This window comes from Tetrao urogallus (genome assembly GCF_951394365.1).
Source record: "Tetrao urogallus genome assembly, chromosome: 15".
Taxonomy (NCBI): domain Eukaryota; kingdom Metazoa; phylum Chordata; class Aves; order Galliformes; family Phasianidae; genus Tetrao; species Tetrao urogallus.
The window spans coordinates 8,191,006-8,253,954 of NC_136828.1; the positions used below are offsets into that span (position 1 = coordinate 8,191,006).

The following is a 62,949-nucleotide window of genomic DNA, read 5'->3' on the forward strand; positions in this document are numbered from 1 at the left end:
AAATGGTGGGGGGCGGTGGAAGTGGATGGAGGAGGGCAACGGGATTCCAAAGGTGCTCAAATAGAAAAGGAAAAGCAAAGCTGCAGGTTTCTGCACTTAAGATTCTCAGCTCACAGTGGGCAACGCTGAGGGAGAGTTTTGCTAGGATAAAATGCAGATTTGTTCATAAAAAAAAAGAAATCAGAAGGCTAAAAGAAAAATCAAACTATGGGGATACAGAGCTCTATCGTCTGATATTTTCATCGTATAGAAAACAGCCTACAAATAAAGTCACAAAAAATAGACAGTTATATGCTGAGCAGCCAAAAACATCATGATTTATTAATATCTGGAGAAACTTCATAATTCAAACACAACCAAACTGTACATTTTACAATCACATTCTATTTGTAAACAGTTAAAAGCCACTGACTTCTTTTGCATCTTCGGACACAAACAGTTAGAATCAAGGCAATGAAATGATGGCGATTTCTGCACTGTTAAAGTTTTTACCCTTGCCTAGTCTCGAACCCACCGACTAAACAAGCATCACGTAACACCTTTTGTGGCAGAGATGTAACTCGTCACTTTTGCAAGAAAGTATTTGCGAGAACTTTTCAAACATTTAAAACTTTTGTACAACAAACAATTCTGTAAGCCCAATCACTTGGTTACAGTATGCATAGTTACTCAGTTCGGCTTTAAGGTACGACAGTTAAACGTTAACACAGTCACAAAGCAGGAACAGCCACTCGATGGGATTACAAAAGAATAGTAGAACTACGGATTATCAGCAAACCACCACCACTCACTAATAAAAAGACAGCGTCAGAAAGCAGGATGTCCAACTCCAGCTCCAAGCGTGTTTTTTTTGGCAGAGAAAAGTCTTACAGAGCAATAAGTATCAGTGCTAAAAGTTGAGTTTTTTTTTTTTTTTTTTCCTATAAGAAACTACAAGGAGTTTTTACTGGGGAACTGGTTTTCCTGAGAGCCATGCTCTTTGATTTAGGATACAGGAATAGAAAACAAAAGGACATGGCCAAACACTGTTCGTTATTCCCAGAGATAGAAAGCATCTTTTTCATTCTCCATTTTTTTTTTTTTGTCTTTTTAAAAATTTTTAAAATGATGGAAGAGTAAACATTTTTCTCAAAAAACAAAAACAAATATTCTGTAAACAAGGAGGCCCCGACACACGGGCACCCCCAAAACAAAATTGAAAGCCTATTGAAAGTGCAGGACCCCCCTGGCTTGCAGGCTGGGTTGCAAGTCACAGCTGTGGCCACAGTTTTTTAAACTGCAGAGCTAAATTCTTTAGTTTTTATACATGAAAAAACTGGTGCAATACTTTCATTCATAATCCTAAGTCAGTATCATAACTCGATCTTTAAACGCCACAATACCACAACAAGGTAGGCATACATCAAGGCATAGTAGAGAGCGCACACTGTTTGTTAAGAACATCCTTGAGTAAACATTTACACGTGAACTGCTGCCTCCCCGGTATTGCCGATTGGACAGAGAGAACATCATTCAGTGCAAAGGTAAAAAAGCTCATACTCCAACATCATCAGCAAAATGCAAAAAAAAAAGGAAAACAAAAAGGAATTTCAAAGAATAAACATGATGAATATACACAAATGAGCTCATTCCAAGCAGTTTTATATGGATAGCACTATCTGGAAGTGTAAATATATACTTTTTCACATTATAATATTGGCCTGCATGATTCAAGTATTCAAACTGATATGTTTTGGGCTAAAACAAAGTGGAAAATGTGCAGAAAGTAACTGTTTCCACAGGTGACCCCCTTGCTGTAGGTGAAAAGTCCAAATTAGTGCTGCTTTGTTACATTTTGAGGTCACAGTTTATTAGTTGAAAAAAGTAAAAGGTTACATGGACTCTCCACCTCCACCTAGGTGGTCAACAGAAAGGAAAGCGTTGATGGGGGATGGGCTGCTAATTCCCCTGGTGTCATTGCTGCTCGGGGTGCCCCACAGGCTCGTGGAATAGTTGGGGCTCCCCCAGAGTGAAGTGCCATGAAGGTCTCCACTGCTAGTTCCCGACAGCCCAGCACCATTCCAGTGATTTAGATCATTACGGTTTGAGAACGAATGGGAACCGTCAATGGATCCGAGTCGGGTCTGGCTGGATCCCAGAGATTGCCAGCCAGGAGACGGAGTCAGAGACTGGCCTTGTGCAAAGAAGCGACTAATCTCCTCTTCACTGGCAAACTCAGCAAGAATAGTAGTGTTCCCTAAAACACACCTGCGGGAGGACAAGAGCACATTTCAAAGAGGTTCTCTCCACCTTCGCCTCTGTGTCAACAAAGCACTCCAAGCACCCTGCCATCAGCCCCTCAGATGCTCAGCTGCCACCGGGAATCCTCACATGCCTGCACACGGGAAGTATTTCAACCCCAACAAGGCATTTGCAACCACTTAAAATTTAGACTAAGAGAAGGAAAAACAAAACTTACATGTGCAGAGATTTTTGTGCCTTCACTACCTCTTCTTTTGAACTGTAACGGACCAAAGCATTACCATGTGGGAGGTTAAGGTGGAATGTTATTAGTGGACCGTGCTGCATGCACAGAGTACGCAGGGTTGAGCCATCGATCTGAGGGCGAAACAAATGGCAGGGGTGAGAACAGGCAGCACGAAGCTTGGACTGGAGCAGGGCCGTGCTGCCCTGCCAGCCAACACAGCCAGAGCCCCAGCCTTACCTGAGGTGTAAGGTTTTTCAGAACAAGCCAATTTGTTATTCTCCCTGAGCTGCTCTCACCCCAGCTTGAACCTAAGAGAAAAAGAAAGCAGTGTCTTGTTATATTGAAAACAGAGGCATTAGGAGAAGCATGTAAGCAGCTGCGTGGCAACTGACAGGAGTGCTGATGAAGGAGAAGAAACTGTTGTCAGATAATTGTAACTGAGAAAAAAAACATAAAAAATACATCAAGTGTATTTGTTTCCACTCACTGCAAGCTAAGAATAGTTATGAAGCCTGGCCAAGGATTCCCCATAGTACATATCATGATCCAGCTCGTTATATGAGCCGCTCTAGGAGCGACGCTGATCAGGCAACCATGTTCAGCTGCACAGATGTCAAACTCTGTAAGCCTTTGGTGAGATGTTTCATAAACGAGCAGAAATAACAGGACTGTCACCCACGTTACTGCTGCACACAATGCCTAAAAGCCACAACACAGTCCTAAGCCCAATTTTTCCTGGTAAATCTTCAGCAATGCAGTTCAGGAGATACAAACCCGTTTTTGCTTTTGGGAAGAGAAGTGCTGTGGGGTACCAGCTGACACTGAAATTCTGTAGCTTAACAACAAAAACCATCGTTATTCTTACCAGGGGTATATCTGGCATCAGAATTTCCCCATCCTCCACCCAAACGAAGGGAATTATCCCAAGTGGACAAAGGTGGTTTCTGGCCTGTTAGCCCTGGAGGTGGGCGGGATGGAGCAGTGATGCTTTTAGGTGGCAAAGGGACCTTCCACAGCTCATGAGCCAGAGAGGTGTTAGTGACTGATCCAGGAGACCATGTTGATTTGGAATCACTGTTTCTGGCTACTAGAAGACAAAGACAACAAGAAATCAATACTCTGTGGAACTCACATCAGTCTACAAATAAAAGCTGTTAAATGAGAGTAAAATAAAGACTTGAGTTACCACTCAGATGAGACCCCATTAATAATTTTTATTGACAACTCAGTGAGTCACTGAAGCACATGAAAGGCACAAAACCTCTGCTTGGAGCAACGCAAGATGACGTTACCTGAAGTGCTTTGTGCTGTACTGCTGAGGGAAACATTGTAGTTGGAGGCACGAATGGATGACCAGGCACTAGTTGAAGGCAGCGTGGTGTTCAAAGATGAGGATGACCCTACAACAAAAATAGAAATCCATGACAGGACAGTGTGTCAAAATTGCAAAAATATCAGAAGACTGAACATGTCTGCAAAGTCAAACAAAGGACCTTTTCCACTCTTCTGAGTCCTCATTCTTAACCGAGGGCAAGTGGTGGCAAGCATGCTCAACAGCAGGAAGCACCCTGCACTCACTCTCCACAAGCAAAGCTCATTCCATTACTGCAGTGGCTAGACTGCCTGCTTTCCAACACACTGCCTGTCTGTGCTCAGGAGGATTACATCAGAACGCCCATCAGTGCTGCTCACTCACTCTTAACTGCATTCTTGGAATATCTGCTGCATTGCATCAAGCAACAGTGTCTGATCCAAAGATGAGCATCCAGCCACGACATCCACAACACAACAGATAAACAAGAAGATGAGAAAGCAGCAAATGTATCTTCAAACAAACCACTGCTCTACACGACAGCAAGAAGCCTGCAGCACGACCCACGGCAAGGCGCCCGCGGACGTACCACTGTTCCTGTCCCTGAGGTGGTCAACTTCCCGCACAGTATTAATTGAGAGATTGTTTATGACACTGCCAGGAGTGACGTAAGGGTCAGTTTCAGGGTCGATGTTTGGATAACCTTTCCATGGCTCACCAGGACGAAATTCTAGGAACAGAGATTCAGAAAAGAAGTTTTTGTGTTGGTTTTTTTTCCCATGGTTGTTATTACTTTTTTTTTTAAATCAGGAGGCAGAGCTGTATTGCTAAGATAAGTGGATGACTTACAATCCAAGACCTTTTAAGTACTTAATTTACTCATTTTAGTCTTCACCTTCTTATTTCTAGTTTTTCAGCCCCACCTCACCAGAGTAAAATTTCCAAGCAGGGAGATTCGTTTCTCTGTGCAATCAAACCACTGCCCTCAATTTTTATCAGGTAAAAGCACAATCCTTCCCAGCTTTCTGTGTATGTTTTTGTGACCCTCCACATGTAACAACCAAGGGATCTGGAAGAATGCAGAGCAGTAAGAGCCATGCAAGCAGTAAGTGGTGGCACTGCATACCTGGTGGCCAGTTAACACTGCTAGAGCCATTAGGCGATTTGGCACGGGGCCAGCCATCCCCAATAGATCCAGGAGGACTGGCTGGTGAAGTACTGCTGTTCATAAAGTCATATGGAACAAACGGAGACTCTTCCAGCCTAAAACCACTTGAAATAGCACCTACATTAAAAAAAAAAAAAGTCATGTTTTCTACAGACAATTCTGGGTATGAATTGCACACGTGTAAAATAAAAACAAGCCCGTGTAAAGCAGTCATAAAATACATGCCAGCATACTGTTCTGTTATCATGTAGAGTTACACAGACAGTCATAGAAGTGCACATAATCTAAAATGGAAGCTCTCTGAGTAACTGACCAGAAGACCTCAAGAATGCAATCCCATGCCATCGTCCCAAAACCAGTACGTTTATCAATTTAACTAAAATATTAACTCAAGAGAATAAAACCATGATGTAAGACTCCAGCTGGATAACAAACAGAGCAATATTCTGTGACGAGAATGCTCCTGACAAAGTACCTGCTAAGACTGAAAAGACCTTTAACTACTGGAAAGCTCTTAAGTTTTACTCCTATTTCTGTAAGGAAAAGAAAAAGTTACCGGCAGCAGAGCAGGGAACAAAAGCAACATTCACAGTTCTGTGCAAATCCTGTCAGAACTTTGAAAGTTATACAGCAAAAAAAGCTATATTCTACAGTTTCAGAGGAATATACAGCTGTTGCTGTTGATTTAGTGCAATAGAGTTCACATGATCAAATTTGTAACACTGTTCAGAAAACGTTACCTACAGTTAAAACACCAACACTTCTGACTCCCACGGCTAATAACTGGCTGAAGTTTAGAGCAAGCAAGTGCAGCAGCAGGATGTCCCCACTACATGCTTCAGGCAGCAAACTATTTCATAGTATTAAAGCAGCTGACAAATCTAAAAATATCCAAACAATCTGAAGACTGAACAGTAATAGGAGACTGGAGACATTTTTAACTATCTTTAGACATAGAACCTTTGTGCTACAGACTCAAGTTTTAACTGGATGAAATTTCAAGCAACTGCAACAGTTGAAACATCGCGTGAATCCTGATCACTGCAATGAAATATCAGGGAACAGCTTCGGTTGGAGGGGGCCATCTAGCTCCAAGCCCTCTGCCGTGGGCAGGGCTGCCACCCAGATCAGGCAGCCAGGGTCCATCCAGCCTGGCCTCCACAGACAGCAGCACAGTGGGGCAGGGGTCGGGGTGCAGCTTGAAAAATCTGAAGCCAGTTTTAAAATTGTATAAAGGCTTCCAATTCAGATTAAGGTAAAGCCAGTAGCAACAGGCATGCTGAAAGTCTTAAAAAGGAATCCTGCACACTGTTCCTACTAGTCTCATCACAGGATCACTTCTGTAAGTTAAAAATGTTAAGCTATGGGCTGCTGTACAACAGAAGCAGCAAGTTTAGCACAGACAACATCATACAAACTACAGCAACACAAGTGTTACAACTACAAGCATAAATAAAGCAAACCTGCATCTTACACACAGAACTTGCAATTCGGAGGTTGTAGGTCAGATGCTATTTAAAGATGTGCTTTAACATACCATGTTTGCTGGAGTTTTGCTCTAAAGATGTGTTCACAGAAATGCTGTCTACTGTAGTCCATTTCCTCAATCGAGATTGTGGTGGCTCTTTAATACTGCTCATATCCATGTTTACATTCAAGTTTGTGTTCATTCCTAAAGGATACACACAGCTTATGAAAGACAGCCTGAATGCCTTTATTCTGTTAATTACCACTACTGTTCTAATCAACATTCAAGAGCATACTACTACAGTTATTTCATGCTTCCAAGTCTGTACAAGAAACATGAGCTTAAGTAGCACTTGATGCAGTCAACTTACTACAGAAGCTAAGCTAAGCAATGCAAAGCACTCTGAAGTTCACAGCTGATGTCTTCATGCAGAAGTGCCAGTGGAAGAAGCCATTGTGGAAGAGAAATTAAAATGTGAACAACATCTAAAAGTGTGGCATTTTAGTACCAGAGTAGCAATGGTGTGACAGTTGAACTCATATGTACAAAGCACAAGGACTGAACTGAGCTCAACTCTAAAACAGACAGACCTCCTTCCCAGCAGGAGGCTGTGTCAGAACATCCCTATTCAGTGGGTTACATACTGCAATTTGTAGTTAGACCCCGAACCCCATTTTTATTCAGGCTTTAATATTCAAAATGCTTAATTCTGTAAAGGAACTGGAACATGACTGCAGCACTGGTCAAACTGGAGAGAAAAACCACACACACAACTCCTCAGATCTCTGCTTCTGATGGGTCTGGTGAATTCTGACCAATTCTGTCACCCTGAACACGCACAGGGCTTCCTGCTCTCATAGCCACATCTTCTGGTGCTGACAGCAGAACATGGAGAAAACAACACACCACAAGATTTTCCAGAACACAATTTGGCAACTTCTGCTCCTTCTCACATGACTTTGCCACTCAGTAATATCCTCCAAGTGCACAAAAACTCCTCTTGGTTCTTTTTTTCATAAAGGGGCGAAGAAATTCCAGAAACTTATTATTTCTTCCCTAAAACCACTTAACTGTGGATTGAGCATAACTCCACCTGCCTCTTTGACTACACAGGGCTACACCAAAGAGATCCCAAAATATTCACACATACTGCAGGTTACTGAAATGTAGCAGCAACTGAGAAAGCAGCTGCTTAATGATATGAAATGCCATTTCAAATGAAGAAAAAATATATCTAGTGGAAACAACAAGAATCCAACACAGATGGGATGCAAATACTTGGTATGAAGTTTGGCAAGAAAGTTCAATGTTCCTTTTATTAGAACTAACAGTGCCTCTAATAGCTAAGCAAACTTAATGCCTCCGCCTTGCCCTTTGGATGAAAGCAGTAGTTAATCTTGATGCCAGACAGCAGCAGCGACCACTAAGTAACAGCCTGGAATTAAGACTGGCCAAAAGCAAAATTCCAGTGTGCCACATGCACTGCAACAGCGCAGCCTGCACCAGCTCCCTGGTTCCATAACACTTCACCTACAAGCACAAGGATTTCAGCGGCAGTCTCAACTAAACAAATATTTTTTATGAAAGGCAATGAGAATGCAAAGGAAACCAGCTCAGCAGAAAAGGCAGGACTGAAAGAACACAGAAGAAAAGCAAACTAAAAAGGAAGAACAAAAACAGGGGTAAAAAAAAACAGAGGTAAATGGTATGCAGTTGTATTAAGATAGCATTTAAAAGGGACCTAAAATAAGGAGAAAATATACAAGCCTGGAATTTCTGAAGAAGAAATTGGACTGAAGCCTGGAAACGTAGGGAGAAAGAAACAGGAGATACTTGCATTTATAAACGGTCAGATATTTTGTCTGGAATGAGGCAGCCATTCTTTAAAAATGCAAAACTAAAAGCTCTTCTGGACAAAACGACCAGAAGAGAAATTAATTTTTTGGTTTTACCCACAAGATTCCAGATTAATTGAGAACTTTCTTAAAAAGTTCAAAGAAACGTGACCACTTCAACTGATTCTCTGTATAGTTTCTACTTTCCAAACGTCCTTTAGCTTCAGGATATGTGACTGCAAAAGGACTTTGTCTTATCACTGGGATCCACAGGATAAGAAAAAAATAAAAGGAAACGGATGCACGATCAAGATGTGCAAAATTTTGCTCTGAGATACTGATAATCGTTTCTGGGAATAAGTGTACTTGTGGGAAAAGCCATTTGTTGAACAAAAGTAACTGGATGACTCCCAGTAAGAATTACTACTACAGTTAAAATTGTGAATGTTCACAGGATAACAACCACTACTGTTTTCAGAAGAAAACTACAGGCAAAATTGAAAGAAAGGCTGCGCGTCCTTTGTTACGTAAATATTGACTGTATGAAGTTGGCATGAAAAAACTCACCTATAGGGAAGCTGCTGAATGAATTTATTGGTGATGGCCCTTTCTGTAGCTCAGGAGTAGCATGGGGTATGACATTCTCAAGGAAAGATTTCATGGTGGGTTGATGGAGTGACTGCTGTTGAGAGGGTGGAGTTTGCTGCTTCATTAACAGGTTTGGATCAAGCTGACGGGACTGTTGCATCATCTGTTGCTGCATACTAATAGATCGACCCTTAAAAACAGAGCAGTTACAATATCAACAGTCAAAAGCTCTCCTGCACTTAAAGCCAATAAGTCAATTTTTATGTTTTGTGCATGTTAACATAGCAAAAACCCAGCATTAAGCTAAGTGTGTTCCTTTAAAGCTTGTCAAAACCCAATTCGCTCTTGCACACTTTTAGAGTGCTTGTAACTGGAAACGCAGCTCAAGACCAATGACAATTTTAAAAAAATGTTTGAAAAGTTAATAATAAAAGTATTTACCTGCTGCTCCTGCTGTTGACGACCACCAGAAGGCATGCTTCTTTGATTCTGCACTTTTTGCTGCTGAGCCAACAACCGCTAGGAGACAGTGTTTTGGTGTGGTTTGTTTGTTTTAGAGAAACGTACAGCTGAGGTAAGTTTCTACTTGCATGTTCAAACAGAACACAGAGCATCTACCTTTTTTAGCTTACCTGTAACTGGGAGATCTGAGAAAGCTGGTTTAACTGGGACAGTTGATTCAACATGGCTACCTGTTGTGGGCCAAAAAGCGGGCTCAGGCCACCGTTGTTTGGTGCATACTTCAGTAATGATACCGGAACCTGCAGAACAGAGCAGCACAATCAGTGAGCGACCAGCACGTGCAAGTAGTTACAGCAGCTGTAGGATATTACTATCTGAGGTCAACAGTTACCTATTTTCTGTAACGCTGATCAGGACAACTAAGTTTTCAACCATTTACAGAATATCAGCAATACCAGTAAACAGAAAATTCTTCTGAAGCAGCATTTTGGTAGCTTATCTGTAGAAGGTTCCAAGGACATGTTACCTGAGGGGATAGTAATGGAGGAGGCACTTGAGCACGTGGATTAGGCTGAGATGAATTAAGAGGTTGTGCTGGAGGCTGCTGCATGCTCCTGGGCTGTGCTGCTATATTACCAACACCAAACACACTGGGATTGCCATTCTGGGGAAAAGATGGATGGTTAGTGACAATAAACCTCTTCTACTACTTCTCCCATCCCTATACATTTGCAATATAACTAAAAGACACATTAATCACATTAATAGCTAGGAGTTATAATAAAAGGTATTAAATGCTGTCAAGTAACATGCCAAGGATATGCACACAGCCTTACCTGTCTAACAGAATTCAAGTTTTGCATACCCAGCCCTGCCAGGGAGCCAAGGGCTTGGTTAGGTAGTGCACTATTTGAAGGGGGAAGCTTCATGTTTTGATTGGACATAAACTGCATGTTTTGGGACTCGTCTGCTACAATGCCATCCTGATTGGACAGACAAACCGATGCGCAACAACCAGCCAGCAAGCAAGCAGTAGGGAGAAACCATTGCCAGGAACAGAAGGGAAGAGTCACATGAGAGTCCAGCATCAGCAGGAAATAGGCAGAAAACAAAAGAGATCAGGTTAGTTATCTGCACTGCAAATGGGCTACAGAAAGTGCTTAGTATTATATATCAGTAAGTTAAAAAGAACAAAACATATCTTACGGATCAATAAGAAAGCACTAAGTTTCTCCTCCACCAAAAGGATGCAGAAAGCTACGGAGCGCACACATAATTACTCGTAATGCCGAGTCAAAGTTCAGAACGTCCACCAGCAAGATAGCTGCTAACCTTATCAAAATAAGGACTGCGATCCATGGAAGACTCTTTGGAAATCTGAGGACGAGAACCAGGGCCTTTTCCAACCACACGATTGTAATCTCCAACATTGAGGCCATGCTTATCAATCTCCATTCTCTTATCTTGCAATATCCCTAGAAGGTGAGGGAGATGTGACTACGACGTTGAAGGATTTTCCAGATACAGTATGAATGGGCTTATGCTTATAAAATACAGAACACAGCTTTCAAGCCTGGTACTAATAAAAGAAAGCATCAATTCAGTTTTAAACTGCCTGGGTTTTGCTTCAAAGGAAAAGGAGCACTGTGAATCAGCGGCTACAGAAACTTCACATTCAGAATCAGAAAAGCATCAACACTTTGCACACTTCCCCAAAATATTCTCAGCCTGCTCTCAAAAACAAAGCAAATATGATTGTTTAAGTCAAGCATTAATGTCACCTTTTTGTTTTTCTTTGAAGAGTCACAACAAGCACTGTCTTGGATTTGAAGCAGTACCTTTATTACATGCCCTTCGTCTGCATAAGATTTCAGAGGCTCTTTAATTTGATTCAGTTATTGTGGGGGGAATTACAACACAAAAGATGGAAACATTTTAAATACTGGTGTTCACTGAAAGCTCATTTTAACATTTAGCTTCCATTGTCAATGCCACTAGGCAAGCTGGGAGATCAAAATATAAGCAGCAGTAAAGCAGTGTACTTCAATGCATAATACTCCATTAACACCTCACCACATGCACTGCAAGGGAATTATTTTCAAGCTAATACTTTAAATTCAAATTCAAGAACTGAGATCATTTAAGCATGAGGTTTTCTATTATGTTTTAAATTTGAAATGCAAACAACTTGTGCAATATAGATCATGAGCCAAAAGTCAAAAAAGTAATTTTCAACTAAAATTAAGGAGTGCAGCTACAATAAACACAACACCACAATTATTTTCCATTACATGTCCTACTATCATATTCAGTTAGTCATTTATTAAATTTAATTATCCTATTTTTCATTTGCCAGAGGAATATAATGGCAAATGATCTCAAACAAAGGATGCTCAGAAGTGATTCTGGCATTCAAATATCAGCTGAAGTAACTGTTCAGTATTAATTTACTTCTTCGAACTGAAAATGTGTTTCCAGGAATGAACCACAAGGAGCGAGTGTGGTATTCAGAGCATTCGTGCCTATTTAGGGAAGCTGTCCACAAAGCACTCTGGCTACTTGTATTAAGAAAACAAAAAACCAAAAACCCACACCACATAAGCATACTTTCATGCCAGCTCTGTATCTATGAGATTAGTTTGACTTCTGGATTAACAGTAGTGCAGCAATCAGGTACGCAGTGTTATATGCACAAGTTTGTTTGTTTTTTTTGCTCTACGAGCATTCTTCTTTTCTCTAAGAGCATTTTTAAGGAAATATTTCATATACACACACACACACACAAATACACACATATATATTAAAAGAAATTACTATACATACTTCTGAAAACTGATATATTTAAACTAAGAGATTGGAAAGGAAAGCTGTGAAATCTCGTTATTTCCTTTTCTTACCTCCAGACATGTCCATCTTATTGCTCTGTATGGTTTCTTCTGGTGATTCTCTCTGAAGTAATAAAATGAATCAATTATTTAATAATAATCTTTGTAAAAGCTAAAACAAAGAGATTAATATATTATTTCAATTCAGACCTGCAGGAAAAAAAACATCAAGATAATTGGCTCTATCTTAATGCACTTTGTTCCTTTGATATCTGCTGAAAGCAGACATTTACCAAAATCCACATGCAACTAACTAGAACAACAGACCACTGGATGAATATCTGGGTAACATTTACAACACCTTCCTTTGTAAATAAGTCTGTTTATACTGAGAACGTACAAAGGACAATGGATGAGTAACAGAGGACACAGACAGAAGTAAAAAGGAAAACGCTATGAAAATGAGCTTCAGACAATCAGAAACTTCCATTTTCGTGCACTGCAACTAACACTCTAAGAAGGCAATACTGACAGGAAAGGTATAATACTTACTGAAAAACTGAGATTTGTGAATTGCTTAATGAATGGATTGATCCATGCTTCATCTTGCTTATTTCCACCTTTCATTATTCCCTTAAAAACAGAAAGGAATTCCCATGACACTCAGAAGATGTTTGCCACCTACTGCTTAAATTAAACTATGAAACATTATGAATGAAGACGAAAGATTAATGGTACTCCACTCAGCACAGCAATCTGTTCTTAGTTTTCAGAAATGACAACAGTGCAAAAACCCCAACAGAACCTTCTGAGGGAATCATTTCACACAGTAAGAAGAAATAATTCTCAGGAGTCTCATAACTTTTTTTTCTTTCCATTGCCAACTCACACCTGTGTGTGGACTTGACATTTCACAAGTCACAATTACCTTTGTGGGCATTTTCTTCATATAGGGTGGCCAGTTCAAAGACGTGTTAGCTTCTTGTGAAGAACTGCTGTTCCACATTCCAATCTCTACATCCTCTTCTTCCTCCCAGCTGGTCTGACGACTGCCTGTCAATGGCATATCATCTCCACACCAACTATCTTGCATAGATTTAGGCCCTGGTTGTGGAAAAAACACAAAACAAAACAAAACCCCGACACATTAACACTTCAAACCACAAAAACCTCCTCGCAAATCAGCTACTAAAACCTGAAGCTAGAAGTAGCTTCTTTAATCATGCCAAGTGCCAGATCAACAATGGTCTGGCGGTGAAGGACACACCAATGAGCAGCTACTCTGATACAAAAAAAACAACCAAAAATTATCAGTTTGCATTGGATGCCATTAACACAGACAGAAATGAGCTTTATGTTTACTTCAAATTAAAGCCTCCAAAAAAAGATAAGCATTTCACCTTCAGTACTGTTATTCAAAGATGGTGCAAAAAGCACTCACCAGGTTTATTTGGAGCCTGTTGACCAAGAGAAGCGTTTCCCCAGCCAGAGGTGCCTCCTGCATCGCTGATGGGTTCTCCCCAGCTAGTACCAGTGTCCATGGGCTTACCCCACGCTGAAGTTCCATTATCTACAGTAGTGGCTGGAGTAGAAGGCTCTCCCCAACCTTTTTAAAGCAGTATGAGTTACTGGCATGTTTTTGTTTGCTTGTTTGTTTTTTTTTTTTAAGCAGGATTTTAAAAGTCACTTTAAAGAATCAAGTGTTTTGCCTTTTCAAAGCCATAGCATACAGTAAAAAGCTTATTAGCAAACATTTACATTTTGCACACAGGTAATTATTACGACAGTAAGCTGTTCCATTAAAAAGCAGCAAAAATACAAATTCCATATATAAAGAATTACATGGAGAATAGGCATTTCTAAAATACTAGTTCCTAAGGGCTGCTCCTTATGCTTAAGCTACATCTCCTTGCACCTGAGAAAGATAGTACAAAATACTTTGCATGCACCACGCAAACACACCTACAACTATTTACTGCCCCCAAAACTACAAGCCTGCAAATTCTGATCTTTAGTGCATGTAAAGTAATTGTGTTTCATTCTGATAGCAGCCCAACTTGTCTTGTTTGTTTGTTTTGATTCTTCAGCAATATTAAGTTTTAGCTTTTAGAATCAAATGAAGAAAAAAACTCCTATTCCTTAGATATATACACTTACATATATTTAGCACTTACCCTTTGTTCCCACACCCCAGGTTTCCAGCAGAGCTGCCTAGTCTACATTACTGAAACTATTTAAAATGAGAACAGATCTTCCAATCTGTATAAGAATATCAAAACATCTACCTGCATTCTCCCTTTAAAAGATAATAATGATAATAAAAAGGTACTAAGGTTGCCACCTTCACCTCTCCACTTTGAATCTAAAATATGTTATATGAAACAAGTAGAAAAGAACTGTTTTACAATTAAATGAAAACACAAGCTTGTGTAAAGTCAAGTCTTACCAGAACCCGAACTGCTCTCCTTGCTAGACATGGCACTTGAAGACAGTAGCTGCTGATGTACCTGTGCTTGCTGGTCTGAACTGCTGCTACTGTTTGGGACATTTTTATTCCACATATTCACATTTTTGTAGTTGTATTTGCTCGGATCACCCCAAGCAGAAGTTCCATCATCAATTTCCATTTTGCGGCGTATTGATTCAGGGGATGGCTCCTCCCAGCCAGTGGGCTCCTCCTCCTTTGCTGGGGCTGGCATTGGTCCCCCCAGCCAGCCTGAGCCCGGTGGTTTACTGGTGGCAGGCGGCGCTCCCCAAGATCCAACATCTTGTTTGTTCCATTCTGGAGAGTTGATTGGCTTTGATGAATCCCCCCAACCTTGAGGCTGATTGGATTTAGGAGGGTCTCCCCAGCCCTGGTTCTGATTAGACTTTGCAGGCTCATCCCATCCTGAAGAATTATTTGGGTTTGTATTATTACTACCTCCCCATGTGACAGAATTTGATTTACCTGGCTCATTCCAACCAGATACTGATCTGTCACTGTCGCTACCTCCTGAACTGGATTTCTTAGTCTCACCCCAATGGTTACTTCTTGAATTTTCACCCCAGCTGTCACTGGCAGAAACAGCCCAACCCTGGCTGGCCTTCTGTCCTTCTACCCATCCCTGTTTCATCTTCTGCGTGTCATTCCAAGATGACTTTTCCTCTTTGCCACTTCCCCATGATTGATTGCTCTTGACCATTACTGTAGCAGCAGAATCCTCTTCCCACCCCCCTTGGCTATTTGACCCTTTGGAGTCTCCCCACCTTGTAGCAGACTTTGGATCTCCCCACCCTGATACAGATGAGGTATCATTATTATTAGGGCTAGGTCTATCCACACATCCCCCTGAGCTAGAAGTCTGTGTCACAGAGCCTCCCCAGGCCTCTGTCCCATTGTCAGTTTTTCTTTCACCTCTTGGTGATGTTTCGGTATCCCAGGCAGTGTTCTGTTTGATCGGAGTCTGGCCCCAACCAGAATTGGAAAGGACACGTGGATCTAAGTCAGTTCTGTTTACTATACTTTGGAGTAATGCATGCTGGTCAACTTTTCTTCTCTCTCGGTTCTGTCCTTCTGTAGCTACTCTGTCTTCATGGCATCCAGTGCTCTCTGTACTACCTTCTCCGTCCCCTGTACCTGTTTTGGCCCACGCGCTATTCTGCTCAGTTATCTGAGACACAGCAGAACTCTGGCTGTTAAGGTCATCCTCTTCAGTAGATTTCCATCCATTTGTAAACTTCCTGGTATTTCCATTTACACTGTCATTGGAATGCTGATTACTAGGCAGTTTACTCCATTCACCATTTGAAATGTTAGTGCCAGTGTTTTGTGCAGGGTTGCCCCATCCTCTTCTACTTCCGCCAGCACTCGCACCATTTCCACTTCCCCATGGCATACTCTGGGAGTTGACTGTCCCTGCTTCCCACACCCCTCCTCCTTTATTCCCGTTGATTTGAAAGTTAGTGCTGCCAGGCCCACTAATGCCTGACTGCATTAGAGTTGCATTCACAGTGTCACCATTAGCTTGGCTGTTTGGGCCTGAACATTTGTCTCCAGAGTAATTAGAACCATAGGCACCCCATGTAGTACCGTAAGATCCACCATTTTTCGCCTCACCATTGCTAAGGTGAGAAATGGAAGTGCCATTTGTAACTGGAGAGGCCTGAATCTGAGAATGATTCATTGTGCTCACACGCCAGGCCCCATGCCCTGTATTATTAGGCAGTTCGTTAATCTGCGCTGAACCAGCAGAGTTTGGTAAACTAGAGGTCATAAAGTTAGTAGTGTTATTTGGTCCATTCATTTCAGTGTTAAGGTTTTGAGGTTGCCCACTGAATGAAACCTTCCTTGTACCATTTACTTCAGAATCACAATTTTCCTGAAGGCTTCCCCAGGAACCATGGGCTGAACCACCCACTTTAGAGTTAATACTCTGACTGTTAGATATCTGACCTATGGTACTGCACTGAATATTTGTGCCAGAATTACCACTCCCTACAGACCCTTTCAGGGCATGTCCATTGTTCTCCAATACAGGCCAGGCACCATGGTTGCCATTTGAATTCAAAGTGCTTGGATTTAACCCTCCATTTGATGAAGAGTTTATGGTGCCCCAAGCATTCATTCTATTGTTGCTACTTTCAGATTTGCTGTCAGGAGCATCCACAGAAACTTGACATGTGCTTATTATGGTCCCATGGGATAAACCCCACGGCCCATTAATACTTCCATTGCCCACATTATTGCTGTTGCTACCAACCACAAACTTATTTTGAGAACCATGTCCGATGCCATTTCGAATGCCATCATTTTCACCACCTGTGCTCCCTGAAGCCATTATAATGAGGTTTCTCTCTGACCCAGAGCTAGAGGCAGAGTCAGTGTCCATACATTCTGATGTCAACTCTGGGTCACTGCCAGTGATTGATGGCCATGCTTCTTTGTCAGAGCCGTCTACAATAACTTTATCCCAGTTTGTGCTGGATTCACTATTTGAAGAGACTGGTCCCCAGTGAGAATTTTCATAATGGGATCCTAGACCACTGTGGTTCAGATCTAAAGAGAAGAAGGAAAGTCCAAGACCATCATTATAAACACAGCATTAGTACTTCATTAAACAGAAGAAAAACAATGCGCACTAAGTCAAGAATCATTTTGCTTATTTTAACACGAGTCACTGAAAACTACAGAGAAAACTTTACAGCACACCTGCTCAGAACATCACCCTGGGCATAACCTAGAACAATTCTCATTGCATGCACAAAGCAGAATTCTCACAAAAAGCACAACTAAACACCACAGAAAGTACAGTTCTATTTCTTCCAATTAGTGTTCCTTTGGTTTCTTTTAAGGCTCTGTATAACCAGATAGAAAATACTTTATGAAAAATCATGTGTGTTTAAATTCAAAGAGATTCTGAAAGGCAGTAATCTAAGCTGGATATTAAACTGACCTAGCAGCAGCAAATGTTATGAGACAACAGCTGCAGAAACACACACCATTAAAAGATATTATGTATGTTTTCTCAGGTACAAATTAATTCTTTCATACAACAACAACCCGACACAAAAATCACAATGCCAATCTAAAGTTCTGCTGCTGTAGGAACACAGACATAGTGCAGCAACTCAACTACTACTTCTTACTGTCAGTTATGTAAGAGCTACCATTTCTTTTTTAATTGATAGGATGATTATGTCCAGGAGTCAGGAAGACACACATCTCAATTGACTTCCAAATATTTTGTGGTTAAGTACACACGTCACAAAGTATTTGCTATAAAATTAAGTGCTGTCAATATTCATTTCATATTTCTAAAGCTTTATTGCAGAGATTTTTTCCCCCCAAATTGTTAAATCAAAGCACAAATGCACTGCAACATGAGACTATTGGAGTATGAGGCACATGGAAATACAGCAATGAAGATGGCAACAAAACACAAATACAACACCTCTCAGTGCAGTTCACTTACTGTTTTCCTGAACTGAAACAACACATGTTCAGGTGCGAGTCACCTGTCTGCTCAGTATAAAAACACTTCCATTTTTAAAAAAGTCTGCTTTTCTAAAAGCAATGTTTTGGGTTTTTTTTTTTGCCTTTACTTAGAACATGGAAAAAGCATGTGTTCATATTCATTCCAAATGGATTTTTACAGTACATGCCTTACATGTGTCTAGAGAAGGCTACTCACGTCAACCTTTACGAAGCTGTACCTGTCCCTGCTAACAGACAGAGCTAACAGTAACAAAACACTATAGGTATCAATCCATAATTTTCTCAAGAGCTCTCTATAGAACATGTAGAGATTGGCTGTTTTTAAATAATACAGTGCTAATTTATAAGCTTCTCATGTTTCTTAGAAACAGACTTTAAGCGTGAAGTCTGAAGGGAAGCCACTGGTCCCTGTGGTTTCTCCCTTCTGCTCCCAGCAACACCAGTTCTGTGCACAAACTGAAGCCTCAAGCCCCAGTGTGCTCCAACCCCCTACAGACTGCACCTACTCTATTAAAAACATTAATAAAACTTTGTTTAAAACTGCCATCTACATAGAGGTTAAAACATACACAAGATATGACTTTTAGTAATAACTGTTCAAAACACAGAAAGCATCTGAAGATGACTTGGCAGGAGCCTGTTCCCAGCACTCTGATTCCACTGCAAGAAGGGGAATGCTGAGGTTTATCATGGTAAGCATGAGTGGCTGAACTGAGAAGTGAAGGTGGTGTCAATTCAAAATTTAAGAGACTTTGTTTGAGTGCTACTGCCTCGCAAAAGGAACTTGGCAATGCCACGAGAATGAGAAAATTCTCTATTGTTGAATTAGAACAACAAATCTGAAACGTTACTTGACTCCACAGCTCCATGCTCTTGGTGGAGGGAACCACACAGCATCCTTAGGAGAACTGGAAGGCATCCATTCAGAAGAATATAATCTAGATCCTGCCCACTGATATGCCACTGGAAAAAATGCTGCAGCACACGAGCAGCTGTCCAAGATTTCAAACCTCACACTGACATTTCATAAAATGACATTTAACTTACATTAAAAGGCTAACCAAAGAGCTGCCTGCATTCACTTGAAGAAAAGCAAGAGTATTAAAAAGCTGTCCTAACAAAACATGATCTTGTTACATAAGTGCTATCCCAATAACACCATCAACTTTAAAAAACAGCATGGAAGTTCACAGATAGGTGGCAAGCAGCCTGAATTCAGTGTGAAGAGATACAGGCTACGACAACAAGCCAGAACAAAATGGTAACAAACCCTAATTTGCACAGCAAGATAATAAATTGAAAGAAAGCTTGTATTTATTGAAATCTTCTGTATTAATTTAGATGCAATACAGTTTGTGACAAGCATAATCATCATGCTTGTGTATTGATTTCCAGCCACCCAGACTCTCATTCTATTACCAACAGAACTACCTTGACTAATCATCTTTTTCCTAAACACAGGTAAATATCAATGATTTCATAAGTTGCACTGCCCTGAAATACTCCTGCTCAAATCTCCACAGCTCACAAACTCCTGAAATAAAAAATAATGCAAGCACTGGGGAAGTAAGCTATTCTCTTTTACTTCCCATCTGGCAGATAGCACAAGAACACCCTAAAAACTGAACAATTACTTGATGACATACTGCATTTGGTACACAGTAAGATCAGTCAACAGCAGCCTATAGTTTTACCAGGCACTGCCTAAAGGAGTTTTGTTGGTAGCTGTGGTATAAGTACCACCACACTGTTTAAACTAAACTATAGGACTGAGATGCATTGAATCCTGCCTCCTTTTTCAGCTACAGAACTCAGTGATGTGCACACAGTACGTCCACACTGCACCTTCCCAGTTACTGCATTTTGGTCCTGACGGAAAGACGCACTTCAGCAAACAAGCTAGAAAGCACATTTGTTAAGAGTGACAAAACCAAAACCCAAAGCAGACCCCACTGTGTTTGTTAACCTCAGGTCTCAGTTTCTCTGTGGTACAGAAGATCTTGAAGTCTGGTTTCGTCTTTTTGAAGAACTCAAGCTTGAGATGTAGAAGACTGAGCTGTCTGTTTCTGATAGATGTCTGTTTCTGCCAACACAGGGCAGGAGGGCCACCAAGACAAGGATACCACATCTGTGCCCAGCTGGCAGCTCTCCCCAAGAGCCAGCCCTGTGCTCTCCCCTCTTCTGCCCCTCTCTGACACGTGCAGCACAACCATGAGCTGCAATTTGCCCATCCTTCGGCAAGTAACTAGCCCTCAGGTAAGTTAACTAAACACCAGGAGTGCCTCCCAGCCTCACCTAGCAAACAACACACAGCTGCAGTCCCAGGTACATCAGCCCAGCACTAACTGGGCACTTGGAACAGGAAGGTCTCCAGACTGGGACTGTGATCACTGACTACCTGCACATGTTGTGAAGCATCTCTGATAGAAAACAAACTTGCATAAATTATTCACCTTAACATCCAGAGACAGCAAGCAAGCAGAAAGGTTTTTAAAAAAAGCAAAAAACCTTCATATTTCAGAGCTAAGTTGCCACATAGCCCAACCTTCCAAAAAAATAATTCTATATGAATTCTAACACCTTAGAAAATTGAAAATATTTACCTAAGTGTAATATGTTATGGCACACAAAGCATATGCAAGCCAGACATTCACACAGCACATGCTACTGAAAAGACATAAGGCAAAGAATAAAAAAAAAAAAAAATCAGACAGAACTGTGTGAGACATTAACTGCTACAAACACACCAAGTGTGAAAAAGGTGAGATTTAAATGGCTAACCTGACTGGTTAGGGGAGTGGCTCACCAAGTCCCGAATGGGAGGCATGCCTACAAAAAAAAAAGCAAGAAAATTACAGGAGCACTGCTTACGTAACTCAGAGCTTTGAGTGCCTAAAACACTTTTTACTTCTAGACCATCTATTAGCATCCCTTTTCAAGAGAGATTTCTCTTGAGAGTGCCCTCTCTCAGTCTATCAATTGCCTTGCCATAGCTCAGAACACAGCACAAGGGGAGACAGACTAATATAAACATTAGTCCTAAATGTAGGCCAGATTAAGTAGAAAATTTGCTGGCTTTACTAAGTACTTCCACAACTAGTTAGCTTTTATGCATTTGGCATTTAACTAGCAAATTTGAGACATCCTTAATTTCAAAAGTTTGATCTATAGAAAAAGGAGCACATTTTCAGTTGGAGATTTTAACTGTTACATTTAAGGTAATGTTTCCTAGTTTAAGTCAACCTTTATTTCCACTAACTGCCAATCTTAACTGCTCACTTCTTTCCTTATTCCTACAATACACAAGGAAAAAAAAAAGACAAAAAACCACACCAACATGAGTCACACGAGTAACTGTTTCCAAAGGCTCCTGGTTGCAAATTAGTTGCACCACTGCAAGATGCATAAGGATAAAGGGAGAGTGACTCATGTCATAAAGGAATCAAAATAACTTAGCCTGGATAAAAGCCAGGATCCTGACAGCTCGTGTTCTCTTATGCCCCACAGTTGTAAGCAATTACTGCTAGCAAATATTTCAGGTAACTATATAAATCATTTCGTTGTAGAATAACCACCTGGCTATTCTGATGTGAAACAAAGCATAAAGGCAAGCAAATGTACCAAGGTGGCATTCAAGACCCTTCTCTCACATGAAGTTTATGTATGGAGGGAAGTTTCAGTACTGCAATCACCTGAATTTGGTATGGAAATGTTCTGGTAAAGAGTTACTGATGCAGATCTCTTAAAATAACCGTGTTGGTACAATATGACTGTATCACTTGCCAAAGGAGCACATGGCACTGCAGATGATTGTACACATTAAATACAGACAAAGGGATTTTTTTTTTGCCTATTTATTTAAGGAACCATGTAAATATAGCAGTACTTGTGTCGCCTGGCTTTTACAAATCACCTACCCAAAGTTAGAATCACACCTAAACTCAAAGAGTTCCCACTCCAGGGTATATTGGAGAAGGACTGGTTGGAGTCTAAAAGATGAACTGTGGAAGGTAAACAAGACCAAGGCTTTCAGCTCCAAAAGAATTAAGGTACTCTTGCACGATGCTGGACTACCATCACCTCTACATTACTTCACAAAGCAATTCATTAGACTACATTCTGAAACCATTACAAAAACCCAGCACTGAAAAATCATTTTCCTTTATTGTCATCTTTCCTACATATTTCAAGGCACTCACCTTCACAACATCCCAGACAGACACTATTGCTGGTTGTACTAGACAAAAGAACTTTCAAGCAGACTCATACACAGCACATACAAAAGTGAGATCTTGGCCTCCCAGTCCCACCTGCCAGATTTGACCAGTCTACCTTGCACGTACAGGAATGCCCCGAGTACAGCTCACAGTTTAAAAAGATCTGCCATCGCAGTGACTGAGAGGACGCTAAAGAGAATACAAATCTTTTGTAAGATGGGAAGGTAATGTAGCCAACGTTTTTCTCTCCTAAAATGCTCTTACAATCTTTTAGTTACTTGTCAGACATGTATATCTACTACTATTCAAATACTGGATGAGCTTCACGGTCCTTTCCAACACAAGCTGCTCTGTGATTCTAGGATTTTCTAAAACAATCAAGATTCAGGTTAACGAAGAAAGAGAAACTGACCTAACAACAAAAGCAATTTGGATATTCTAAGATGTCATATCCCATTTGTTTCTAAATCTAAAAAACAGAAGTCTGAGATGCTACTCAGAACACTTTGGAAGTTGAAAGATCTTTCTTTCTGACGTACGTGAATCAAGATCAAATGCAATTCTTTGTACCATTATCATTTGAATCACTTGAATCAATTATTAGGATAAAGAACGGAAATTCAGAGCATGTAGTAACTGTCACCTTGGCTTAAATATCTGCTCAAAAATAGGTATGCATCTGCTGTATACCACCAGCAAAAACATACAACAAAGATGCCATTAGTTTCAGGCAAACTTGCACAAAGATAGCTGAAATTATCCTGTAATGTTTAACATTAAGCTACAACACCAGAGAATCTCTCATTTTGCCACAGCTTTCATTCGAAGTTTAAGTAATATTAGAACAAACAGCTCATCAGTAATCTCATTTCAAATATCCAGCTCTAATTAAAAGCAAACCAAGGCACCTGCCCCTCACCTGGCTGTTTTTTGCTGCTGTTCGGCACTTCTCCGTTGGTCACCGGCTGTTTGGTTGTGATAGTGCTGCCTCCTGACTGGCCGTTTAATACTTTAGGAGTAGATCCCAGGTTTGCAGCTATAACTGGTAACTGCTGACCTCGTTTCAGAAGCTGTTTCTGTTCCTGGTGTCGAAATCGCGGTGGTACTTCACGAGGAGGGTATCGAGGCAAGGTTTGCTGCTGCTGATTGTTGGCTGTGGCCCGCTTGGCATTATTATTAGTGCTGGTTGCTGAGGAAGTGCCGTTAGAGGTGACAGGCTGAGGCTGGCTTACACTTGTCTTGGTTTGTTCTGGCACTACCCCCACCCCCAAAAAAAAGAAAGTTAGACAAAGTTATTCATCAGAACAGTAACTTAAAATACTCAACACTAATTAGATGTTCTTAGATATGTGTATATATCATGCAATGACATTTTTTTTTTTCCTGATTATAATTTTAACTCACTCCTCATTAAAAGCTCTGTTACCCCATAGTCATACAGCTTTAACAGCACAGATCTGGATGAAGGAATGTCTCGCTGTCCCTTTCAGCAAAGGTAAAGCATGCTACTACTAAGAAACCTACAGTTTTTTCTGACAAATCATAGAATCAGAGAATCCTTGGAGTTGGAAGGGACCTCCAAAGGCTGTGTAGTCCAACTCCCCTGCAATGAGAAGGGACACCACAGCCAGATCAAGCTGCCCAGGGCCTGATCCAGCCTCACTTTGAAAGTCTCCAGGGATGGGGCATCAACCACCACTCTGGGCAGCCAGTTCCAGCGCCTCACCACCCTCACTGTAGAATACATTCTCCTTATATCCAACTAAATCTACCCTCTTTGTGCTTGCAGCCATTTCCCTTTGTACTATCACCACAAAGCCTGCTAAAGATTCTGTCCCCTTATTCCTGTAGCTTCCCTTTAGATACTGAAAAGGCTCTACGTTCATATTGGCAATTAAACCTTACATTAAAATATTTAAGTACTAAAAATAGAACTCTTACTCCCATGGGAAACTTAAAAGTGTTACCATATACAAGAAGTCACCACCTCACAGGAAAAGGAGGCAAACAGGACACTCAGAATAAAACTCAAGAAGTCACTTAAGACTCAGCAGCAGCTTTGTGTTTTAATGAAGTATTCTATTCAGGCTATTAAAGAAAAATGTGGGTGAGCCATTGTTTCCCAGGAGGTCCTACGGCAGCGTCATGGAGGTGAGCGGAGCAGCACTCAGCACTCTGACAGCACTGACCTGCTGCTCCCTATTTCACAGCTGGCTGCAGAGGGACAGAACTACGAGGAGCAACTGCCAGACACGAGTCAATTTAATGCATGTATGAGGAATAGAAGGTATTCAAAAGCTCACAGATAAATTGCAGTTGATAAAAATTACTAGCGCTGTATCAGATTCCATTAATTAAGTTATTGCCAATATTCAATAAGCGGATAATTCAGATTCCTTCCTATATGCATCTGAAACACTGTGCATGACAATTCAAATTTAGATTGAAACTCAATTTCACTAAAACAAATCTTATGCAAGTGCATCTCCATTCCGTGCTTCCAACATTTCTCGATTTAGAAGTGAGAGAACCGAAAAATAACTGAGCGTATTTTGTCATTGTCTGTTTCAGTAAATATCTCAGAATCTGTGAACAGCCCAACACAACATTGGCAATTGCATTTCTGTGGTCCACGTACTGCAATAAGCTCGGAAATTAAGAAAGTTTTCTTCACATATCGCAGTCTGTGCAGCCAATGGCCAGAGCTCAGCTTTGTGATCCATCAGCACACCTTCTGCCACAACTGACCCATGCTAATTGCAGGGCTTCCTTACAGCTCTCTGCAGCACAGCCCACGCCTGAGGCGTGCTGACAGCGAGACACAAAACAAGCACTTCTCGCAGCGAGCAAACCGCCACCGCGCCAAGGCAGTCACACAGTGATGGCAATGCTGAAGGTCACACACGGCTCCTGTAGCCTTCTGCACACTGTGTGTCACATTTTTTAGTCTGACTGCCAACTTTGGTGCAAAGTATCCCCCCCAGAAGAGATTTTTAATCCCACATACAACATCGTCAACGAAAGATTCACTTCTCTTCCGTTTCCATTCACATACGATTGCTCCTCCCAGACAAAGTAGAACTGCTTCTACACAACATCATGAGACATCCAAAAAGATGAAAGCAGTAAGTTTAGGGCAGTGCTGCGACACAGCAACGTTAATAATTCACTTTCCTAATTACTGCTGCTTTAAGACTAAGTGCTCACTACTACAATTTAATCGACCTTCAGATCTTTGAACCACTTACAACTGTAAAGGAGTGCACATAACAACCAGGCTGCTTTCTGCCAAGCCACCCTGAAGCTATAAAATCAACAAGAATTCCCAAACAGTTGAAGAAAATTACATCTCTCTCATATCGTGTATTAATTTCCTTAAGAAATACGGCATTCTTTGTACTTTGATAAGCAAACTAGACAGAAAAATCTTACCAGATAATACAGTTACTCTAAAATGGGTAGAGCTTATATTTGAACACTGATTTCCAACTGAAATTAATCATAAGTGCTTTTAGGTGCAACAGAATTACTTCATCTGCTCTTTCCCAAGCACCACAAAGTTTAAAGCTCCACAATTTATCCTGCCCAACAGTTTCTGCTCCACAACTTCCCAGAAGATCAAATAATAGATAATATTCCAATACGGCTGCTAGAAATTCCAACACTCCTTAATCCTTAGCATTTCTAGTTTCTTATAAACAAGTTGCTTGCTTAACAGCAGTTTTGCACAGCAGCATTCTGTTCTGAACCCCAGTAAAGCAGAGCGCATTATTAGCAGACTATCTATCACAGCTAATTTACTTGTCCAATAACAGCCATTTCACAGAAAGGAATAACACCAAAATCACAGATTTTTTTTATAAAGAACAAACCTGCTGAGAACGCACAGAGCAGGGGATGGTGAAGTTAAAGTTTGCAGAGAGATTCCAAAGACAGACGCTTCCAACTTGTGTTGCTTTCCCACTCTGCAGATTTCATTAGAAAATGGAGGAGAAGCATGGTGTCATTTTACTGCTACAGGAGTGCTGCCTGCCAACTCCTCCTGGAGTAGGGGCCCAGTGACTTAAACTCCCCCTCCAATAAAAAAAAAAAAAATGGCAGCTGTCTGAATAACTTCGGTGCAGATGGAAAACAGTTTCTCACTCGCACAAAATCAGCTTACAAAGATCAAATCGTCCCCTAAACCACACAAAGAGCAGCACTGAGCTGTCATTTAAACGTTTCTTCTCGCTGCTGCTTAAGCTGACCCTTTAAAAATGTATTGTAACATACTCTCCCTGTACGTCATGCCCCAAAGAGTTGTCAGTGTTGGAATGCTGAAGGGCAAACAGAGGAAGTCTGGCTTTCAAGCTGACACACGTAAGATGTAGTGCTAGAATTTTCGTTGTGGAAAAATGGCCGCAGCTGTAAGCTCAGCTAGCTGATCTGGAAAATATCTCACTGTTTGCCAATTCATTAACCCCTGAAGATCCGCACAAAGGTAAGTTAGATGCCATTTATACAGGCAATTTTAGCAGCAAGCACTTACAGCTCTGTTATTTTTGCTAATTTACATTAATTAATGCAACGTTTAAAAGCTAACGCAAGAGTTTTGGCAACCACGTAAAGCGGAGTCCGGCAGACGAAAAAACGCCCCGCACCCAACACAAACAGAAGGCTCAGTGTGCTCCAGCAATTCTGCTTCACGGGGAAGAAAACGAATAAGAAGTTTCCACGGTGGGAAATATGAGTCAAAGATTTCAATTCCACACCCAGCTATTTTTAAAAGCACTTTCTGTTTCAGTGGCTGATTCAAAGTTTATCCCGTTCTGCAACAGAAGTCAGCCTTTACGCCTGTGCCTTCCACAAAGCAGAGGAATTCTGGAGATCGACAGATGTGCTCAGTTCTAGCTTCACTGTTTTGCAAAGCACAAAAACACTCGGAACAGCCAACCGCCACAGCAGCATCCACACAAACATCAGTGCTCCGCTTTTGTAAATCCTTTCACTACGCCATTATGTATGTAATTAAAGTCTGACTCTAAAAAAAGATCCCCTAATGAAATCTCACATTCTGCAGCAGCCCATCACAATTACTGAAGCGAGCAACAAAAACAAAACTCAAGCATTCTTCTTACACAGCATTTAGCTGTGCTCAGTGTATCGCTGCTCCTGGCTATGGTGTGGTTTGCAGATGCCTGTTTCAGGAGAAATCCCAGGGAAGTGGATTGATTTATCTGTCCCTAGCAGTGCTAACATCAAACACAGCAAAAATACCTATTTTGTGACACCGGAGGGGAATGCCAGAGCAATTGTTGAGAACACTATAGAGCTGTTAAAGAAAGACTTCCAAGTGATACTCATTCTTTTCTAAAACCCCTGATACAAGAGTACTTGGAGGACACTCGTCAAGATAGGGATTTGTTCTGGTGGCTGTTGCACACAGAAACCCTCGCAGCTACTCGATGCATTCATCGTTAACTCCTGTGAACACCACCTTCCCTCTTTTGATAAAACCAGAGGTATAGAACTAGACAGAATATCTGGGATCCACAGCAATGAAACACGTGCATTTTTAATGACAGTACTACACTGTTAAATGCTATTTGTACTGAAAACATTTACACTGGCACTTTCTTCTCTACTTCCACTCTCAATCCTGAACAGGGAAAAAAAAAAAAAAAATCAGCACCACCGACTGCTTTAGAAGGCACTCCTATAATTTACATGCACACTGACAGCTACTGGTGCAACACTAATTTCTACCTCAGCTAAAAAAACATTTTGGAAACATCCAGGCTACGCTTAAAAATAAGGAACGAAGCTTCTCTGCTTCCCACCCCCTTGGAAGCGGCTACTTTTCTGAAAGAACATAATTCTGAATTATTTAGAGATCCCATACTCTTGTATTTTATCTTCAGCTCATGCACAAAATAAATAATTTAAGACATTAACGCGATGGAAACTTGGAGACTTAATGAAACATTAATTTGCATCCTGCACACAAGCAGGCAGAACAAGGAAAGAGCTAGGTGCAACACAACAAATTTTGTTCCTACAGAAACTCCTGCAAAAAGTTGCACGTGTGAATCCCACAATGCCCATACTTCTTCAGAGGACTGCCAGCTTGTGCTTCTTTGACAACTCTGAATTCCCACTACGCTTGCTGGAACACCCTTTTAATAACATGGTAACATTACATTCGGAATGTAATACTCTCATTCTATAAACAACCCTAGGTCTCCAAAGAATAAACAAACAAGAGAACTATTTATTTCATCCTTCATAAGAAAGAAATTTTTCCAGTGTGAAGATCCCCCTGGGTGCCCTCCCCTCCCCCAGGCCATGTTCAGCCATTTGCTGCTGCAGGGCTGCCCCTGATGTGACGCCCAGACGCCAGGACTGTCTGAGTACACAGGTCAGATGTTCACCCAAAATGGATGTTATTCTTTAAAACTAAGTACTGTATCATTATTCTCCCTCACTATTTTTTTTTCCCCCCAGACATGGTTTATTAATTCAGAATACAAACAAATACTTGCACAATTCTTTACAACTGGTGTACCGTTCTAGAGACTTCCTGGTAGGCACAGTGCATCCTGCATCAGTTTGCTGCCCTCACCCCACAGCAGCACTTCCAACACGTTCCACTGTTCAGCAATACCTGCAGCAACGCTGAGCAGAGTTTCCAAGCTTCTGTTTCCAACATGGCTCAAGTTAAACTAAACCCAATGTTCCCACAAAAAAAAAAAAAAAAAAAGCAATTCAAGGAGCTCACCATGCGATTGCCTATGTGATTGTTATTCACTTTCCAACCAACTTAAACAGAAAGTGAAAATTATTTTTCCACTGCTCATAGAAGGGACAGAGAACATACAAAACCTACAAACACTGAGAGCAACAGCAGCATTCCCAGCCTGCACCAAACAGCTCCGTTACAGCTTTTACAATACAGACCATTTTGCCAGGATCAACCCTCCACATACAGTAATCAGAACTGGACACACCAGTTGCTTATATATCAAGTGTTCCTAGCCCCACTTCCATGTAAAATATTTACAAAATACATTTTGAACAGATCCAGTTGGTGGATCCTTGTTCTACCTGCTTGTGTGCAGTCAGACTAGAAGAGCAAAAAAACAAAAAACAATTGAGGAGATTGAGGTATTTCATATTTGCCTAGTGCTGTGTAAGTACTTAAGAATAGAAAACAGGAAGATGAGAAAAATTCCAGCTCCAGGAAGAAACCATTCCCTTCACTCTTTTTATTTGTGGCAGCTTTTTGAAATCTCACAGATGCAATTTTCCAGTAGCTTTCAGCTGAGCCACGTGATTCACCATATTTAAAAACGCAGAAACATTGCACAGAGAGAAAACTCTAAAGTAACTTACCTTTGATTTTTTGTTCAATGGCCTAGAATAAGAAAGAAGAAGCGTCAGTGATTTGCACAGATAAGAGGAAGAGCCACATGTACATATGCCACTTACACAAGCAACGTTAGCTTCTGACTTTCCTCCTTTTAAAATATTTTAAAATTATTTTATAATCTCCATCAGAACCTTCTACTCCTCCCTAACCAACCTGTGCCTATTATTCCTCATGCCTAGAAAGCTGCTAAAATGTTAAGAGAAGACAAAATTAATTTGAATATTAAATATATTTAATAATTAAATATATTTAATATAGTATTATATTTTAATATATTATAATTTAATAATAAAATAATAATAATATAAAATAATATTATAATTTAATAATATTAAATATAAAAAAATGCTTAAAGATAAGCATTTGAAACAGACTAAATTAAACTTACAAATTAGCCTGTTTGAAGTGAGTTAAAAACTGTGCCTGGAAGCAAGGAAGCCCCAGACACTTCTCATGCAGAATACAGCAGGGAAACAGAGAGGAACATGGAAATCTAAAGCAGGCAAAGTAAATGCCAGAGCTTTCAGTCTTTCATTTTCACAATTCAATTTGTTGCTCCTGTGACAGTGGCAAGATAGGAGATCTACTGGAATAAAGTCTCCTGCAATAAAAATGAGGATAGAAACATCTCTTGCATGGGAACACATTTTAATGGTGTGGCTTTACCTAGAAAAGTGAAACAGGCTTCAGAAAAGATCTCTCAGAAGCAGAAATCAGTTCTTCCCAGCTGAAGAGTCTTAATTATCACTTCTAAAATGCATTATCTTGCTAAAGCAGAATGAGACTTAATCTAATAGGGTTACTTTGGTAACTGTACATAACCTGTCTTAACTATGGCACTGCACATATTCATGACACAGTGAAGTCACTTGCAGCAATATTTAGGCTTTGATTATCTCTAGTTAAAACCGTGCGAGGGAAAAAAAGGCAGAGCACGTGCACATGAAAAAATGCAGTCATTTGATGTCAGCTTTGGTTAGGTTTAGATATCAGCACTCTTAGGGCTTACATGGAAATGATACTCCTGACACTTTGGTGTCACATCCTCCCTTCTCTGGAAATTAACAGCACATCAACAGAAAGGCACTTCTTCAATTTCTTAAACCAGCAAAGGCACTTACAAAAATTTGCAACACTAAATACAGCCTCACACTCCCAAGAAAGATTCATTTTCATAAAAATTATGCTGTTAGAGATTGATAAAGATAACTACACTAAGAGGTCTGCAAAATCTCCTTCTGAGGAAACTCCACTGTCCTAAAGGTAATGCTCACCCACTGGAATAAAGAGCAAAGTAAAACCAATGGCTGCTTATATCAATGCCTCTAAAAACCACATCCCACTCATCTCCAGTTTGCCTGCTCACCCTTATCACCCTGACTCCAATATCAGGGCTTCTCTTCCTCACTCGCCAAAAGGCAGCTGCAGCAACCTGTGGCTGCTACATAACACAACTTTTCATTATGCTGACTTTATTTAACCAATATGGTTAACAGAAAAATTATATTGAAGCCTTGGGAAGTTTCCCATGCACTTGGATCTGCAGGATAGTTTATGCATAACAGCTGGTTCTGAACACTTGCTCCCAAGCATATTTTTTATGGTCATAAAAAGGAGTATGGAATCCAAAGGTTGATGTCCTGCAAAATCTGCTCCGCACCAGGGTGCAAGAACCACTCAAAAGGACAGAAGTTCTGCAAGCCAAGTGCCACACATCTGTGACCACTGCTGATCTCCTACAGCATTGTCTTTTAGTTTCAATTTTTAGAAGACTACAGTATGCACAAAAACAAGCATTAGCTTTCCCTTCCATTAGCTGGTGCATGGTCATGTGCTTTCAAGCTTTGCTTGCAAGCCCGAGACTGATAACACCAAATGGTGAGTTCTGAAGAGATCAAACAGAAAAAGACTACAAGATAAAATGAGCAGTTTTGGACAAACTGAAACTACTCACAAATACGAAGGAGCAGATAAAAATCCCTCAGAACATTTGAGGGCTAATTTAGTAAGTTTGCCATTTAAATCTATAATCAAGCCACATCAGTACTAGATTATTTTACTCTGTTTTGTTTTCTTTTAAACAGTTAACTGGCCGTTTGTTACTGCAGCTTCTCAGAGAGAGATCTGTAATGCAGATCAAGTGCAAGCTTTTCCAGGAACACAAATGACCACCTCTACAGCATCAGATAGCTTCTTGCTCCATAGGAACTTCTAACAATTCCTGATGGATGAAGTCCAGATATGTAACACTGTGCTAATGTCAGCATCCAGCAAGTAAACAAAGCCACATGGCTTAGGAACAGTTTAACAAGTACTCCATGAGCAGAAAAAACAAACCCAAATTTTCAAGTTCAGGCAAACGTTTAGTCTCTTCATTAAAAAAATATATTTATGCTTTTAATTCTTCTAAATATTACATTCAAGCATACACATAAGTCTTTCAAACTTGTGAAAATATTAAACTTCGGGGGCTACAGAGAACCTCTTAAAAGATTTACATTCTTCAAGTAAACCAGCTGCCTTTCAACCTCTGATTAAAAATTTCAAGAGGAAAATGAGTTATACTTTCACAACTGAGACCCAAAAATTACTGTGCAGTTTTGCTGTCAGCTACTGAAAAGATTAAGGAAGCTCTCCTTTTGGAACACGAGCAAACACCTCACCTTTTCCAGAAGCAGCCTTTTCATACGATTTAAATTAGATGTGCCGTAAGATTAGACATGCCTGATTTCCCATAAGTGCACAGGGAACACCTTTGTTTAGGCCAACAAACAGGGAGAACTGACAGAGGAAGATTTCAACTTGAGACCAGAATCAGCAACGTGAGCGGTCATCTCAGAAGAATATTCAGTCTCTAAATAATCTGTACACAAAGCCAGTTAAGATGTTCAAGATGTCAGTTACCATTACATAACTGACAGTACATATAAAGCATTAAAAAAATTAAGAAAACACTGTTGTTAAAGAACTGACCAAACAATATTTACTACTAATGAAGCAAAATCCACAAGTACCCTTTTCTTTTTTTAACTCAACATACCTTTTTTTGAGCAGCTTCCTTCTTCTTCTTGTCTTCTTTTCTCTTTTTCCTTTCTTCCATCAACTGTTCTTCCTCTTCTTGCACTAAATCCCTGAACCACACAGTTGGTAATTAACTCTCCCAAAATACAATCTGTACACACATACATTCATTTTAGAACAATTATTTCAGAGAGACCCAAAAGGAACTGAGAAATATTATCCAATTAGAAGCAAGACTCCCACAGGGACAACATACTTTCACTGCAAATCACAAGTGACAAAACTTTTAAGGGCAGCTGCAGTGCCAAAGCACATACAAGATTTTTTTTTTTCCCCCCTCTTAAGCTCTCCCTGTTGTTGTGAACCAGAGCCTGAGCTCTCGCACACCACGTTTCCCACTGCCTCATACCTTGTTTCTGACCCAGCATGAACCAGGCTGTGGGCAGCTCCCCAGCCATGCACACCGCCTCTATCAACCCCAGGCAGGCATCTGCAGCACTCACACATCTTATACACTGCCTCTGCCAACAACCAAGCAACACAAACCCATTTTGTTGCCAAAGATTGAGCTAATTCAGCTGGCTGTGTATGTGTACAGATGCTACTGCTGACTTAAAGGACATATGAACAAGCAGGTATCAACTGAAGAGCATGGTCAGAGATTTCAACAGCAGCGCAATTTTAGAGCTCCTAAACTGAGTGACAAAACTCTAGCTTGTAATAACAGGTTTTGCTTTCACATGTCATTAATTTAAATTCACTTAATATAAAGTTTCAGATGCTAAAACAGGCTTTGCAGTAACACCATTTCCCAGATTATGCAGGACTCTTCAAGTCAGACCTTAGTACATAAAAACAGTAGAGAAAATATGGAGAGTATCAAAAGCAGGAAAAAGTCAAGGCAAACAAGCTATCTGTGTCAGTAGGAACTAATAACAAACTGTATTTCAATGTCATGCCTGAGAGACACAGTGATTATTGATGAGGACAAGAAGGAAATCTACACAAAACCACAATGGGTAGAAAAGACCAGGAATCAGCAGACAAAACAAGGATTTGGGCTAATCATGCAAAAAAGCTCATGACAAAACAAAATGCACAAAGATCAATGCGTGGTTTCAGGTATCAGAATAAAAATAAGTGCTCACAAAAAGGCAGGAGGATTCTAAAAAAAAATCAAGAAAACAGCAATGAAGCCAAATATAAAAAGGGAGGTGGCAGCAGCTCGCACCAAACACTTAAAGGCAGAGGAAGCCTACAAATGCCTGCTTACTTCAGTGTTTGAGATTCAGACAGTAAAGAATTTGTATTTCCTAGAAAGCCTGCCTTATAAAGCTACTTTGCCATGTCAGGGTTAGGAGTGTTTAAAGCTGCAGGGCTTTGAAGCTTCTAGCTTGGATAAGACTAACAGCCACCCAACAACAACAACAACAAAACAAGGCTGAAAATGTTTTGCAGCCCTCTTCCTGAAGCACACATAGGCTGCCACAAACACCCTGATATGCAGAGCCCTAATGCTTGGTCCAGCACACACCGCCCTCTCACTGAGCCAATCATGTTCTCCAAACACCTCCTAATTTCTAGCATGCTTTGAACAGGATGTGGGAACAAACTCCAAGAGTGTTGACAAAGCAAAGGAAGAAGACACCTCATTTACTCCATGAATCAATTCCAGAACAGAAGCAGCCCTTACTCTCACAGTAGCATTCACAAGCAGCCAGCTCTGTCCCAGTACTGCCCATGCTTTGTGCCCCACCAGCTGGAGTTCCAGAAGAGCTTGGATTCCTGGCTGTGCGCAGCTCTCGGGCAGTACAACTGAGCAGTCACTCATGTCATTTACCACAGAGAAAGGAAAAGCTGAGAAACAACTGAGAGAAGTGAATCTACATCCAGATGGGGACAAATGATCTTGTCAGGCATATCTCTCCAGTGTTCAGTTCAATGCTCAGAGAATCTCTTTTTCTGTCTTTGCCATGTATTTCATACACTATGCAAAGCAGAACAGGAGAGAAGATTTTATTACAGTTTCATCATCTGGCAGCAAGATTCATTGAGGACTGTCTTAAAACATAAAAACTAATCTGCAATTAGGTATTCAAAATCTTCCACGGATAACTAAGAGCTTAGTCACGTAACTGCAGGAAACAGTCACAGCGCCAGTTTGCTTTAAAGCCATCCCTTGGATGCCATGCAAATTTGGGGTAATGATTAACCTGCAATGACATCTGCGTGCCACGTATGTGACACGTGTTTTATCCATCCTCGTCTTGCACCCTGAGAATGTGCAATCAAACTGAAATCATCCAGGTTCTAGAAGAAAGCTGCAGCACTGTAAGAGGCACACGCTATGCAAAGCAGTATTTTCACAACAAAGAAATGACTCATCAGTCCTGCTACAACTAAGTCAAAACGATTGCGGTTTGAGACTACAAATGTTACCAACTAACACACAGTTACCACCGGATTACTCCACCACAGCACTGTTTTCCTACAGGAACAATAGAATTCCTAAATTATAACAAAAATCATTCCATTTTCATGTATTTAAGTTGCCTTTACAGGCAAAGCCAGCTCAGAAGGCAGACACCATGATCAGTATGCAGCAGGGCCCTACACAACCCAGCACACCGCCTACCTGTAGGTAGATCCTAAGAAGAGCACTGCATTACCTTTATAATGTTACATTTCGGTGACTGAAAAGTGAAACTGACCCACTGTGCAGTTAATTAACACTAAAGCCCTTACTGCCCATCTTCTTTGTTAAAAACATCAATTTTTTGAGGAAGGCACTCTTACTACCACTACCCTCTCCCTTAAACCTAAAATACAAATTTAATTTGCCTATTAAGCTATCAATCTAAAGCAGACTCCTAAGTTTCCATCTCCATCAGCTGAAAGAACAAGTTTGTTTTATTTCTAACACATAACTGCACAGCCCTATCAGCAGGTACCAAGCGCCACAGGTTACATAGCCAGTCCCAACATCCATTAAAATACACAAGTAACAAGCAACATTTCAATGCTATGTCCTGAGAAACAGAAATGTTACACAGTATTTCCCTTGCACCATCCTGCACTTGAATAGCTCCCTATTCCTGACTGGTACTCCAATGTTAGGTAACTGTCTACAAACTGTCAACAGCTCCACAATACTTTGTGGCACCTAACATGAAACACAGAGATAAGTAACAAGACACAAACAGAAGAACAAATGCCCTCGCTGAGCTCTTCCCTGCATCCAGGTAGGTGCATTCCACTGATGGAGCTCAGGGACAGAGCTGGCAGCAGCATGCCTGGCCCCCCTTGTAACTGCACCTCACTCAGCACAACTCCCATTTGTATAAGGAGAAAAACATACCGAAATTCTTTCACTCATTTAAGCCATTAAAAAAAAAAAAAAACCACGCACACAAAGCAAAACAACCAACAACTGGTTATCTACTCAAATGGCTGCATCACTTTTACAATATAGAGAAGTGCCTTGTGATTCCGGGTGACGTGAGATCAAGTCTTTTAGTCCATTCCTATTATCACTGTGCCATTTATGTGGAGAGCAGCTACACTCTGACCTCTACAGTCAGCATTCATCACTATTTCTTTAAGTTACAACAGTGCCAACTTCACACTTCATTTTCTGTTTGGCTTCACTTGTTATTCATAATTTGAAGCAGTTGTAATTTTTCAAATGCAAACAGCCCAGCTCCTATTTACATCATATTTTACTTTTAACTTTAATTCTCCCAAAAGGTTCTAATGATGCCTATGCTAAAAAGCTCCAGCTTGGCACTGTAAAAATGCCAAAATAGAGAAGACTGTTAGACATGCTTAGCTGCTGTTCTTACACTACAAGAAAATCAAGCATACCCATATTTTTTCTGAAAGACATAATGAGGATTCAGTGATCAATGTTTGTACAGCACGCTATCTTTGCTCTTATAATTTGCAAAAGGGAAGATGTTACGCCACAATAAAATTACAATTCTTGTCACCCTACTGAGGGAATCACCATTACAAGAAGAATTCTGACACAAATTAAGATCTAAGACTCTCCCTGCATTATTATGAACACAGTATCTCAGAGCCAGAAGCGCACAGTGCACACACACAGCAAATGTCAGCGCTGGAAGCAAACAAGGTGCCATCTCACCACTAGCAGCAGTTATCCAGCATTCACCAGAACCAAACTACTTCTGTAAGAGAACTGCATTAATTGGGCTTTGAGATTCTTCAAGCTAACGCTAGCAGTTAGAATTCATCCTTCAAATGCTTCTGAAGATGTCAGCAGTGTTACAGATGCTCACACAGCATTTGCTTGCCAAGCAAATACCTCCTCAACGCACTTTCAAACCCAATTAAAGTCTCGCTGCCCCACAAGATGGTGCTAGCACATTTTTAAAGACACTGTTAACGACAGTGGAAAATGCTTTTAGAAGCAGCATGGCTGTGCAGGGCTTCTCCCAGAGGTGTACATCTTAGGTTGACTCTGAAGCTCTTTGAACACTGAGCTGAAGATTTCGGAGCGCTCTGTCCCTGCACTAAGCACACTGTGCCCACAGCTCCCAGCACAGGGCACCTCACACTGCAGGAAGGAGACCAGGACCCAACCGGCCCTCGGTGGCCCTGAGCTAATACCTGAAAGGAAAAGATATTTATTAATAACTGAGCCAAAAGCATTATCCATCAGCCCACTTCCTGAGAGGACAGCATCACTCGGGATGCTGCATCACCAGACATCAGCTTCTGCCTTAAGCGTTTCCGGATTTCTGCCCTCTACAACTTCACGACTACACTACTGAACATGAAAGGGATCAGGAGTGATTACATACAGTTCTGAAACCGCTCCAAAATTTACAGTGATATATATATTTTTTTCTTTATTTATTTTTTTAGTCTACCATTTGCTTATCTTCTAGTTATAAATTAACCTGCAACACTACAGGAGGAAAACTACACATAAAAAATGGAGTTGAAACAACATTCATACTTCTGCAAAGGCACTGAGCATGTAGGCATGCACCACATATCCAGTGTGTTGGCATTACATACAGACTTCCAAACATACTGCCAGAACTTAGAACATTCCTATTTCTGCTGTATTCTGACCTGATAGCTTGCTAATATATTTTTTTAAATAGTGCAATCATACAGAAGTGACAATAAAATTATTTCTCAGTTTCCCTTTTGTTCCCTTTTTTATGCTTCCTGCAAAACAGTGCATCACAACAAAAGGAACACTCTCCAAGTTCATGGCACAGAAGCCATCACTCTGAAGTTCACAAAAACCCAGCACATTGCACAGGAGCAAAGAAAGCCACTGATGAGGAACCACTGAATGAGAGATGCTGCATCCGTGCTCTTTCCAGCTATTAATGTATAGAAGAGGTGCTGCCAAGCTATAAACTGATACTTCGATGCATAACTGATTGGCAAATGGGTGCCAGCCACTTTCTTTTCTACTTTTAAAATATCACAGCGTTCAAATTATCACCGTAAAAGTGACAGAAATTCAACTAGCACATCTACCACTAACAGCTGTGTGGAATACACTCACCTTTCCCATTCTTCTCATGCAGAAGCTGGTTCAACAGAACTACATTCCAAACTACAACAACTGAAAACACACCATAATTCCAGAATAATATTTTCCTTACGTTTTGTCCCTGAGGCTTCATTCCAGATTAGGGTCTATCATACTCACTGCTACACAAGCACACAAATCTCTTTCCCAACAAGTCTGTCACCCAAATATACAAGACTTCAGCAGCTGCAATAAACAATCCCTACCTTCATTACAAGTGGGAAAGCAAAGAACTATTAAACTGCTCCTCCTTAAGCAAACTGGTCATACAGGATATCTCTCACAGAGGCATGGACGTGAATGCTGACTGTTCCAGTCCATCACCTTCACCACACAGCCATTCATCCCTTACAGCTTCAGTGTTATTAACGCAGAGCCAAGATACTGCAAGATGGGTTTGGTAAGAGCAAATTGCCTTATGGGGACAACCTGACAACTACACGAGCTCAAAAAAAGCACCCACTTATTGGGTAGATGAGAAAGCAAGGCACCATTTTGCCTAAGCATCTCTGAGTGTTCTGAAAGGGTGCTGCATCTTTGCAATAAGCTCTTCCTGTTTGACTGCAGAAGTTCATTGAAAAAAAAATGAAATAAAAACCCTGCTCTCCCAACACAGAAAATCAAGTGCTCAAGTATCAGCAGAAACCGCTGCACTTCTCACTCTGATTCTCATACCTATGCTTCTATCATTGAGCCATCTCATCTTTTTTCTAAAGCAAATAAGGAAAGCCTCATGGAAAGATGGTTGTTAATCTAACACACAAGAGAGAAAAAAAAAAAATCACGTAGCAGAAACTTAGTAGAATATGTGGATGAGATCTAGAGGAATACATGATGTCAGGCAAAGTCAATTCCCCCAGAACACAGAGAGCCTGCAGCCGATGGAGCAGAAATGGGTGAATGAAAGCCATACTGTGAGCCTTTCCTGTGATTTGCATGCTTAGGAAGAGTCAAACTCATGTGCTCAGGAATGAAATTGTAAATGCATTTCAAATATTTACCTTCTCTCAGTTCCACATAAGTGAGGCAGGAAAGCCCTGTTTACCAAACAGAATTAAGAAGTTATTTCTTAAAACAGAAGAACTGAATGGTTTTTTTCACTCCTCCTCATCTTAACCAAACTTAGGCTGCATTCCTCTGGTTAATAGTGGAGGGTTACACACTCGTTCAGCGGCAGACTGAACAGGTGACATTTCTCTTGTAATATGCAACAACAAAAAGTGCAACGCACTGATTCGAACTACTTTGAGTCATGCACTGTGCTTACTTCTAAAGCAGCAAAATCCTCCCAGTCCTCTGCAAAAGTGCATTTTAGAGAAGATGCTGACCCAACAAAGACCCTTCTATGAAAGGCCAAGTATGCCGAATTTCTAAACCTGAGGTTAAAAGTCATCACTCTAACTGGATAAGCTGTCTGTATTAACAGCTGTAATGCTTATTCTATCACAAACCAATAGCCTAAGCCAATATTCTTACTGAGATTAAAAACCAATTTAGTTATGAGCATAAACTCCAAAGGGAATTGCAGAACTGACATGCAGCAACGCTGACATCCCACAGAACTCACAGACTGTATATACACTCCACAATTTTACATTAAGACAAACTCATAGTATAGGTCAATTTACCTTTCCCAGAGAAAGATATTTGCTCTTCTACAATTGACTAGGTCACTGCAAATTTAATAAGATCATAGATAATGACAGGAGAGAAAGAGCGACAGCTATCTGTAGAGTTCTGCAATACTAATGCAGTTATCAAGCCTATGCAGAGCAGGAACGCTGTGCCAAGCTGTGTTCCCACACAGTAGAAACATTCTCACTAAGAAACCAAATAGAAGAAAGTTTTCTGACAATAACTGATATATTAATGTTAAAACAGAAAAAAAGCTCTGAATATTTTAAATGAGTAAAACAAATACCTGTGTCAGAAAACCGAGAACCGCTTCATATCAGAAGTGAACCTTGATCTGCTCCCACTGCCCACAGGCACCTCGTTTACACAGCTCTGGTTTACTTTCACCTCTTTACCCTATCTCTGCTGCCAGTATGACAGGAGAGCTCACAGTTAAGTCAACAGATCTTCACGTTCTTACAACTAAGACTTAACACATAATACATACTTTTTTTTTTTTTTTTTAATTTATCACCATATCTAAAGAATACATTTCTGAAATTGCTTCTGGTATCAATTACGTGGCGAGTGCTTTGTACAGAATGATAATGATTTAATCATGTTTTTTTACACTGTTTTGGAATCTTTGGTGGACAGATTACTTGAAAAGCTGTACTTTGATTACTTAAAAAATTGCAATTTACTATTCAAGTAAAGCCAGTTTAACAATGACCCTCACATTATTCCCAGCATATGGCTTTCACTTAATCTTAAAGATTCTGTGTAAATTACATAAATACCATCAATAAAACAAGAAAATTATTCCTACTTAAGCACACTACCAAAAAAAAAAAAAAACACCAAAGACATACACTGACAACAGAGGGAAGCCAATCAGTTTTCACAGTGGAATTGGAAATCAATCTGAAAGTTCAGGACTGATCAATCACAGAAAGCAAGAAAACCACAAGCTACCAGGAGCTGAAACTAGCAATCTATCAGCTACATTCAGGTTTTCAGCGTATTTCAAATGGTCTTCATGAAAGTCCCTATAAGGTCTAATTGAAAAAGAATACATTGCATAGAAAGGGAGGACAAGAGTAGAAAACAAAGAGCATATGACAAATACTTGCAAGAATGTGACTGCACCAGAAACAGTGCAAAAGAAATAATTTCTTAAATTCAACAGTGACGTACAACTCACACAAAATCCCCAATTCAACATAAACTCCTTACTGTTGAGCTAAGCATTTGAAAAGGAGCTGCCCATTCTGTAAAATGCTGCAATAAGAACTGCACAGCAATTAGAAATTTCCCGCCTTTTAACTCTTAATGGAGAGAGAAGCAAAAACCCAATATTTACATGGCAGTTTATTTCAGTTCAAAGCCAGTTGTTTTTTTTTCCCCCCCAAACCAGTAATTTCTTGCTTCTCAACAACATTTGCCTGAACTACATAGGAAGAAGAGCAAAAACAAAACAAAAACAACAACCAAAACCAAACCTCACCTTCATTAATTTCTGGAATACTGTTAGGTTCAACTTAGGACAGAATGCCAAGTTATTTTTCTCTTCATAAGCGTTCTATCCTACTGAAGAAATTCTATTATAGAATCTGACACTGTATGTAAAAGAAACCACATTAAAAGTGCTCAGCCTATTGAACTAAAATCACAGAAACGCCTCAATGCAATAGCAGGACGTATTTTCAAATTATACTTTTATTAAAGCCTTACAACTAGCCTGACATTAAAGGCCCAGATCAAACCCACAGTGCTTCCAGCCCTAGGCCGACCCGCGCTCTGCACTCAGGAAGGGATTCAAGCATCTTACCTGCTTAGTTTCCTTTCGACTTCTTTGGTAGCTTTAGCTTCCAACTCTCTGGAACAGAAAGCGATGTTGGTTCCCATGTCAACAACAACAACGCGGCAAGAAGCAACGACCCAACCCGCGGGGCGCCGAGCCGCGCCCGCAGCGCAGCGCAGAGCCGCGCAGCGCAGAGCCGCGCAGCACAGCGCAGCACAACGCGCCCCATGGCGGCCGGCCGCGCGGGGGACACACGGAGCGCCGGGCCGTCAGCCGGGGGCAGCGGGGCACTGCGGGGCGGGAGCGGAGCCCGAGGAGCCTTCCCTGCCACGCATCCCGCGCTGAATTGTTCGCGGCGCTTCAAAGAACGCGATTCTGCTGCATCACTGAAATTTGGGAACCCGACTCAAACCCGGCCGCCACAACTCCCCCCTCAGCTCCTCCGATCCCTCCCCAGCTCCTCGGCCCGCGCACGGGCTGCGAGTGCGGGGCGGGAGCGGAGCGAACGGCTCCGGGCCGGGAGGGCAAAGCTCAACCGCGGAGCGCTCCGCCGCGCCTCCTCCCGCGCCCGAGGCCGCTCCCGCCCGCTGGGTGGGCCGTGCCCGTCCCGAGCCCCGCAGCCGGGCGGGGCCGCGCCCGCCGCCCCGAGCCCCCCTTCCCCCGCCGCCGCCTCCCGGCCCCTCCCCCGCCCGCCGCCCAGGACCCCGCTGGCGCCTCAGCCCGGCGGCGCCCGCCCTTCCCGCCGCCCGGCTCCGCCCGCTACCTCATGTATGTAAAGTGCTCGGAGTCCGGCCCGGCGTGGCTGCGGCCCGGGCCCGGCGCTGGCGCGGTGGCTCTAGGCGGCCTGGGCCCGGCACTGCGGAGCGGGAGGGCCCGGCAGCTGCTGCTGCAGCACCGCCGCCATTTCCTGCCTCCTAACCCGGCCGGGTCCGGCCCCGCCGCACAGGAAGCGAAACCCCGCCCCCGGAAGCGCTTCCGGGTCGCCGCGCTCTCCCAACATGGCGCCGTAGCGACCGCCCTAGCAACGGGGCGGGGTGGCGAAGCGCCCTCGGTTAGGTCGGGGCCCGTCTCGGACCGAGGCCTCGGCGGTAGATCTCAGCAGCGCTCCTTCCCTTTGAGCAGCTTATTGCTTAGGGGTGCCGTGTGTCAGTGCGCTTCTTACTAACCTTGAAAGTACACACCGAAGTCTAAGCATTCCTTTATGAAACATCCCATAGAAAAGAACAGCCACATCCCTGAGGATTGCAAGATGACACGCAAATAGGAAAATAACACAGATTTCCACCGATATTTTTCCCTTCGAGTCACAGTTCTTTCTTCAGCTCTGCTCTGAATTTTGAGGAAACAGTAACCGCTAAGACTGATGGAAGAGTGTTAATGTCCAAGTATGTCCATGAAGTAAGACAGTGCTTCTCTTACTCTTCCACAAACTTCATTAAGTCGAGGGAAGGAACTGAAAAGCACCCAGCACTCACAAACCTAGCTAGAAATTGGTTTATGTGAACACATAATGCAAAGAGTAAACAGAGCTAACATCATATGCATGCAATAAAGAAAGGAGAACCTATGAAGCATACTCTTCGTTTTACTGCTCTCGAGTTCAGTAAAAATATGCCATAAATTACTTTGGAGAAACCAAACCAGTCAGAGGACTGACTGGGAATAGTGGAAGCGAATTGAGAACAGCATTCTGAGACAAGTAATGAGATCAGACAAAAATCTGCGGCAGGCAGAGCCACATCCACAGAGGCACTGCTCTGTAGGCAAGGCTGAGGTAGCACTGGGATGAGGTCTTTGTAGCCCAAATACTGCCAGTGTGAGCTGCAAAGTTCCTCAAAATGAAATAATTTCGTTTTCACTGCCCAAGTCCACAGAATAACTAATGGCAAAGAGGGTTTTATACATACATAATTTTAGTTAGAGCAGTTTAAAGTGTTGTTATTGGCATAAATAAGAAGCATATATAAGAGGATGATTTGCAATATCAGTTTTAAACTTGTGAGTCAGCTTAAACAGCATTTACAAATTCTATGGCTGACTTCTACTTCCAAGTTCCAATGCCTACGGGATAAAATTCTTAGAAAGAGGCAGATGTACCACTCTTAGCAGGCTGTCTAATAAAAGACAGATTATACAGTGAATACTAATCATCCTTTTCTTTTCAGAAAAGTTGGACTGGGAAGGCACTTGTGCCATACCAAGTACACTGATGTCATACTTGCAACTAGTACATCTCTGCAAGAAAAAATCGAGATATATTAGCTTTCAGTACATTCTGTCTGGCCCCAGTGCTGGGTTGTTTTTGTGCACAGCCAAACTGTCATTCAGACTGCTGCTTGCCGGCATTCCTGCATTTAGTTCTAAAGCACTACTTAAAAATATCCCGGCAGTCTGAACGGCTACTGTTCAAGGAATAATTGTTATTGTATGTGCCTGCAGCACTGTTCAGGAATTTAATTTTCTTCTAAGCTCCCTTCCACCGTTCACATGGAAATAAGCGTTGTCCTGCTTGCTCTATTATAAGAGCTGCATTGAGAAGTGATTTTGTTAGCACGGGGAAGTCCTTGCTCTCTTCAAGCATCCAGTTTGCAACATCATCACAAACATTTACCTGCTCAGTTTCACCATTCTTATTAATGTTTGTGGAAAAAAAAAAAAAGAAGAAGAATGCTATTTTATGCACCTGAAAAATAAATGGATGTCCTGGACAAATGGGCAGTTGTCTCTGAAAATATGCTGTACTATCACCTGCCTTTCTGCCAGCATGAATGGTATATTTTTCAGCTGAAGCAGATCCTACTTTATTCAAGATGAGCACTTACGACAATGCAGCCTAGCCAGCAAGGTTATTTTTGTCCTCTTTCTAGAGGCTTAATGATAGAGCTTGAATTGCTGTGAGCTGAACATGCACATGCATAAAATGATAGTATTATTTTTCATGTACTTAAAGGAGCACTGACAGTTTGAAATTGGTTTTTCTGCTTCTATTAATAACTTGGAAGTTAAATTTGGTCTTAAGTTTATTTTTTTTTCATGTGGGGAAGTTAGGATTGTCATGTAATTGGGTGCAACTAAGCTGCTATTTGCTAGCATCTGGATTCAGCTTCCTCTGGCTGTTTCATTCACTGCAGTTCTGTTTTATCTGTCTTTAAAGGGACTGTGCTCAATGTAGGAGGGCTGCTGTTAAGGTACTCCTCAGTTATGAAGGCTAATACATTCATTATGTATTCTTTTCATGTTGTTTTGTTAACTGTATTATGCCTCTTTCAATAAAATTCATAGTCAAGATCTGTAGTTTTCTTTATTATTTTAGATTGTTCCCTAATTTTATTTATGCACGTGCTCCTAGCAGCTAGACTGCTGCAGAAAATGCTTCCATTCTGTCTTATAAATATTACAGTTGTTTGTACTGCTGGCCAATCAGCTGCATTAACTAACCCCACTGCTTATATCAACATCTCCTCACACCAACCTTGCACTCCTGCAGTTTTCACCCTCCCAAGTGGCACTTTATTTCAGCTGTGTTCCTACACTGCTGGGTTACTGCTGGGCATGCTGGAGAAATTCAGGCGAGACAACAACGCTTGGATAAGAAGTGTCTCTTCTTCAAAAAGCAGCAGAAGGATGAACTTTATCCCCATCCCACACCAACTGCCTGCACCCCAGCAAAACAGAGGTGCTTTGGGATTTGGGAAGCAGCACATCGTGTCCTGTTAGTGCTGAACTTTGCTGCTTTCCTGATGTGTACATGAATATCTCCAAAGCACCACGGCCATATGTGAAACTAGAAAAAATGGAAACAACTACTGAAGGGAAAAACCTGCTCTGCCGTCATGCAGCTGCCAGCAAAGGATCTCTGTTACATTTTCACCACTCAGTAAACATGGCCTTCTGGTCACTGAGCCCCATGTATCCTCTCCCAACAGCAGCCGCCATCTGCCCCCTGCCAGCCTGGCATACATCTGGATCCTCCTGTCTTCAGTTCCCCATTAACTTTTTAATTAGGATTTTTACATAATCAGAGTGAGAGAATAAACTGCAAGAGACAGAGGAACGCGCCGACTAAAAGCAGTTGAAAAGGAGCTGGCGCCATTTCAGAGCTCCCCTTTCCTACACCCTCCCCTTTATCTGCATTTGCTGTGAAGGCTTCGTGTGAAATGAAGCTCCAGCATGGAGTTCTAAAGCTGACATGTTAGGAAATACTTTCTGCCTAATGCGTGGGGAAAATAAAGCAAGGGGCTCTTTTATAAGTCAACATGAGAAGCACGGGCCTGAGCATGTGGAAAATTTGCTGTCAACAACCCTTTGCTGCTTGTTACATTCAGCATCATTATGCAGAATGAGGAAGCCGTCACGAGCAAACCAGATTGTTTTCAAAATTGCACTTGACTTAAATAATCTAAATGAGCTGATCTGACAGACAAGGGAAAACAGTTTTCTCGCTCACAGAGAGGCTCTGTGCACTGCTCTGTGGAAAGGCTCTTCTTGTTCATGGTAGGGATTTTATTTACAGGATGCATTTTTAGAACCATTTAAAAATGACGTGGTAGGAGTTGGTAAGGTGAAAGCCCTGAAGAGGCAGTTCTTGCTCATAAAACAAAGCCTGCCCAGGAGCAGCTTAGTTGAGTCAACCAAACTATTTATGTTACACATCTGGGTCTCCGTAGGATCCTTATTTAGGAGGGGCAATGCAAACAAGAGAGTTGGAAGGTGCTAACACCAAATGCCTTCTTGCATTGCTCAAACGCTTGCCTTCTGAGCAGCTTTGGGAAGCAGCTCCCATGCTGTGCTGCAAGGCTCACCACAAAGCAGCCAGCGCCTGCTCATGGGCTGCAGCAGCGAGCAATCATCGGGTCTGTGCTCGGGAGGACAGAATATGCTGCCGTGCCTCCAGGCTCCCAGTGCCTTTCCAGCATTATCGCTGTGACACAGAGTGATCAGAATGGGGGGAGCGGTCACTTGGGCTTATTAAATGAGAATTTAATCCTACCCTTTAAATCAGCAAAATATTATAAAAGATAACAAATTTCCCTGTGTTTTAAAGCTAGTCCAACTTGCTTCCCTTGATCTGCACTTGGGAAGGCTGCCAACTGTAAAATGGAATCGCTGAGCCTGACTTTCACTCTGCTTCCAGCCAATTACACATCCCCTGGTCTCTTAAGTGGCGCAGTGCAATAGATGCTTCCAAGCATTATTTGCCAGGGCTGCACCACACCTCAAAAGAAAATCACACAGAGGGTCCCTTGCATCGTTCCCTCCTTGGGGAGGGGACATGGGCACGGCATCAGTCCCCAGGCTGTGCCTGTGCTGGAGCCATCCGAGTCATGGCTGGCAGGTGGCTGCTTTATGGCCATGGTTTCTGCAAATTTTGTTTCTCTGTTTTTACTTTTCCTAAATAAAAAAGCAAATCCAAAAGTACTGTGGCACTGTTTGGAGAAGAATGCAATAACAAAACAGTGTCCTCCACCACCATCATCAGGAACATGGAGTGAGGAGTGCAGGGAAAAACATGGGCTTTTCCCTGGCCCCATCACTGCTGGGAGCCTAGTGCTGCCCTGATGTCCCCTGCATGGCAGGGTTAGGGCTCACAGGGCCAGCGAGGGGACATTTCAGCAGTCCCACCAGCTGTGCTACTCTCTCCCCAGCAATGTGCTCTTGAGCATCACTGCTGCTGCTCCTGATTTTGTGCACATCAGCTGAGGACACACATCTCCTAAGGATCGGTTTTCAAAGAGCTCTAATTTTGAACTGGCCTTAAATCGCTCCTAAGCACATCTGAAAATAGACTTACTTGGTGTGGCCACATATCACATAGCACAGCCAGGCTCACAGCATAGAACAGGCCCCAGCGTTACCCTGGTAGCAGAGGACAGGCGAGGTCTGCTGCTCCGGACCTGCACTGGCACCTCAGCCTCCTCCATTACCAGGTGCTGTGCAAGAATCTAATTCCAAATCTTTGCCATCTTGACAGAAATTCCAGTATGTATCTCAAGTACATCATTCCTTTTTGTTTGGCCTGTTTTCATTTACATCTGCAAAATCTTGTTTGTTATTGTGCTTGTTTGGTTTTTTTTCCCTGTGGATTTTATTTTTTTTTTTTAATAAACTGCCCTTGTTTTTCCCTTTCTATTCAGTTCTGAGAAGTGCTACAGAGATCACAGATGAAGATCTCCTTCTTCACTGCACTGCAAAACAAACACATTGCTTAAGGCCAGTGTGTTGGTTTTGACAAGTGGACTTCCATTTAGCTGTAAATGCTGTAGTTTATAGGATCACAGAATCATAGAATGGCTTGGGTTGAAAAGGACCACAATGACCATCTGGTTTCAACCCCTCTGCTACACGCAGGGTCGCCAACCACCAGACCAGGCTGCCCTGAGCCACATCCAGCCCTGAAGATTTTCACATTCATTTTCACAATAAAACGTTCAGTTTTACCTTAATAAGACTATCCACCTCAAACAGACTGAAACGTAACAAGTAAAGATTGCTCGTGAAGTTGTGGGGCACGTTTGGCAATCCTGGCCGGTTCCACTTGGCGAACGCAGGGTGCTGGTGGGGCAGCGAGCCCCAGGGGAGGGTCTGACCCTCCCGGGAGCTGCGGGCCGGGCTGGTACCGCTGCTACTGCTGGCATCGAATTGCCGGCGCTGCCGGCGTTCCCTTGCACCGCACTGCACTGCTGGCACCACGCTGCTGGCAGCGCTGCCATTGCTCTCTGCCGCCGGATCCCCTCCAGCTCAGCAGCCACCGCCGCGTGCCCGGCCTCCCGCCGCCGCTCGCCTCGAGGACGTTCCGGGAGCCCTGGGCGCAGCCACGCCGCGCCTCTCCTGGGGCCCCTTCGCCTCTGGCAGCACCGACATAGGCGGCCCCGCCGCGGAGCCCCGGCTTGGGGCAGCTCCTGGCCGCCAGCCAGCGCCGCGCTGCACACAAAGGAGCGGAGCGGAGCGGAGCGGAGCGGAGCGGCGGCGCCGTTACCACGGAGACAGCGGCAGAGCGCGGAGCGGGGCGGCACCGAGCGGCGGGGGGCGGGCGGGATGCAACGCGGGATGCAAACGGCATGCACGCAGAGTACGTGCAGCTGAGGAAGCCCCCTCAGGTGCCAGCTCTGGTGTACACGGGGAAATAAACGCCCGTTCGCTACACGCAGCAGCAGTGCATCCCTGCTGCAGCACCGCACACCGCCCTGTGCCTCGGATCAAAACCCCGCGGCCACCCCTGCAAACCCGGCAAAGCTCATTTTGCCTTGTTTTAGCTAAAGTTTAAGCATCCAGCAGCCGTTGATTGCTCCCATTAATTAGCGGGCAAACAAATCAATAAAAAAAGGTAGGAGAATGAAGTGACACAACAGGAGGGAAGGCCTTTGAAATAAACGTGTGCCAGTTCTGTTGGCTTTTATTTAATCTGTGGCCCTTTTCGTAACAGAAATAATTACGTTTCCAAACCTCTGTTCCCTGCTCAGAGAGCTGCCTCCTTCCACATTAATGCTATTTGCATGCGCCATCTCCTCCCACCCTTCAATAATTTACACCTTCATTTTTTATTCACTCAGTTGTCAGATTCATTTACATACCATATATCTATATTTAACACTGGCTTCACTCGCCTTCTTTTAAAAACAGGAAATAGATTTCCCTTCTAATTTAATGGGAAAGACTGCAAAGAGAACATTGCTTGCACCGCTGTCGGCTGCTGGGGGCTGGGAGCTGCCCCTGCATGGAGCAGCAACACTGAGCCCCACAACCTTCCCATGCCTCCCCCCATGCCTGCCACGTGCGGGGCTGGGGACCACGGCTGGCACAGACGCTGTCTGACTTCCGCTCGAGCAGTTGCTGTGCTTTGACAGCTCTGCCTTATTAATAGCGTGATGCAATTAGCAGGATTGCTGTTCAAGCTGTCATTAATTGTCACTTTCACTGCCGGCCGGGTTCCAACAGGCTGGGGTCCCTGCTGCAAATGCATTCAGAGCCACGGGGGCAGACCGGTGCAGGGTGCATGGCTGCGAGCAGCGCACCAGAGCCCTGCTTTATGGAATGTGTGGCTGTGGTTGTAGTGTGGATGCAGCACACGGTTTGGCTCCCTGATAGCAGCAACTGGTGGCCTGCAGCAGTCCAAAGCTGCCCTGTTCCGTCCTGCCTGGACCTTGCTTCACGAGCACCTGACCAAAGGGCACGGCTGTGTGCCCCTTGGAAGCACAGCAGTGCGGTGCCAGGAGAACACATGGCAGGGTCAGACCATGTTCACATGGACAGGCTTAAAACTATGGAAAGCAAGCTGTGCTACAGGCTGTTTGAAAGAAAGGACATGGATCAGGAAGGGCTAAATCAAAGAGTCAGTCACTGAGGGGCGGCTCGGATCCCCCTCCCTCATTTTCTACTTTACTAGAGAAAACACAGAACTGATATCAGACAAATGAGCCCTCTGGACCCAATTTTTCAAATTAATGAGCTCTCTTGCAGCTCTTCCCCACAGCGCTGACTTCCAGCACCTACCCTTTGCCACAGGCTCTAATGAGCAAAGCCACCGCCATCCATCTCAATACCTGTGGAAGGGACGGCCTCCACCTCACTGCTCAGGCTCTGCCCCCACCAGAGGGGTGTGCCCACATCCCTGGGGTGTGCCCACATCTCTGGGGTGTGCCCACTGCCATCCCCAGCACAGGACTCCTGCTCTCCAGGTCTCAGCACCTTCATTCAGCTAAGCCATGCTCCAGCTCAGAACCACCTCCTATTCCAGGAGGAAATTGCTTTTCATGCCCCCGGGAACCTCTCTGCAGTCTTTGCTGGGAGATTTCAAATGGACCTCAGCATATTACTAAGATTCTGCCTTGTAATTGCCCTCTGCAGGGCTGAGCAGAGGGAATAGCAGAGGTTGAGGATGGCTGCAGCACTCACACTGCTCTCCCACCATTATACTTAAATTAACAGCGATTTTTTTTTTCTTTTTTTTTGTTGGTAAATTGACTAATTTTCTCTTAGGAATAGATCATTAAATTACAGATTACCAATGAAAATTTACAGCATCTGGACAGGAGCCAGAGGGAGGGGCAGAGGCAGCATTCTGTCCATTTTCCCCCCCTTTTGCTTTTTTCCCCATTCAGTTTGTTGGGGAGCTGCAGCCCCAGTCCCAGCTCCAGCCACAACCTCCCCTGCACCTGGGAGTCACAGCACAGAGATGAGGTGGGGTTGGGATGCTGTGGGGCTGCCCCCACCTGCCCACCTTTGGCTGCTGGGGAGCAGTGGCCGCACTCAGCACTGCACTTTTCCAGACAAACTCAATTTCTTTGCAGCAATGAGGCACAATGGAGGCGAGAAGCTGCATTTTGGGGAGGGGCCGCTTGGGAGCATTACGTCTGGGGGCTCGGAGTGAGGAAAAGCAGATTTCTTTATTGCTTTGATCATACATAATTTAAATATTCAAACTACTCTGGAATTCACTGAATTATACATGAATTGCACAGGCAGCATTTTTGTAACTCCTGAAAGGCATGAATGTTTTCCCCCTCTCCCCTCAAAACCTTGTATAACCTTAACATTTGTTGTTTTGTTTTTTTTTTTTTTAACCCAATTCAATTGCATCCCGAATCACCCAGAGAACAGCACCTATCCCTCTGAGAACCACCAAAACACATGCTGCAGTGCTGGGGAGCTGCAGGGCTCTGCCACTGTGTGGCCAAGAGTGAATAAATGGGGAGATAAAGTGAATAAATGGGGGTTTGGGCACAGGATAGGAGGGCAGGGAGCACAGCCTCGGCAGAACTGTCTTCTCAGAGAGCTGCCATTGATAGCCATAGGCTGACCCTAATTTGTGGCATTGCCCTCATCTCTTTGCTCTGCCTGCACTGCCACTCACCTTGGAGCCACCACTGCTGTCACGGCCACCACGGCTGCAGCAGCACCTTCTGCTGGACCTGAGGATGAACACACAGCCCTGCTGCCATGTGCAGGCAAGGAGGTGCTCCAGCCCTCGGAGGAGAGCATGGAGCAGCAGCCTTGTCTGCAGCTTTTCCCTGGTTAGCTCGCTCTTCATTATTGCGCTCTACCCTTTTAATTTCTCCCTAAACTCAACCAGCTATTGCTGCTCAAACTGAAATAATTAATTGGGACAAAATTGCCACTGTAGGAGGAAAGAATGATTAAACCCATCCAGCGGACAATGGGGCAATCATAGCCTAAGCATCTAATTACAGGGTTAGAGTGTGTGGACGTGGGGATAATAACAGGGCCTTTTGTGAACGTGTTGCTGGATGAGCTGAGAGGAGGCTCCGTGCTTGACTTCGCTCCAGGTTCAGTGCATGATTCCTGGAGTAAAGACACAAACGCGGGAATAAAAGATCATTCTGGGGTGGATACCCACAGCGGTGTGCTGGGGAAACAGGAGCAGCAGGAAGCAGCAGCCGCTCCCGTGGCTCTGTCTGCAGCGTGCAGGACTTGCTTGGGATGCAGCAATGACGGGGGGAGGCGAGCAGGGCACGGCTCGGTGGTAGGAGAGCAGGGAATACGTAATGGAGCACACGGACAGCACAAGGCACCCGCGTGTAGGGGCGTCTGTGCACAGCCACTGCCCGGCAGGAACCACCTGGAACTGCAAGGAGCACAGAGCAGCTCCGTGAGTCCTGGGGCAGGGGGGCGGGAGGAAACCTGGCAATGGGTCTGCCACGGTTTTATGGTCAAGGAGCAAAATAGGCAGCTAAAGGCAGCAGAAGGAGGACCTGCAGCACCACATGGGTGGAGGCATGCACACTCACAGCCTGTCCAAGGGTGCACAGCCCATGCTGCCCTGAAGCAAGAGCCATCCACCATCTCGAGACAGTCCAAGCAGCCAAAAAAATGCAGCTAAATCCTTCATCTGGAGTTCTCCCACCAGGCTCTCACAGGAGCTCAGGCACCACCATGCCACCTCCAGCCCCGCACCCCTCACCCCACACATTAAAACGTACTTAGCAGCCAATCAGGGACCTGCGACTTCCCTTAATAAAGACATTTTTCATCTCCCCAATCTCAATGAGAGCGAGCTTATAGCGGTGTGAAATTGCAGGTGGTCACGGTGTGCTTGTGGTGAGGCTTCTGAAGTATCCAGCAAATGGAGCTCGAGCTGCCCGAAGCATATAAATCTCAGGCAACTCCGAGTCACTTTGAGTAATAGTTCATTTTTTGATTTAATTTTGACTGTGACCGGAGTTTCTAAAGCCCATCAATGATGGGCTTGTCCTAGAGGAGGGGTGAATCCAGGGAGTTAAATGCAGAGTCAAGGAGGCTCCTCCCTGGCTCTCAGCTACAGACCGGCGCAGTGCCGTTCAGGTTATCCCCAGAAGGATTCCCTCCATGCTGAGCTCCCGGCAGAGCTGGGGAGGTGGAAGGGGATGGTCTCCTCACCGTGACCCACGCAGTGCTCCAACATAGGGCAGGGCGCCCGCATTGCCCCAGCACAGTGCAGCACTGACCACTGGGTTAGCTCCCTTTGTGCATCCTGGTGCCAAGGAGAAGTCGCAGGGACTGGGACGAGTACTTTGCTGGCAGCTGGATGGGAAAACTGCAACTCGAGGGCACGAAGCACTGCTGGAAGGAATTCAGCATGAGCAGACAGGACAATACCCATCCCAGACACAATTGTTTGTGTGACTGCCAGAGCAGAGCTACGTCAAAAAGCAAAGAAACAGACCCCTGTGATCAAACACACAGCAGGAAGGAAAGAAATTGACGGAGTAAAATGCAACCCAGCAGCAACTGCTCAGAAAGAAAAAACACTGCCTTACTGTTTGAATTCTTGCACCGGAGAGTGGAAGGCCTCTTCGTGGCACTTAAAGGGTGGTGACTCTTCTTGGACCTACGTGAAAACAAGAGACAGGAGAAGTTCAGCTGTGCCACACTGGGAGCAGAGCCTGGAGCCTGAGAGCTGTGCCCTTGGTGCAGCTCTGTGCCAACTCAGTGCTGGCACTGCCATCGTGGCACCACCACCACAGCACTGCCCATGGCCCTGGGCTGCTGCGCTGCTGGGGCTGTGCATGCTGCCTGGCACTGGGCAGTTCTGCCCAGAGCAGATTTTGTTGCTTGCTCAGAGCCAGCCACCTCCATCCAAGAACAAACACACAACAGAGCAGGCCTGGAACTGTAATACACACAGCCTAATTAATCACATTACTCATGAAAATATATTGGTATAATTAATAATACAAGGCATCTCTATTGGCCTCTGCGGCGCAGCAAATTATGAAGCAGTAATACTTGGACGCACTGACCTGGATTTCATACATAATCCATCAGGGCAATCCCACCAGATCGGGTCTCCAGAGACACAAACAATGCAACAGTGATAATTAAACAAAAGCGAGATGGACAGAAGAACGGGCGTCACATTAATCACTGCCAGTACTGGGGGAAGGAATGGGACACTGAGCTTCTCTGCATATCTCTACACTGTGGGTATTTTAATGTTATCAGTTCTTGGAAGGCGAAGGCATGTTCAGAGGGAGTGCTTTGGTGAGAGGTATGGGAGGTGCAGAGCTGACTGCTAGCAAACTGGGGTTTAGTATCCCATTAGTGGGACTGTATCTGGCAGTGGGAAGCAAAAGGTTTGCAGAAAACTGACAAAAATGTTTTCAGTGAAGAAGGAAATCTTCTGCTCAAACCAAAAACACAAAGCAATGAATTTCCTTAATTCAGATATCATGGCAAAGGAGATCTGCAGCATGGATGGCAGTGTGTCATCCCCAGGGCTATACCTGGGCTTGGAGGGCTGCTGTCAGAGCTTCTCCTTCCCAATTAGTTTAATCAGGTCTGTCCTTAGTCGTCTTTGCTTGAGCCCTCATTTGGAGGCCATTTAAAAGGAATTAGAGAAAATCTCTTCTCTTTCTTCCCTTACAATAGAGATTAACTACTGGGACTCTAGTGACAGAAAGAAGCAGAATGTACCCATAAGCAGAAAGCCCCACACCCTGCACCATGCATCGGGGCTCAAAGACAGCAGGATGTGCTGCTCCTGCTGTCCCAACTGAACCCAACCGGATAAACACAGGCTGATGCAAAAATACAGCTCAGGGTCTATTTGGTGGCGGGTTCTTCAATATGCACAGCTTTGAGTTACACAGAGGAATTAAGAGCTTTCACTGCAGATGCAGTTCACGTTTTCCAACCAACGGGAAGTTCTGCCCAGGATTCCTTTTCCTGGAGGAGGGGCTTGGCTCCCCTCGAGGCCCATGCAGGCAGGGGGGCACCGAGCAAATCTTTCCTAATGCCAAACGGTCCAACACAGCTCATAGCAAAATGGTCAGCAGCAAAACGGGTCCGTGGAAACCTGCAGGCACTGCTGGGATGCAGCCACTCCAACAATCCCTCCCTCCTCATCCATCCCAGCAGCGTGCACAGGGATGAGCTGCACCCTGTGTCCCACGTGCTCCCTGTGCCCGCTCCCCATGCAGCACAACCTGCAGCAGGAGAGCCTTGCTGGAAGCTCGTTAATCTTTAATGAAGCATTTGGGTTATTCCAAAAGGTTACTCACCTGTCAGGGGGGAGGGATCCCGCTGTGAGTGTTCCTCCAGCTGACCTGCTCCAGCTCTGCCCAGTGCATGGTGACATGGGGACACGGGGATGCCCGTGGGGCGCAGGGCGCTGCAACCTGCCCTGCCCTGCATCGCCCAGGACCCTGCACACAGCCATGCACACATCCTAAATGAGAGCCACTGCCTCCACCTTCATCCCCAGCAAATTTCTGACTCTGTCGGTCCAAAGGGCAACCGCTCCGGGTTTGGGTTTGGCATCGACTGAGAGAAGTCCTCGGTGCGTTCTGTGCTAAATAACTAAGGTTAATTTGATTTGATGCACCGCTTCATTACCATAAACAGCTCACAGTGTGTCAGTCCTCGGTAATTACAGCTCCCTACAGCCGGCATCATGTTCATTTCCCATCACTGACAGTGTTTCCCTATGATCGCCTCCCAGCTCTGCGCTTCTGCACGAGCTGCCCCATCAGTAATTAGGTGTCATTTATTCTGTAGCTGACGGTTACACTAATTTACAAAAATAAGGGCAAGGATATTAAATTTACTTTCCATCGCAACTACATTTGTGTCTGATGGTTTGGGCCACAGCTTGGCTCTGCAGCTCCCAGTGCCAGCAAGAAGGGCACAGTGCACAATAGGAATACCCAGGATGCAGGAAGAACAGCAAGAATGCATCAGGAATGTGCAGTACACCCCAGGAATAGCCAGCACACAAGGGGAAAACCCATCAGAGGGGAGGAAAACTCAGTAATTAAGAGCACATAGCAGGAATCCCCAGCATACAAGAGTGCAGTGTGTGCATTCAATGCATTGAAATGAATGGCATGGGTGTGTGGGGTCTGAAGCTGTGCCCTGGGATCTGCCTGCTCCTGCTGCTGTACAGTGACCCACAGCCATAGCCAAGCCCAGTGCCAGCAGCAGTGGGGTGCAGGAGCACAGCTCAGGGGTTGCGCAGTGGTTGTGGAGCTGCAGGAAGGCAGTTTCCATGTGCTGCAGCCCAGAGCTCTTGGGGCTGAAGGTGCTGTTGGTTCCCCCTCTTCTTTTTTTTTTATTTTAATTGAAATATCCATGGAGCCGAACTGATGGTGTTTGCAGTGACTGCTGAATTAGCAGGGTACCAGACTGTGACCATATAAAACACATATTGTTAAAAGGCACTTAGGGCTCCCTCTGAAAGGGTTTGCTCAGCCTTTGAACAAGAACCCAAGGGAAAGCCCTTTATTACCTCTGTGACCGGGTCAATTACTCTAGAACTGAGCAAATTATTTATGAGGTGATCAGCCTATTAAAACATTAACACATCCGTCCCTGTGCTGCTGAGCTGGCTCTGTCCCTATTGCGCTGGGTGTGGGGCTGGGCTTTAATTTATCAAGAGATTTCTGAGCATTAGAACTCAGCTGTAGTTATTGCCATCTACATCTCTGCCTGCCCTGTAAGTAGCAGTGCATGCACTGAGGGTGTGTGCGGGGCGAGCTGAGCCTTTGGAAGTGATAAAACATCAAATGCAGGCAATGGATGGGTAGTGAGAACATGCACAGGATGGGAATGGCTGTCTTAATCTACTACATGGACACTCTCAGCTTTTTAAAATGCCTTTTGGCTAGTCATTTCCCTGCATCTGATATTTTATTATCATGTCTTTGATGACATTTCCAGACACTTACTAAATCAAGACGGAGCTGTGCTTTGTGTCGGCTGTCAGACAGGGAACCCAGAGAGCAAAGGGAGCAGATGGGAACAGGTCCTGTCCTGTGCTGGGAGGGTGGAGTGGGGCTGGGCACGCTGCTGGGGTCAGCACCATGGGACGGGGACAGGATGGGCTTTGGCCACAGGGGTTGAAATCCATTCCTACCAATCGCAGTGCTATACCCTGGGAAGTCATGGGCCGTGGGTTTTAATCCGGTGCACAAAAGGGCTGGGTGTAACGAGCCGTATAAGCAAAAAGCAAGGAAAAGCCCACAGAGAAAACCCTGCACACTGCGCTCAAGCTGAACCTCGGGAACAGGGGCAGAAGGCTCCTCAGTTCTCTGCAATGGACAGGGAGTTGCCGTGAGGAGGAAGATCAGTTCCCTCGGTGCACTACAGAGTGTGCCGAGCTCAGCGCCCAGCCGGCACATCCCCACCGCTAACACAGACCCGCGGTGACCCACACAGCACCGGCAGCGGGACGTGGGTGATTGGCAGCCACATTCAGCAGCGGCAGAAATCCCCGTTTTGTTGTTGCCGTGAGATCTTTCGGGATGTCTCTGAAACATATGGCTTCCTTCAGCGGCACAAAGGGGCCAGCGATTACCCAGGAATGCCCCGCGTATTAAATACGGGATCACCGCCATCACAATGCCGCACCAGCGCGGCAATTCATACCCGGCGTCAGCTCAAAGGAGCTTTTGTAGATAATTAGTTCAAGGACAAAAAAAAAATCGCCACTAATGCTTAAAACGGAGCGGATGCTCCGCGCGGTGCTATCTCCCGGTACGCGCTCGGCTCATTGTCTCCCCGTATCTCGAGCTGCGCCTGATTAATTTTACTTTTCTCTCCGATTTCTCTGCTGACAATGCGCGGGGAACAAAGGCTCCTGCCTGAACAGGGGCAGTAATTCATCGGCGCCCTCAGAGCCGACGCACAGCTGCCCCTTCCCAGCGCGGCTGCCAGGCACCGGCACCGCGAGCTCTCCGTTCCCATGGTCTCCAGGGAGATGGCGGTGGACCTGCATCCTAATGACAGCGCCTGCCACCCCGCCGGACCCTGCAGCCTCTTCCAGGCTGGGGCTCAGTCCCTGGCACTGGGAGGATGGATCCCGTCTGCCCTCAGGGCCGTGTGCTCGCTCGCGTGCTGTGAGCATGGCGGGGGGCAGGCTGGGCACCGCGGCACGGCCGAGCCGTACGGCAGCCGGGACTCAGCACCGCGGCGCAGCCCGCGCTCCGAACACTCATCCCGAGTGCTTATGGATGGGGAAGGAAAAGAACTAATCCCAGCATCAAGGCAATGAGCTGTAGTAGCTGCGGGGGTCCCACCAGCCCGGAGCACAGGGAGCATCGCAATGGAAGCAGGGATGCAGGATGGGAGCACAGCGGGGAGTTGGCGGGAGGAAGAGACACCGAGCAACAACCCTTGGTGCATGGCTCTGCACGAGCAGCAGCACCCCGCAGCACCACATACCCTGCAGCACCCCACAACCCGCAGCACCCCGTCGCACTCCCGCACCCAGCAGTCCCGTGCCAATGCTGCAGGCAACGAAGCGCCCACACGCACCCTGCATGCTAATGAGCAGCGGCGGGAGAGCTGCACCAATTAATTGCTGGCAGCAGCAGCGCACTCACCAAATGGGGAGCCGTGGTGCCAAACCAGAGGGCAGAGTCTCGCAGTGCGGTGGTGGCACGAAGCTCCGCGTGCCGCAGGTACGGCTCGGTGACAAAGGGGCAGGTGAAAGGAGCAGACAGACCCGCTCATGTTTTTGTATTTAAATTTTTCTATCTTTCTTTCTTTCTTTCTTTCTTTTTTTTGGAGCTCACGCAGCATTTGGGGTCACACGCCGCCACGTGGCGGGGTCAGGGCGCACGTGAGGAGCCAACTTGCCCCCCCAAAGTGCCACCGCGGCTCATCTCGCACCGACCCTCCAAAACTTCGTTGTAAAGATCTAATTTATAGCGAGCTAACGAAATAATTAATTTTTTGAAGCCGGCTCCTAACCTTTAGAACCAACTCATTTCGGGGGGGGGGGGGGGGGTGGGAAGCAGGCGGGGAGCGAAATGCCAAGATTTCGATGAATATTTAATAAACGCTCATGAGCTCGGCAACTTGGAGCCGCGCCAGCGCCATTCGAATGCTGCCCTTTGTTAATAACTAAATTGACGCCTCTGTTGCTATTCGGTGTTTGTGGCTCTATCAAGCTGTAATCTGTCACAGCGCATATGGGGGAAGCACAGCTCGGTGAGTGGCCGGCCCCACAGCGCCCACAGAGCGGTGATGGTACTGCACCATGCTCCCACCCCTTCAGCTCCACGAGCGCCCGATGTGCACACACATATGTACAGGAACAGATAGAAAACGGAGCAGAACATCCAAAAAAAGAACGCTGGGCTCTGTGGGGACGCGTGGGGATGGCCCCATTCCTGCTGCGGAGTCGGAGCACCGCGATGCTGCAGGGTCTCTCGTAGCTGCCCCCGCTTCTCAATTAGTTTAACTAATTGGGCAACAGCTCCAATGTAATTCGCTCGGTTCTCCCAAACCATTAATTATTCTGCATTCAGGACAAATGCACTTTGCAGTGGCAGTGTGGGCTCATTGGCATTCCCGGCACACGGCAGCGCTGGGAGCGGTGTCTGAGCGGTGCGGGCTGTAATGAAACGCGGCGAGGAAACACTCCATTGGCCACATGCAGGAGCAAAGGGGGAAAAAAAAGGAAAAACAAACCCCATTTCCATTTGGCATGAAATGAGCTACACACAGAGCAGGGAAATGTGGGGCCTCGGGGGCTGAGCGGAGGGTTTGGAGGAGCCCTGAAGCCCCACATCCTGCTGCCCCACAACCCGCTGCAGCACAGAATGCTGTCTCCCACCATCCATGACAGATCACTCTCGGAGGTGCCCATGTCATCCTCGATGGGCTCACGGCACAGCCCCCGCTGTGACCTCAGCCCCCCTGAGCCACTCATCCCCATGTGCACAGCAGCAGCAGGGCCGGCCCCATCGTCACGGCGCGTTCAAGAAAACAGAAAACACCAATTAAATACAGCTGATGAAGGGCACCACCAATCTTGTGCCCATGGTGCCACCGTGGCCACCGCACGCGTGCTGCAGGCATTTCACAGGTCGTCCCCAGACCGCTGCGCCATCCTCGTGCTGGCGGCCATCGAGACCACATTTGGCTCTCCATGAGGCTGTGAGGCCCCACAACGCGTGCAGCGGCCACCCCGGGGAGCGGCATTGCCAGCCCACGTGTCTCTGCCAGCAGCGCCCCAATGGACGAGCTCCGTCCCACACCTACCTGCGGTGCCAGTGGGGGAGGACAGGGCCGGGCGCCCGCTGCTCCACGGGGACAGGGGGGGCCTCGTGCTCGGCCAGCGCCGCCCCACGCGCTGCAACCCGGGTGGGCACCGGGCACCGGCTCATTCGCAGAGGCGAAAGGGAGCGGCCGGCTGCAGCCTTGGCATGTTGAGGAGCTTCCCTTCCCTCTCGGAGGAGACGAAGGAGCGCCCCGGCTTCATCTGTCACCGCGGCGCTGCTGCGAGGCTGTGAAGGCGCTGCGTTATGTCCTTGAGACACAGACCGATGCCATCTGGGCAAAATGCCACGAGATCCCTGGAGACCGGGGAGGATCGCGCTGCCTGCGAGAGCTGCACGGAGCCGAGCACGCCGCTGCGATCAACACATGTTAACTGCTTTGTGGCTGGGGCGAAGCACAGAGCGGCGTGGGGGCACGGTGGGGCTGCTGGCACTGGCTCCGTGGGCAGGGGGCTGTGGGTAGTGGGATGTGGGTCAGGCAGGAGCCCCCAGCAGCAGCGCCGTGCCCTGCTTGTGTCACACAGCGCTCGTGCGCTGTTGTGTGAAGAAACCCTGAGTGGCCCAGATGAGCTGGAGCAGAGGAAACGTCGTGCCCAGGGGTGTCCTGAAGTCACAGGTGCCTTGTGCCCACCTTGATGCTCCCCTGTGCCGGGGGACATGGTACATAGACATGGCAGCCAATGGGCACAGCCATCACTGCCCCAGGGTGTGGATGCCCAGCAGTGACCCCAGCACCGAGCCCCAAGGGGAAGCACAGGTACAGATGGAACAACAGTGCTTTTCCTTGGGGGAAGTGGCAACGCCAGTTGGGCTTAACCTTCCCCCATCCCTCTGCTGGGACGGAGCATTTAGGGAGCACCTATGGCACCAAGCAGACGTGCCACACATCCCACCTGCTGCCATCCTTCCATAGACGTCTGGAGAGAGCACCTCCTGCACCCAGCTGGCAGTGATCCTTTGTGCTGGGGGCCCTGGCTCCCAGCAGCTGAGGTCCCACAAGGAACAACGGTGCCGACAGAGGAATTTTACCCAATCTCTGTGAATGAGAAGTGTTTGGAAGCCAAATAGTTTCACTTTTCCTCTGAGGAGCACAGCCCCACTGGCATCTCGTGCTGCTGCTGCAGGTATGGCACATGGAGGGGTCGCTGGAGCCCAGGAAAGAGCCACTGCATGGAATTAAAATGTACATCTAATTAATTAGGGATAATAATGCATTTCCCTTCCCAGAATGGGCTACTAGCAAAGCTTTTGCTGAAGAGAGCAGAGCAAAGCGCTTTGTTTCTATTCGTTTTTTAAAAGGAGAAAGCCTCATTTATCTGAGCATGACCCCAAAAGGCAGCAGCTCACTCCGACAGCATCTCCACAGCCACATACCAACGAGATTCAATTATCCAGCAGAACACGTCCCAGAGGCATTCGGATAATTGCAAACATAAGTACAAAATCTGCTGCTAATTATTAAAGAAATACCAAATAAAGAGTCCAGGCGATGGGAGCATGAGGTCCCCGCACGGCCCGGCACGCACAGCGAAGCTGAGGGGCTGCTCTCCTTCTGCACAATGAATGCACGGGGCTCACCTGGCCCCCAGCACCACTGGGCTGCAGTGGGAGATGCTGCTGAGGTTGGGACAGGGAGGGCAGGAGCACGGCTGTGGGCGCAGCACCGCGCAGCCCCAAGGCTTGGAAGGGAGCCCGTGTTTGAGGGCTCCTGAAGGGAAAGCAGCTTCTCCGTGACAGCATTTTGGCAAAAAACAGCGTTAGTTAAACACAACGGTTTCTTCAGTCAAAGTAAATAATAATTAAGGAAACCCAATTAAAATTAGGAGCTCTCCCAATTGTTTTCAGAGGCATCAAAATCTCCTCCCAGGACCCCGATCCCAGCTCATCCACCTCTGTGGGGCCGGACAGGAGCTGCCCCCAGGGCCGGGTCCCTCCTCAATGTGCCCTATAGGGGACCTCCTAAACGTGCCCTATAGGAGAGTCCCTCCCCATCCCAGCATCGTGTGCAGGAGCAGTGCTGATGCCAGTGGGACATCTCTGTACCTGCGTGGCGGCTGTTCTAGCCGTGTGTCCCCATTTCCATCCCAGCCTTAAAGCAAGGCGGAGCGCTTTCATTGGCAACACTGAGAATTCCATTTTCTCAGACATTCTTTTGTCTCAGAGCTTCCCTCTTTCTGTCAGCATCATAATAAAACAACGTAAAATTGTTCTCATTTGGAGGGATGTCCTCAAATAGCCCGGGCATTTCTGAGACACGCTCAGGTGCAGTGCAGAGCTCAGGGTGGTGCACTGGGAGGAGAGCCTTCATCTGCACTGAGCCACTGCTTTGGTTCTCAGCCCGCAGAGCTCTGATGAAAGCCTCTGCTCTGCACACTGCAGCCTTCAGGTGTGTGTTTGGACGTCTCCATTTATTTTCCTGCAAAAATGTATCACGATGCATCCACTCTGGCGGCAATGCTGAAAGCAAAGCAATGTCCGTCCTACCAGCCCCGAGGACAGGCACTCGTACATCATTCTTGCAGGGCCTCACCTTCACCAGTCAACAATCAGCAAGCATGACAAACAATTGTTCGCAGCTGTCATTAGCCGAAAACGAGGCATATCTGCATATGCTTAATCTTAATGAGGTGGTCTTGGCAGGGAGCCCCACTCACTGCTACCAAACAGCCGCTGTGTGTGCAAAAAGGCAGCCAATGCCCACGTGC

The 62,949-nt window shown here is 44.7% G+C and overlaps 1 protein-coding gene across 1 annotated transcript; it reads right to left on the reverse strand.

The window, feature by feature from the left end:
* Positions 1–1,871: 1,871 nt before the first annotated feature.
* TNRC6A (trinucleotide repeat containing adaptor 6A) lies at positions 1,872–42,568 on the reverse strand (the record flags this gene model as incomplete). Its single annotated transcript, XM_079543100.1, has 24 exons — positions 42,508–42,568; positions 41,772–41,819; positions 32,768–32,858; positions 29,691–29,712; positions 23,239–23,574; positions 14,572–17,163; positions 13,567–13,731; positions 13,054–13,229; positions 12,678–12,758; positions 12,198–12,249; positions 10,633–10,775; positions 10,137–10,283; positions 9,827–9,964; positions 9,471–9,599; positions 9,280–9,357; positions 8,818–9,028; positions 6,485–6,619; positions 4,906–5,064; positions 4,369–4,509; positions 3,760–3,867; positions 3,333–3,551; positions 2,705–2,775; positions 2,459–2,598; positions 1,872–2,247 (listed from the first exon to the last, which is right to left on the reverse strand). Exons 1-24 carry the CDS (start codon positions 42,510–42,512, stop codon positions 1,872–1,874), a joined length of 5,763 nt encoding a protein of 1,920 aa, XP_079399226.1. The 5' UTR covers positions 42,513–42,568.
* Positions 42,569–62,949: the final 20,381 nt, after the last annotated feature.